Here is a 72,089-nt window from a genome sequence, read left to right on the forward strand (position 1 = left end):
TAATCTCTCCACTTTAAGAAGAGGAGAGGAGTTAGGACTCTATCTAGACAAACTCTCTATTTGTTCCAAATCTCCCTTGTTTCTCCCCTTTTCTTGGTTTGAATTTTGAAAATTATAGCTTGCTTTCCATCTCTTACTCCACTCTCAAATCCTTAGCACTTCAATTTCCTAGCTTAGCATGGTCTTGTTCTTGGAGCGTGAAGAATTGGTAATGTAGTCAACAAGAAACAAATATTGAAAGCTACATGTTCGACAAGAAAATCATCATTGTGAAGCTAGATGGAGCTGAACTCATGTGTATCAGTTGCGCTAAATGCACGGTGTTGTGATGGTTCAACCATCACCTGCAGAATCAAGAAGTTGTTCTCATTCTCTACAAGCTGGAAAGACAAGCAGTGCAATATGTCCACATACATTGGGCATTGGGCTAGCTTCATGTTCGTTGCGACGTGGTGTCTAGCTTTTTGGCATTGGGCATTGGGCTAGCTTCATGTTCGTTGCGACGTGGTGTCTAGCTTTTTGGCATTTGGGATTGAAGTATTGCACAATGAGAGCTCCTCATTTTTTTACTAACAGAAGACAAAATATAGTTTATTGAAAATATGTACCATGCATCATTCAACAAAACATGTACTGCATAACGTTTACAAACATTGGTGTCAAATATCGAATCTCTATAAGAATGTGCAATGGCCGAAGAGTGTTACTAGAATCAGTTTCAAAATGCAATATTTAAAGCGGAATACCTACCTGATATCTGAGTGGAGTATCTCCGAAGTGTGCAACGCAAACCAATCTTTGTTTGCAACTACCAAAAAACCATATGACAAATAAGAATTCTCATCATGTATTGAGCGAAAGTGGGAAAACTAGAGCAAATAGTGCACGTCATGCAAAGGTGCCATACAAAAGTATGGTGGAGAGTCGACATTGTGCCTCTCCAGAAATAATAACGAACGAAAGCCGTGCCTTGCCCCATAGATTTTATGTGTCGTCCAAGCAAACACATACACATGGAGATTCAAATGCAAATGACAAACCTTTCTGAAACTATTGTTGGGTATTCTCCAACACTATGTGGGGCTGGTGTTGACCTCGAGCTGGAGAGCTTGTTATACAATTAGAGAGTGTCTGCTATCAAGGGTGAAAGCTAGTAATGGTTCTTTCATGTTGAGGATAAACGTGAAGTGATTGCTATTTGAAAAAAAGTAATGATTGTTCTAGGAAAATTAGCATTAAAGTGTGTTTTTGAGTATTCAATTTGATATTATGCAATAATGTCTAACTTTAGATAGGGTACTAATGACAACATCTAAAAATTACCAAGACCATTGGATGAGTTAAACTACTTGATGGCAGCCATAGAAACCACCTCCATCGCTAGCTAGGTACAATTGTGCTATCTTGAAGTAATTGTGGATTGTATAGCCTGTTCATGATTAGGTATATACCAAGTTGAGTCTGACATTGCCTTGAAAATTTGTAGGATATTTTTGACTTTACACAAACAAACATAGCTTATATATCGTGTGTTTCATGATATTTCCTTGATGTTACAGATAAAGGTATGAATTGCTAATGTGAACAAGGGTTGTCACTAACGTGCAGACAACGACACTGCCTGCTGAGAGAGAGAGAGAGAGAGAGAGAGAGAGAGAGAGAGAGAGAGAGAGAGAGAGAGAGAGAGAGAGAGAGAGAGAGAGAGAGAGAGAGAGAGAGAGAGAGAGAGAGAGAGAGAGAGAGAGAGAGAGAGAGAGAGAGCGTCAATCAGCTTGCTTTCGTCTCTGGACTCCTCGCGCTGCTTCTATCGAAGTGCTATTTTTATTACAAAGCAATTTGATTTTATAACTAAGCATTGGAGCATCTGAAAATAGCCTAAAAAAGCCTAAAAAGAAGCCTAAACAAGTGAAAGGGTCACGACGGCTTTCAAAAACAATAAGAAAGTGATAAAATTGATAGGTTGAATTAAACTGGTATCAGTGTTTGGGAAAGGATTGCCTCAGCTTAGTCTTGAGCCGATTGAAAATCGAGACTCGGTAGTTGCAAACCATGGTAAACGGAAGAAAAACCGATGAAATATGTGAGAAAGTCATTGAAAATTTTTGCAAATCTTAAAATTTTTGCTAGTATTTCTGGTTTTCTTCTTTGTGAGGAGGAAACTCGATCAACAGCCGCTTAATAAAAGAGACTTTTTCGAACGTTAACACTGACTGGAATCAAAGCTATAAAATGCAAGAAATGTAAAGCCATGTGAAGTTGTGAAATGAAAGGTGAAATAAAAAGAACTAATTAATATATGTGTGTGTGTATAGAATTTATTAGAATTATGCAAGGTGAAGCTTCACTTTAGCATTCTAAAACAATAGAATGCAACAAAAAACAAGGTGAGAACTCACAGTGGCCTGCATAATGGCAAAATTGGAAGGGACTACATTCCCAGGAATGTAGGTGACCACATGACGATTGGCGGGGAGCCGGGGGCCATGGTGGGAGCCTCATTCCTTGGGAATGGTCACCGACAAACCATTCTCATTGGTCATAGTCAGGGGAGGAGGGCTAGGACCTAGCAGTGATCACTAACGTGCAGACAGGCAATGTAGGAGAGGTGCAACCAAGATGCCTTTCGATGGTTGATGTGGATGCCTTTGATTGGCATAGACATCTGATTTTGCAGACTTATGAGCGCTGACCTGGAGTGGTTTGATTGCACGCATTCAAATTACTGGTGCTGATTTGTCATCTGCAGGATAGATCCCAGAATTTGATTTGGGAGGCGATGATTGTACCTCAAGGTCCTTTAGCTATCGTAGCTAAAAGGCGCGTCCAACACCCTTGCGAGACTTGGAGAAACTGAGTTGACACAAGTTTTGGCTTTCAAGAGCACTGAGCCAGTGGAGATATTGATCAGACCCACCATCAGGCTGAAACATTCAACTAATGAGTCATGTTTCAATTAGAAAAACCTAGTTTAGCTTTTAAACGAACATCATCTAAAATTGTCTGCGTGAGCTTGCCGTTACGTTTTTGTCTTACTTCTAAGTATGGTGGTAGCGTAGAGAAAATCATTCTCTTTAACTCTTCAAGTTGTGAAGGGAGTGTCTCCTTGGCTGCATAGAGAAAGGCTACAACAACAATAGATGAAGAATGGTAGGCAAGAAACCTCATCTCTGCACCAAATGGAGAACCCTTAAAAGCCAATGCTTAAAAAGACAGAATGATGCATACTGCAACATGTCGTTCACTCACCTTGCATTGCAGAGAGAATCAAATCAATGATACGAACTAGAATCAATGCCATTCCTTAAAAGTCTACACTTGCAAAGAAAGTAATCCACATAAGAAACTGGCATTACAAAGATCACACAACATTCAAGTGTGTTGAGTACTAGTAATTCCATCCTCTGCATGGTCTCAGGTTTAAAGAGACCATCAGGTGCAACTTGCATGAGATATATACCAGACATGTAGAGATATAAAAAGATTGAAAAATTGCTGAAATCTTAAGAAACGCTCAAAGAGCATGCTACCACTATGAGTTCAACTGTCCTGATTCTAGCTGCACAAAATAGTGCACATAAAGATATTCTCAGCGCTCAATTTGCAAGGTACTAAACGACTAATAAACCCATAACGATGACGCCTGGAAATAAAGTAGCAAAAATATAAGATTGAAAATGAAACATGAAGTTCAAGAATTATCGGGACGTCTACTTCTTCCATTTTGGCAGTCAGAGGATATAGATGCAACATATAGAAGTTGAATCATCCAAGATTTCCCCATCTCCAAATTATTTATGATTAAATCTTGCCAATGAAACTTGACAAAATAAAGCATTTCATTTATTCATATAATTCAGTTGACATACCGAAAATTGGCAGCGGGAGAGGAAGCGATCGACATAATTCATAGAGAGAGGACTTGTCAGTGGGCGAGAATTGTAAAAAACATGAACCTTTATCCTTGCAAACATTGCTAAGTTAAGAAGTGTGAGACAAATACAACTCTTGCAGAAGCCTAAGGGAGAATTTAACTAGGCAAGACAATGGGGAGTGTGGACAAAACCAGATCAGATGAGGCCACAATGCACCCTACATATTCAACAGATAATGCACAACCACGATGTGGAAAACGAGCTTGATTAATGCAAAATTAATTGACGCAAATACAAATAGGAACAAGTGCACATATAGCTGTTTAGAAAGAGAGACCCCAACGTTTTCTATGCATAGCGTGTCTGATGGTTCAATCAAGGCATCTGATCTACATTGCTAGCAGTGAGGAGCTTAACGCATGCCCTGAAGCAACAGTTCTTCCGACCTTAACCATGACCGCTGGCTACAGTGATGTGCTTTTCACAAACACTATCTCCAGTATCGCACTTCAACATTGGTCTGCTGCACTACAACAATTGCCACCATGTCGTCCATGCCGTGTAGTAACGTCTACTGTGTCCTCTTCACAACCTGTGAAACACAGGTAGCTGCCAACGCACTAAAACCGCATTGACTTCTCTGCACAATCAACACAAAAAACTTGCAAGCATTAACTCCCTCGTCCACGCGTTGCAGGTACATCAGAATAGCAGGCTTTGAAAACATAAAACTAAAACCGCACTGACTCCCATACACAATCAACATAGAAAACATGCAAGCATTAACTCTCTCTCACACACAACCAAGCACACAGATAAGTGATGGCACCATGATCTCTCTCTCTCTCTCTCTCTCTCTCTCTCTCTCTCTCTCTGAGACAATCGTGTCATTGATCTTTTCAACGGGATTCTAACAAGCCCCAGATTGCGTGCCTGTGATAAAGACTACATAGCCTTCAAGAAGGTGTAGTCGTGCAAAATTTTTTCTTGGAGCCGTGACCCGTCTCAGCCCGTCTGCGTTCGGCCTCGCCTGTAGCGACCTTACTCTCGCACGCCTTTTCCCAAGCCTAAAAAAGTGATGGCTGTCCACGTGGACGCTATCAGTCAAAGGATGCCTAAGCTAGCCCAACACTAAGGCCTTTCTTTAGCAGGCCAATTATGTGTGTGTGTGTGTGTGTGTGTAAAATTTACTAAAACTATGCAAGGTGAAGCTTCACTTTATCATTCTGAAATAATAGAATGGAAGAAAAGTAAAGACATGTAAGGTTGTGAAATGAACGGAAAGTCTCCATCATGCACTAAAAACCCCAACACAACACTAAGGTTTCTTTTGGAAAGCCAAAAATGTGTACCATGCCTAAATATCACTACCTAGCAAGCAGGCGGTGCCAACAAATCATTCACTTAGAAAAAAGTCGTTAGGCCGACCAAGCGAAGAGAAGACCTTGAAGTTAAATACAGAAAATTAATAAAGAAGGCAAGATTTGTTCGCTGTCGTGGACGGTGTTGAAGTTATGGATTTAAATTACCTGGCGCAGAGCGTGCTCAGTAGGTCAAGAACGAGGCAGCTTGCAGTTGTAAGGCAAGGACGGCAGGACAGCTCTGTAAGGTGCGTAAAAATCTGATATGTTTTGTTGCTGCGTTCTGATGCTGGAGTGTGGAATGCGATGCGATTATGCTGTGATAACGCAGCAGCAGTCAAATATAAAGCTTTACAGGAGAAAAAGCGCAAAAATAAAACGTTGTCGGCCTAGAAAAGGATGCTTTTGAGTAATCTGATGGCTGGAAAGTCAATTACGTGGAAGCTTGTGCTCACTCATTTGGAAAAAAGCCCTTAGGTCAACCAAGTAAATAGAATGTTGCTTAGACAGCCAAACAAATGAAGATTTCAAGCTTCCATTGCGTAAAGCAAAGAGAAAATAAAAGAGGGAAAGGTGGAGGTATGCCAACCTGAGTCCGTGTGACTGCTCTGTGAGCATGCAAGACATGCTTCACTCAACCTTTCCCAGAGCAATCACGCGTACTCAGGTCGGCATACGTCCACCTCTCTCTCTTTGCTTTACGCAATGGAAGCTTGAAATCTTCATTTGACTGGCTGTCTAAGCAACACTCTTTTTTGCGGGGTCAAGCAACCCGTCGGGTGTTATGACTCTATGATCGCTGGTTATTGAGAAATTGTGCTCTTTCTTTTGGTGGCTAAGCGCATGTGTCTTTTCCTTGCAAGCTCTCTAAGCACAAGGCGTGACCACTTAAGAAAGTAGATATGGCACGTCTAACCCATGCAAACCCTTAGCGAAAATTGGTTTGAGCTAACCTACTTTTGGGATGAGCAAGGCCCCTTAGCTCAAATTAATTTGAGCTAACCTACATCTGGGATGAGCAAGGCGTGACCACTTAAGAAAGTGGTTGTGGCACGTCTAACCCTTACAAACTCTTAGCGAAAAACGTCTGGATGAGCAACCTCGCGTGGGATGATGAGCTCGCCAGGCGTGCTTTAAGCATTATTCGCGCAGAATTTGAACTTTCGAAAGAGATATAAATGGATGGTCATCGATATAGCAAGAAGTAACAGAAACGTCGAAACTCACAGGGACGATTATCTGTCTTGCTACTCTACTCTACGCAAACTGCGAATAATCTTGTTGAGTGGGATGATGTAACCGCCCCTTTGGATTTTAATGTTGTTGTTACTTCCTGCTATATTGACGATCACCCATTGGACATTTTTTTTGAAAGTTAAATTCTGCGCAGACGATGCTTGCAGCACACCCCTACGAGCTCATCATCCTAAGCGGGGCTGCCCATGCCAAGCACATGTTAGCTGAAACAAGTTTTGTTGTGGTTTTCAAGGTGGGTTTAAAGGTCAAGAGGACGGTTTTTATCCTCATCCCCCTTCCTTTTTTATTGTGCACTCTTGAGCTCCTTCACAGGAAGCAAAGTTCGTGGATTTTTATGCCATAGCCAAGCTTGACTTAGGGCCGAAAAGAAAAGGGAAAAAAGTGTTTTTTAGCACTAACTTACAGCTAAGAGCCTCACTCTTGACACGACTGGGATGCTTCTTTGCATAGTATATAAGATTCTATATTGTGTATGCACATTGAAGTTTCCTGCGCATTTGATCATCTAAGTTTCGCACCTTTTTTTTGTTGAGAGTCCTTACAACTAAGACCTGATTAAGGGGCACATTTTATAAGTATATCAATGCTGGTAAGTCTCAAACAAAGGAAATCTTGGTTTACTTTGCAGTGCACTAGATCCTTGCCTTCAACGATTGGCATTCTCGATCTATGCTTCGAGACAGTCATTCAAGCATAAAGGAAGCAACTCTGGACTAGCCCTGCAACAAGTCAATAGAGTTCTTCACAAAGAGGGATTTCGTGATCGAAGGTTAAGGCCTCCTCTTGCAGGCTTGAATGAAGGTAGTGGACTCTCAGCCAATAGCAATGCAGGCTCTTACACCAGCTCAGACAGCGATCTTGAAGAGACGCGCTCTAAGCTCAATGCTTCCCTTCAGCTCACTGAAACAGGAGTTGATTATGTTCAAGCTCTACATGAAGCAGCAAGAAAGTTTCAGCTTGCCATGGAACAACATGGATCATCACAGAAGCATGGTTGGTTTGCAAAGTCATGGCTTGGTGTCGATCATGTTTCTTGGATCAAGCCCCTAGCTTACCAGGTAAGTCTGTCTCTTTGGTGATCTAATGTCCAATCAGGTTTACACGTCTTCTCTCTGCATGTTATTTTTAATACATAAGATTCATGTGTTCATTCTTTCGATTATCCCCAGCTCAATGTTGTGCTTGTATAAGAGGCTCATCTTAAATGTCTTTTGGTGCATTACTTTCATATGTGATAATTTTTTTTTTATATTAGTCTTAGAGATATGACTTTGTTTGATGGGTAGTCAAATGCGTTCTTAATGAAAGTGAATTCTAATCTGGAACTTGCAGCATTTGTGCAGGCTGCTGTCCATGCCTTGTTACAAGCTGTTTTGGACATTGCCTCCCGGGGTGACGGTGGAGATCGAGACACTCATGTGTTTGTTCAGAGGAGGTATTTGAACTGTGCTTGTTAAGGTTACACCATGCCATTTCTCTTAGCAACTTGTGACTGGGGAGGCAGTTACAGTTCTGACAACACAAATGTCATCCTCATTCTTGTCTCTGGATTTTCTCTTGTTGAGGCAAAGTTGTTTGTTTTGCAGTATTTCCCGACAACTCACCCCCCTCGAAGAGTCTATAAATCAACAATTTCGCTCAAGGAAGTCTAGTGCAGAGAAGTGGTTTTGGTCTCAGCAGCACCCTCTTGCAGTAGCAAGCTTTGTTGACTTGCTAGAGAGCGATTCTCGATTCACAACAGTCACCTCAGTGTATGCATACTATTGAGCTATAAAATTTTCTGCAGATCTTACACATCAACGTCTAGTTTTGTTCATAATATTCGTGATATTTTTTGCAGAGGTTGGGAAGGTGTTTCAGTGTGCCCAAGTAAAGCAAGTGATGTGAGTCTCATCACTTTGGCACTGAGCAGCGCAGCTGCGGTAACAAAGCTTGGTGCAGCAAGGCTTTCTTGCCCCCTCTGTTTCTCTACCTTGATAGATGAGATAGGGCGGTTAATGAATATACTCGTGGAGTTTCTTCCCATTGACCAGGTCTACCAATACACGTCGAGTGTGGGTCTTCGAAGTCAATTTCTTGGTAACTTTGGTTCTCGAGGTGTTAGATACCAAGATACTGGCAAACTAGGTGGAGAAGAGGGAGCATTTTGGGTGGACCTGGTCCAGCAACTTCTACGGGGGGCCATTGTCAGGGAACATATCAGGACGAAGCTGACATCGTATGACAGTATCGAGGTATGAATTCGTGTACAATAGGAAATATTTTGTGTCCAATCTTAGCTATTTTGAAGTAGTTAAAAGAGTTTGAATTGCTTTGCTACATTTGTACGATGGCTTTCTGGGTTAGGGTACAAGCAGTCTACAATTTGATGCATTTGTTATGACTAGTTTCAAGACTGTGTATTTCGTGTCAGTTGTGACCATGTCTATGAGTTGTGCCTCTAGGTTAGGTTAGGAGTGCTTTAAAAAGCCAAAGAGTCATGGCTCCTTGTATGGACTTCACAAATTGAAAGGCCTTGGATACTCTTACAAAGTGTGGCAGCAAGCCTGCTTCTAATCATATGGATTATGTAAATATAAGGTTCTGGCAGAGCTAGTGACATTTCTAAAAGTTCACAGCCAGCACAATATCACATCATCTATGGAGCCCCCCTTTCCCTCACACGGTTAGGATTAGGTTGTATATTTAGTTCTCATTGAATGTTGATGACACAAAGATTTATATCGAAGATCCTCCCCTCCCATCGCACGGTTAAGATTAGGATTTGTATTTTTGAATTTAAGTAAAAGTAAGGAGGGAAATGCGCATGAAAAGAACATGCAAAAGTCCCATTCAAATACTCCAAAAGAATTACATACAAAGACATACTAAACAGTTGTAGTTTGTCATACCCCTATTAAAACCTTTTCATTTAAGCTACCATTGTCTGTTGTAAGCCTCATCCTATTTTATGTAAATCTTTGGGAAGCCTATGTAGCTTTGATTGTGTTAGATAGGAGTCTTTGTTATACCTCAAAGTTCCGTGTATTATTTTGTGGGTCCTAGGGTTAGTTTATTCGAAACTCCAAAACATTGTGGCAGGTTCTTGAACGAGATCTGGCAGTCTTTGGATTTTTTGCTGCCTTGGGCAGAAGAACCCAAACCTTTCTTTCAGCTAACGGTTCTGTCGATGCAGATGAAAGGGTTGCAGGGTTATTGAGGTACTCCTTGCAAACTGTGTACAACTACTTATTTTGAGCATCTTGGGACAATCATTCTTTCTTTATACAAATTTTCATTATGTTGAATGTTTTATCTCTGTCATAGATATCTGATTGGAGGCAGTACTCTCTTTTACCCTCAGCTCGCGTCACTGAACACTTACCAGTTTTTTATTGAGGTAGAAAGGGCCATAGGTGCTGATTAAAAAGAACACTTAGTCTCTGATTAAGATGCTATGGGGCATTTCTTATTTGCTACACTGAGAAACTTTATCTTTGTTTGATGGTTTGGTTTCTTCCTGTATTTACAGGTTGTCTGCGAGGAGATGGATTGGCTGCCTTTTTATCCCATCTCATCTTCGTCAGCAGAGCATTTGTACCATGGCCACAATGAACCTATGGCTTCTCTTAATCTGGAAGCAGTTTTGAAGTCTTTAGAACAGTGCTCACGATGGATAGGCGATTTCATGAAATACAGCACGTGGGTTCAACAGCCTGGTGGTGCACGTGCAAAAGCTTTTCTCATGAAGTGGTGAGATTTGACTTGCCATACCTTTGATTGTCTTGATTTCGACAAAGCCGTATTTTTGTTGTTTTTGTGTCTGTGCCATGTGAAAGACGGTTTAATTTGAGAATGCTATATGTTTCAGTAAGGCAAGACTGGATGATTGTACTGAAGCTTACGCTGCCACGGCAGCCCCGAGAACCTCTAAGTAAGCTTTACTTATGGTTTTGATCAGTCTGAGGTGTCTGTTTGTTTATTTGTAATGAGTCTCAATGCAAGCACTTGTACAATTTGCGTAGACCACCTTCTGGCATGTTTATGAAGTATGCTTGGTTTGATTAGCATTTTTGGAGCAGGTTGTCTATTTGGTTGTGCTGATTTTTGCAAATAGCTGGTTTCGGCCAGCAAATGGTCAACAAATGCAGAGCTTAATGGCTTTCCACACGAGGATTTGGGGGCTGATGCGAGGGGAGGGGTTGAAGATTCGGATGGAACCAGGAAACCCCTTGAAGGTTACAACAGATCTTCTAGAAGAACAAAGGAACAGCTTGTCCTCGAAGGTTCTGAGGAGATAGACCAGTTGAAGCTTTTTGACAAGGTAATTACTCTTTCGTGTTCTGTTGGCTTCAACATCCCCTGTGTTGAAATTGTTGATTGTTCTAGCAGGAGTTGCTCTCACCGCGACCTTTTTGGCGCTCATTTATCAAGTCCCAGATGCTTTTATGCTGAGAGCTTAGCGCCTATTTTTTTGTCTGTACATTTGTCTGCCTTCTCATCTGATAGTGGCTGCATACTTGCACACTCTCATAGAACCTGCTGAACACATATGGACTGCATCCAAAGTTCTGATAGCATACTTCAATAAACAGGAGTTACAAGGTGTGGATGAGGCACTTAGTAGACTTGAGTGTCTACTATTAGAGCAACATGGTCCAGGAAAGGAGCATCTTACAGCTGCATGCACTAATTTGAAGACTATACGACAGCTGAAGAAAGAAGTAGAAACCTTGGAAGCCTCCTTAAGGAAGAAAGCTTCATCAATGCTACAGGTTTCGGATGATTTTTCTTTTCCACTTTGCTCAAACATAGTTTTTTCAAGGTGTTTATAGTACCCACTTCTTTGATTGCACTACATCGATGGATGAAGGCTTGTGAATGTGCATTTAGATGGAGGGCTCTTCATCACTAAGGCAAAGACGGCAAAAGAACAAGCGTGAGAAGAGTTTCTTAAATGTAGAAAGAGAAGCAGCAAATCAACAAGAAAAGAATAGGTAGGTCATGAATGTGTTGGGTCTCTTTAGTGGCTGCCAGGCATTTATCTTGTTATGTATGGTTCTATCAAAGAATTTGTTATTTATACGTCAGGGGATTGTCCTTGTTTGACAGGATGAGTAATGACACTAACAAACCAGAAGGCATAGCAAAGTTTATCCCTTTCTTCCCAAGCAGAACGAATAATGTTGGCTATGGTGCACCAGAATTCAACACTTTGGTAATTGGCAAACATGATTGAGTGTACTTTTCATATGAAATGTTTGCTTGTTGGCAGTGTCTCCCAGCACAAGCTAGCGAATTGAAGTATGTTCTTTGATTTCTGTTAGGAAGGGGAAGGGTTTGAACAAGCAGCTGCTCTTGCTCTTCAAGAGGCTTCGACAGTAACTAAAGAAATCCAACATTTTGAGGTTCTGAGACAGGAGCTGATGGACCTTGAGAAACGCATTCAGGAGTCTGCAGGGGAGATCTTAAGTGACCGGGCAAGTTTTAACATTTTTTTTTCTGTTTTCTGCGTAGTATGTGAAGTCTTACCGACCAAGTTGAATCATTTTGTGAAGGCAACTTGTTGTCCTTGTAGCTGTACCCCATTAATTGGGATTGTATCTGAACTGTAACAACTCACATCCTTGGACACTGTTGCATGACAAATGTTGCAATGCAATTCCTTTATTGCTCAATGGCCTCTCTCTCTCATTGGATGCACCATCTCTCACTCTTACACAGTCAGAGATCACCAAGCTCATCCGCCAAGACCTGACCCAGCTAGACACCAGGAGGACATGGATACAACCAGCACACGAATTGGGCACGAAGATGGCTTTCTACAGAGACCACCTCCTCCAGCTTACGGAAGATGGTTTTGTGGCGAGACCTAGATACATGGATACCCACCTGTCTCATGGGATACGATGTGCTATCGGCATGCCCCTTATGTAACATGGAACCTAAGACAGAGCTACACTATACATGCCGCTGCCCCGTCTAATACGAGATACGAGGCCGCTTCCATTGCTTGTTCAGAGAGGGTTTTGGACCGCTCTCAAGAGTCATGGGATACGAAGATCAGAGATGCCTGGGTTTGTTCTTGCTCGAGCTGCGCAGACCCAGAGATAGCTTGATGAATGGTGAGGCTAGCCAGTCTCAAAGACGGATCACAGACTTCTTCAGAGCAGACACGGGACAACCGCAAGAGCCACTCCCACAGCAGAGCTCCCCCCCGTCTCACACCAGAGGCACACTGATTGACCGAGCGATTGAACCGGGGAAATCCGGGCGCCCGCGACTGCGAAGAACTACACAGCATCGACGAAGGCTACGACAGAAAATTCGGAGCACGTTGGCCAGACATACACGACGCCCGGTCAGACTACTTACCATGGAGGAAATTGATGAGATTCGCCAACGATCGATGCTAGATCTCTTGTGATTCAGCTATCCCAACAAGCCGCCCATTATTCTGCTTAGTTTTTTGCTTGACTCACATAGACCAACTTAGGATCCCATAGTATATATCTTTGTTTTGTATTGTTGTTAGGTTATTTTGTTACTCTGACTTTGTATCATATCCACCACTTTGTAACTTTCGGGTCTCATAGGTCATTGTGGCCTTTTTGAAGACGTTAATATAACATTTCATTTCATCTCATCTCTCTCTCTCTCTCTCTCTCTCTCTCTCTCTCTCTCTCTCTCTCTCTCTTTGATAATCGATTTCAAGGGGTACGAGCAGAGGCTAGGATATGTCATTTATGTCGCCTAGAGCCGGAGACATAGTTTTACTACACGTCACTGCCCCGTATACTATGAGAGATGAGGCCGCTTTCAGTGTGTGTTCAGAGAGGGTTTTGGACCACTTTCCAGAGTCATGAGATACGAAGATCAGAGATGTCTTGGATTGTCTCTACTAGAGCTGGACAAACATAGAGAGAGCTTGCTGAGGACATCACGGGAGAGCTAGTCTCAGAGACAGACCACAGACTTCTTTACACTAGCTAGGGGACAGCCAGAGGAGCAGCCATCACAGCAGATCTCAAATCCCACCCATACCAAAGGTACGCAGATCGATCGAGCCATTGAGCTGGGCAGATCCAGGCGCCCACGACCACGGGGGGCCTCACATCATCGACGGAGGTGGCAGCAGAGGATCCAGACCATCCCTAGCTCGACATGTGAGACGACCAGTCAGAGTATTGACCATGGAGGATATTGACGAGATTCGGCAGCGACCGATGAGGGATCTCATCTGATGATTTGTATCTCATGTGATTCATCTCTGTTTTTCAGCTTTGTAGATAAGCTAACCCATTATATCAACCCTCACCCCATCACCCCTCCCCATCTATTTTTTGTTTCAGTTTCAGTTTTTCAGTTTTTCAGTTCTTTGTACTTTTTGTACTCAGACACTATATCCGATTCACCAATTGTAACTTTTGGTCTTATAGGTCACTTTGGCCTCTTGAAGAAGTTAATATAACATTTCATTTCATTTCATCTCTCTCTCTCTCTCTCTCTGTGTGGTGCGGGTCAACGAGCAGACGCATACGAGGGCCTGGAGAGTGGGCACAAAGAAAAGCGGGAGCAATGGAGAAACCTCGAAGGAAAGGGCACTCATTCTCCGCTTCTCCTCCATGGAAGCGAAGAAGGACTTCCTGAAGAAGAGATCGACCCTAAAGAAGACTGGCATCTTTCTTGGAGATGACCTCACCCTCTCGCAGATTGCTCATATGCAAGAAGTAATGCCGGAAATTAGAGCAGCAAGGGAAAATGGGAAGATTGCTTTTTACAGAAATGGAAAGGTGGTGATATTGGAGCGACGTCCCGCATGACGGTGCGAGACCTATGGGACCACACTAAAGATGGAAACCTGGAATTGTAACGGGTCACTTTGTCTTGATGTAGGGGCCTTTGAGGATAGCTTCACAGGGAGAGACATCATCTTCTACTCTGAGACGCATCAAGCCTTTGGGCAATCCATGCCACATGGGAGCGGGTATAGATGGGAGACAGCCTGCAGACAAGAGACCAGATCGGAACACCAAGGACGAGGCTCAGGGGGAGTGGCAGTTCTATTCAGGACGGAGTTGCAGCCATTGATATATATAGCGCGCAAGGATGAGCATGCTAGGTACATGTGGGTGAGGCTCAGGCCAGAGACGGGCAGATACCTCTACATTGCTATCTGTTACTTTCCTCCTAGTACGTCAGTATATGCATCACCTAGGGACAATTCCCCTTTGCTATTTTGGATAATGACATATGGGAGTTTTCTAAGGATGGTGACATTATCATACTAGGGGATTTCAATGCTAGGACTGCCCACCACCAGACAATATTTTATGATACCTCCAAGGAAATGCTTAGGGAGCTGGACGTTACAGAGATGGGTCTATCCAGATTATCACAAGATGAGGAATACACGAAATATGGCAGATACTTGATAGATATGGGAACCGCACATAGATTGGCCATTTTGAATGGCCTACAAAGATTTTCGACAGCTAGAGGTTTTACTTGCTTTCCACACCGACATGGTGCCAGCACAATGGATTATGTTATGGCCCAGCCAGGTCTCATTCCATTCTTTCTAGATTTCATGGTGGGCACTAGGCCAGTTGGAGTGGCAGTTGATCATGCTATCTTGTCCTTCACCCTGACGTTTCAGTTTAGCACAGCTCCATTAGGAGAGGTCCCTACACACGTCCGGTATACCTTCATGAGGGAGACGGACTTTGTGTATATGGATGAGATATACAGGAAGCTATGCACCCAGGAGCCAGGACGGCCACTAGATGAACTCACTCAGATATTGACAGAGACGCTCCATGATGCAGCATCAGAAGCATACCCCCACAGCCAGCCTACACGGAGACGATCTGGAAAAATGCCCCAGAACAGTTGGTATGATGAGGAGTGTAGAGAGATGAAGATCAAGTTACAGAGGGAAGTGCTCATGGGTATTACCACACATAACAGTCGCGGATTATCTTTCGCCGCCTAGTGCGACGAAAGAAACTTAGAAAAGGGCTTATTTATCCCAGCTAGAGCAAGATTTGTATCAGTTATGCATAAGTCAGGACTCAGGCGAAGCATGGAGGCTATTCCACGAACATTCACCACCACTAGCGGTCACCTCCACTGAGACATGGGGGAATATGCCACATCTCTCTACACAGTATGAGGACAACCACCTCTGCTGGACCCACTAGAGACATGCCCGGAGACATGTTCTTTCTTTACTGCCGAGAGGGTAAGGAAAGCTATTGACAGGATGAAGACAAGGAGAGCACATGATTATGATGGTCTGGTAGCAGAGCACTTCATCCATGCCAGAGATATGCTTGCAGAGCTCCTAGCTATGATGTTTAATTGAGCCATGTATGAAGGTTTCCCCGAGACTTGGAGTATGTCCACGATTGTGCCTATTTTCAAGTCAGGAGATTCCATGATTCCCGGGAATTATCGCACCATCATGGTTGGTCACACACTAGCTAGGCTGTATGCATCCATTCTTGAACAGGAGCTGAGTAGATGGGCAGAGCGAGAGGGCATAAGAGCATCAGGGCAAGCAGGTTTCAACAGAGGTTTCTCCACTCTTGACCAGATTCTAACACTCAGAGCTATTATTGAGGAGGGTAGACACCATGGCAAGAGGATCTATTGTAGCTTTGTGGATTTCCGCAAAGCCTTCGACACAGTGCCGAGAGCCAGACTTATACGCAGATTACAGGACATGGGTGTCCCTACAGAGCTGATTTGGGGGATCCTGGCTCTATACAGGACAGTGATGGGGCGGGTACGCACCACTGAGGGAATGTCTGACTGGTCCTCTCCACTATTGGAGTAAAGCAGGGATGCCCCCTATCCTCAACTCTTTTTGGGATGTATGTGGATGAGTTTTCGGACTATGTAGAGCGTCAGGGGGACAGGGGGGCTCAGCTCGCAAGAACATGGATTTTGCTGTTACTATATGCTGATGATATTGTGCTGATTTCTGACTCTCTAGAGGGGATGCAGCGTCATTTGGATGCTCTGCATACATTTGCTCGTGAGAGTGGATTGCCTGTCAATCTGGGGAAAACCAAGGTTATGGTGTTCAACACCACACCACAGTGTGTCAGGAGGTCGGCACCCACATTTATGTATGGCCAGGAGACTGTGGAGTACACAGATGCATATACTTACCTTGGGGTAGTCTTCGTTGGACCGGTGTTGTCATTAAGGAGAGCATCAGAGACTAGATTGACGAGAGCATATGCAGCTTTGGGAGGACTGGAGAGGATGTGTTCGCAGGTTCAGTTTCAGGAACCGCGAACAAAGCTTTGGCTTGTTGACACTCTAGTGACTCCAGCTATGCTCTATGGAGTTCAGGTATGGGGACCCTCAGTAGACCACCAGGGGAGATCTGGCAACACAAATGGATGGAGATGTATGGAGAGGCCTCTGGTCTCTATGATTGCTCGGATGATTCGGGCTAAGGCCTCAATACCACATGAGATTATCCAAGCCCAGCTAAGCCCCCCCCCCCCCCCCCCCCCCCCCCCCCCCCCCCTCGTGGTGGAGGCATTGACGAGATCAGTTTCCTTTATGCACAGTCTATAGGATCTCCCCAAGGGCAGATACGCTCGGCTTGCCCTCGAGTCATCTCGACAACTAGCTCTACAAGGCGATACAACATGTTGGTATGGACAAATGACAGCATGGTTTCGGTCGCATGGTCTCAACATGGATAGATTACCTCCCTCTTCAATACTCTGCCCCCCTCTGCCCCTCACACAGACAGAGATCACCAGACTCATATGTCAGGATCTGATTGAGCTAAATTACCAAGAGCACATGGATACAGCCGACACAGGAGCTAGGCACGAAGATGGCCTTCTACAGAGAGCATCTTCTCCAACTCACGAAGGACGGCTTTGTGACTAGGCCTGCATACATGGACACACACTTATCTCATGGGATAAGATGCGCTATTGGACAGATACGCATATCCTCACATCAGCTCCAAATCGAGACTGGCCGATTTCGAGGGGTGCCGGCAGGAGCTAGGATATGTCACCTATGTAACTTAGAGCCAGAGACAGAATTGCACTACACACGTCACTGCCCGGCATACTATGAGATACGCGGCCGCTTCCACTGTCTGTTCAGAGAAGGGTTCGGACCTTTTTCTAGAGTCATGAGATACAAGGATCAGAGGTGTCTCGGATTGTTCCTGCTAGAGCTGCGCAGACTTAGGGAGAGTGTTGCTAAATTGGCTTTATCTTACAGAAAAATAATTCTAAATGAATTATTGGAATTTTAAGTAAGAGGGTTTTTCTCACTGGAGACATCCGAGTACAGAGTATTCCTAGTGCGTCATTTAAAGTAATGACGGGAACACTGAGAACGGGAATATCTGTAAGGCCACCAGGAATGGGTACTTCTGATGCGTCACATCGGATGGGTGACAGGGAGCATCGGAAAGAAGTATCCGACCATCCGGGAACGGACATCTCTGATGCGTCATAGGATGGGTGACATAGAGCATCGTGAAGGAGATTGTACCGTAAGTTCGGTAGGAAAAGACTAGGTGATGGGTATTCCTGATGTGTCACAAGGTGGGTGACGAGTGCATCGGAAAGGGAATATCCATAGTCGGTCGGAAATTCCGAACTGTGTTAGAATTGTGCACAAGGAAAAGCAAGCACTTGAATGAAGATGGGTTCAGAGGAAAGTTTGAGGAAAAACAGATGCTTTCTGAGAAAGCGGGATTGCTTTTCGGGAAAGCAGATGCTTTCCCGCGAGGAAGCCTATGTCTGCATTGCAACTGTGCATGTGATTGCATCCAGGGACGCCTGGGAAGTGCTGTGAAAGCATTGTTTTTAACTTATAAGGTTTTATTGAGTTTTTGGGCAGGGTCAGATTATTTTTAAAATACGCCGGCCGCCCACTTAATAAGTGGGCAGCCATCTGGTAAATAAGGCAACAGATCAGCCAGCGTTTTCTCTCTCTCTTTTTCTCGCAGAACAGAAAAAAAAAAAAGAAAAAAAAAAAACCCGGCCGCGATCTCTACATGAGTAGCTATTCGTGCCCGTGGCTAGGAGCTATAAAAGCATCACATGCCCTCACTCAGAGAGGAGGACCAATCTTTGCAAGGAGGAGATGCTGCTGCAGATTTCAGCCGTAAAGAAGACATTGCCGACGATGCCCATGGCTGCCCCAAGTGTACCAGATGTCGCCAAGACCCAGTGCGCGAGTTCCCTCGCGAAGAAGTGCCTACGAAGTGTGTTTCCATCGCGACAAGTTGCTGTTTTTCTCTGTTTTCAGCCCATAAACGTCGTAGACGGGGCTGATTTACGAGAAGGAACCCGAGAACACACCTCTTTTGTGTGTAGGATTGGAAGAGAGGATTTTCTATGGAGAGATCTCTTCCGAGGAATTGCTTTTCGAGAATCGAGTTGCGTTTCGAGCGTCGAGACTTTGAAGGTAACGATTTTTATGTTATGATCTTTGAGTATTTGATTGCAGGTGTACTTCCTCTTCGTGAGGGAGTAGGAGCAGAGGAAGCTATGAGCCTCTGCAGGAGAAAAGCGCTCTGAGAAACTAGAGCCAGATCAGCCCAAGGGTTTCGTACCCGAGTTTGGGAAGTAGATCCACGGATCGGAGAGAGGTAGTCTCTCAAGTTGTGATCCGGAAGTTGGGATTCCCAAGTAAGGACTTCGTGTCCGGGAAAGCAGAGTTGTTCTGCGGGAAGAGGACTCTGGAAACAGAGTTGGAAAAGAGAGTTGCACGGATGTCATTCCCTGAGTCTGGAAGGTGAGATCCAGAGGTGAGAACCTTGATTCTCGAGGAATTGGAATAAGGAACGGAAGTTCCTTGGAATAGGGTTTTGCCCTAGGAATCAGAAGCTGAGGCTTCTAGGAACCGTCAAGTCTTATTCTAGAACGAACGTGGTAATACGTTCGGTTCAAGTGCTTGTATAGACTTCTCCTCAGTAATAAAGATACTATTACGGGGGGGGGGGGGACCAGCCCATCTTCTGGTCCTCAGTACTGTGTCGATCTTCTCACTCTCTATCTCTCTCTCTATTTATTTCTCTATATCCTCTGGCTTCAGTAATAGGTAATAAATCCTATTTATCCGAATGTATTTTATATTGTTATGCGCTCCCGTTTGTGACAGTGGTATCAGAGCATGGTCTCCTCTCTTTCTCTGTAAAGGAGGACGACTCTGGGAAGATACGAGAAGAAGCCATAACAAGCCAAGAGCGAAGTAAGCAGGCGGAACCCTAAGTCCTGCAAGGAAAAGCTCGCAGAGTTGGAAATTTTTTTTCTCTCTGCAAGAAGTCGACACAAGGTTTGGGATTCTTTGAGAAGGCGACAAGAGCATGATGCTCAAGAACCTAGAGAATCCAAGGAGCGGAGTGCTCAAGATTCTTCAGAATCCCGAAAATATCCATGAACGTCAATCCAGAACTATAGCCATGAAATTGCGTCATTCCGGGAAGGATATGAAGAAGGTCTCTAGACCTAGGAACACTTCCAGTCAAGTTTGATACTTTTGACAGAAGGGAAGATGCCCCGAAAGCTACCGCATTGATTCAACAAGTTTGAAGTTGCCTTTGCAAACGGCAATTTCTGAAAAAGCGTCAAAGATGAGGCATGTGATTAAACACCTCAAGGGGATTGCAAGTACTTGGTGGTATACCAAAGCTCTGCAAGGAACTTACAACAAGACTTGGATTCAATTCAAGGCTGAATTTTTTTGACAAATTTTTTTCCTCTATGCTTTGAAGAAGGCATCCAAGAAGATTGGGATCGGTTTGCCCAGTAGGATCACGAGTGAGTCAAAGCAAGTAGTGGTTCACTCTTGCCAAGGTAGCTCCATTCTTGATCCTCTCTGAGGAAGGAAAGATGAACAAATTTAACGAAGGACTTTTGCCCGAATTTTGTAGACGCATCTGCAAGATACTTTACAGCAGATGGTGGAGTCAGCGATAAAAGCTGAAAGTGTACACCTTAGTGTACATAGACTTTAATCCCCGTAGTGGGACGGGAACCATTGAAAACAGAAACAATGAATTTTTGTTACCTCTCCTCGAAGGATACGTTGCTATCCGGAGAAAGTTTGGAGTAAGGTTCAATCTAACTCCTGAGTTTTTTGAATAGAAGACCCTTGAACTTTAAGTGAGAGGGCAGGTTTTTAATCAAAGTTACATCTTTGAGGAAATCATAAAGTGCATTATGCTTGTTTGCTCTTTTGCACGAGGTATGGTTGTGTCTAACCAGGACAATCACTCTCGAGTGTTTATGAGAGTAAGGTTGAGTCAAAACATTGTTTATATGATGAACTGCTTTGCTTAACCATCCGGAAGGTCCATGATTGATCTGGTATCCGGTAGTTCTCCAACAAATTACCTGCTATTGCGGGTAGGAAATTATGAAGGAACCATTCTGAGTTTTCAAGCAAAGAAAAGCTTTCATGAAGCTTGAGTACTCTTTAAGCCCACACCCCCTACTCGGTAAGGGAAGATATGGTAGTGCTTTTTGCACAAGTGAATGAACACTCTCTTTACGAGGGAAGGAACAAGCGACGACTACGGCCTGTGCTTGAGGAATCCAAGGATTAAAATCCTAGATTATTTGATGAGCGGGTTTTGCTCTAAGATCGAGCCAAGTGATCGTCAAGTTGAGCGTCTTCGCTCTAAGGATTTTACGAAGGGAAGGTAATTTCCCAGGTTCACCGAAACTCTAACACAGCTTAAGAATTATGTACACTTTTGAGTACATGGATAACACACGAAGATGCAGACCTATGCCAAGGAACTGGACGAGAGTTTGTTATACTCTTTTGAGCGCCTTTTTGCGCGCAAGAATATTCCGACACGAGAATCTCTATTTGAGATGTGTTTGGTAGAAGGAATTTGAGTTTCTCTACGGAGAAGAGGTTTTCCGACGGTCGTTGATCATTGAGTACGCTACGTGCCTTTACCATTACAGTAGCAACTTTTGGTTGCGGTATATGTTTCTCCATGAGCAGGTCAAGTAGCATTTACACGCTGCTGGAATAAATTCGAACTATTATGTTCGTAAGAATATAGCTCGCCAACCGTTTCAAAATGGTAAGAATTACATATGGGAGAACATCCCTGAGAATCAAAGAAGGTTCGCTCTATTGTGAACCGGGTTTGAACGTACGTTCAGAAAATGTTATGGCTAGAATCCTATCTGCCTTAGATTTTGCAAATCGTCATTGATGCTCGCAAGGTGAATCATTTTTTATGATTTTGTAAGGAAGAGACGCTAATGGGCGTCGGGAAATCATTGCCGGTGGTAATAACTAGCAGGATGAAAAGATTGGAAGGAAGTGCCGCGGTGCACAAAGAATCTTCGGATTGGAACCGTCCGCCTACGTTGAGCGACGGCCCGAAACAAGAACCTTCTTTAAGGTGATCGCAAACTTTGTTTGTGAAAGAAAGACACCGAGCTTAATGCTCTATGACTTGAGCATTCCCTATGTGGGAGGACACCAAAGGTTTAATACCCTCTAGACTAACAGCGCAGGATTATGCACAAAGACAGATACCTAGATTGATTTCTAGGAGGATTATTCTTTTCGGATTGAGAAGGTGGAATTGAGTTAACAGACTCTGGAATGAGGAAACTTCCGATCTGTTGGAAAGACGCGAATGACAAGTTCTTACATGGCTCGTAAGTTTGATAATTGGTGAAGGATATCCTCGAGGTACTAGAGGAAGGACATGAACCGGTAAGGTAAGTATTGAATTATTGAATTTTTGAATTTCTGTTTAAATTAATTTTAAAGTTCTCTTTTGAGAAAGAACTAGCTCAACTCACCATTGAGCAAGATTTGGAATCTTTCGGGTTTCTCCCCGGCAGTTCAGTTGGACCTCTACAGTTGAGGACAACTGTTTATAAGTGAGAGGGATGTTGCTAAATTGGCTTTATCTTACAGAAAAATAATTCTAAATGAATTATTGGAATTTTAAGTGAGAGGGTTTTTCTCACTGGAGACATCCGAGTACAGAGTATTCCTAGTGCGTCATTTAAAGTAATGACGGGAACACTGAGAAAGGGAATATCTGTAAGGCCACCAGGAACGGGTACTTCTGATGCGTCACAGCGGATGGGTGACAGGGAGCATCGGAAAGAAGTATCCGACCATCCGGGAACGGACATCTCTGATGCATCATAGGATGGGTGACATAGAGCATCGTGAAGGAGATTGTACCGTAAGTTCGGTAGGAAAAAACTAGGTGATGGGTATTCCTGATGCGTCACAAGGTGGGTGACGGGTGCATCGGAAAGGGAATATCCATAGTCGGGAGGAAATTCCGAACTGTGTTAGAATTGTGCACAAGGAAAAGCAAGCACTTGAATGAAGATGGGTTCAGAGGAAAGTTTGAGGAAAAACAGATGCTTTCTGAGAAAGCGGGATTGCTTTTCGGGAAAGCAGATGCTTTCCCGCGAGGAAGTCTATGTCTGCATTGCAACTGTGCATGTGATTGCATCCAGGGACGTCTCGGAAGTGCTGTGAAAGCATTGTTTTTAACTTATAAGGTTTTATTGAGTTTTTGGGCAGGTTCAGATTATTTTTAAAATACGCCGGCCGCCCACTTAATAAGTGGGCAGCCATCTGATAAATAAGGCAACAGATCAGCCAGCGTTTTCTCTCTTTTTTGTTCTGGCAGAACAAGAAAAAAAAAAAAAAAAACCCGCCGCGATCTCTACGCAAGCAGCTATTCATGCCCGTGGCTAGGAGCTATAAAAGCATCACATGCCCTCACTTAGAGAGGAGGACCAATCTTTGCAAGGAGGAGATGCTGCTGCAGATTTCAGCCGTAAAGAAGACGTTGCCGGTGATGCCCATGGCTGCCCCAAGTGTACCAGATGTCGCCAAGACCCAGTGCGCAAGTTCCCTTGCGAAGAAGTGCCTACGAAGTGTGTTTCCATCGCGACAAGTTGCTGTTTTTCTCTGTTTTCAGCCCATAAACGTCGTAGACGGGGCTGATTTACGAGAAGGAACCTGAGGACACACCTCTTTTGTGTGTAGGATTGGAAGAGAGGATTTTCTATGGAGAGATCTCTTCCAAGGAATTGCTTTTCGAGAATCGAGTTGCGTTTCGAGCGTCGAGACTTTGAAGGTAACGATTTTTATGTTATGATCTTTGAGTATTTGATTGGAGGTGTACTTCCTCTTCTGGAGGGAGTAGGAGCAGAGGAAGCTATGAGCCTCTGCAGGAGAAAAGCGCTCTAAGAAACTAGAGCCAGATCAGCCCAAGGGTTTCGTACCTGAGTTTGGGAAGTAGATCCACGGATCGGAGAGAGGTAGTCTCTCAAGTTGTGATCCGGAAGTTGGGATTCCCAAATAAGGACTTCGTGTCCGGGAAAGCAGAGTTGTTCTGCGAGAAGAGGACTCTGGAAACAGAGTTGGAAAAGAGAGTTGCAGGGATGTCATTCCCTGAGTCTGGAAGGTGAGATCTAGAGGCGAGAACCTTGATTCTCGAGGAATTGGAATAAGGAACGGAAGTTCCTTGGAATAGGGTTTTGCCCTAGGAATCGGAAGCTGAGGCTTCCAAGAACCATCAAGTCTTATTCTAGAACGAACGTGGTAATACGTTCGGTTCAAGTGCTTGTATAGACTTCTCCTTAGTAATAAAGATACTATTACGGGGGGGGACCAGCCCATCTTCTGGTCCCCAGTACTGTGTCGATCTTCTCACTCTCTATCTCTCTCTCTATTTATTTCTCTATATCCTGGCTTCAGTAATAAGTGATAAATCCTATTTATCCGAATGTATTTTATATTGTTATGCGCTCCCGTTTGTGACGAAGAGCTTGCTAAGGACATCAGAGGAAAGATAGTCTCATAGATGAATCACAGATTTCTTTACACCAGCCAGAGAAGAGCCAACGGAGCAGTCATTACAGCAGATCTTAGAGCCTACTCATACTAGAGGTACACTGCTTGATCGAGCCACGGAGCTTGGCAGATCCAGACGTCCACGACCTCGGGGGTCTCCTGCTACCGACGAAGGCTGCAACAAAAGATACAGGTCACTCTAGCTCGACACGCAAGACGCCCAACCAGAGTACTGACCATGGAGGAGGTCGATGAGATCCGACAGCGACCGATGAGAGATTTCATCTGAACCCACAACACCACACCCCCCCCCCCCCCCCCCCCCCCCCCCCAAATTTCCTTTCTCCTTAGTGTTTTAGATTTAGTTCTTTGTAACTCTGTAATTTCCGTAATTTCCGTACTCAGACATGGTATCGGATTCACCAATTGTAACTTTTTGGTCTCATAGGTCATTTTGGCCTTTTGAAGACGTTAATATAACATTTCATTTTCTCTCTCTTTCTCTCTCTCTCTCTCTAAACATTCCTCTTTTTTGGACTGGCCTGAGGACAAAGGCCTTAGAGATGCCTTCTCTTTTTTCTTTACTGAAATTACGAATTATTACAAGAAAATGAACTTTTGAGAGAAAAATTTTCATTGGCTAAATGAGTAATCACTCATTAGATAAAGATGCGTGTAAAGATAAATCTTCATGGAAGATACCGAAGATTTACATCATCCAGAAATGCATACTTAATGGCTAATCTTTGAAGTTTTACGAGCACTTTATTGGAAAACGTGAGTGGGCCAAAAAAGCTCTGACACTCAAAGACGGTATGGATCGTGTAGGCTCGGCTCTATCTGCCTCTGCGTGACCCCAAGCAGCAAGGACCCATCTATCGGGAGTATCGTAGCCCCTCTGCACTCCCTGCGTTGGGTTGTTTCCATCGTAACTGCTTCAAGATCTTGCTGATTTTGGGGCACATTCATCTGTGAGAACACAGGTTGCGATAAAAAAGGCTGGGCAAAGTTTTGGTATTCGTTCACGTGAGGGGATGGGGTGTATGGCATGAGGGGAATGCTTACGATAGGGGCACATTGGGATTGTTTGCTACGTCATCTCCGCATTGCCCACCACGTGGAGAGCTTGCAGCCGGTTGATTGCCTTCCACTTGCTCTGCTTGCCATAGTGTTTAATCTTTGAAGTTATCTCTATTAGGGTGTGGAAAGAGAGGCAGGTCCCAACTATCGCATACTCCCAATCCAAGGTACAGGTTTGGCTCCCCTTCTTCTTCAAGGTCAAGCTTCGCCTGGTGCATGAGTTGCTTTGGTTCTGACATAGATGAAATATCAGCTATGCCTTCATAGTCATGTTCATTGAGGGAAGGATGATCACTTTGTGCCAAGCTCTTGGAGGCAAGGTGCCTCACGGCTAGAAGGAGAGATGATGGTAGATGAGTTGCTTGCTTCACTCGAGCAGTTGGTGGGCATGAGTCTGCCTGTCGATCGCAAGTGGGGGGGAACCATATTAGAAAGCAACGTTTTCGGTTACGTCAGCAGGTTTTTACGCTTTATTTTAATGCCTAGGGGCCCCTTTGGCCCCTCGGCTCTTGTCCATAAGTTGGAAGCAACTTATTAAATGGTCATGCCATGTCATCAGTTTGTGACATACCCTCGTATTGAAAGAATTGTAATCGCCCTCGATTACGCCTGCAAAACAGACAGAGGCCATGAACCATTTGCAATAGACATTGACTCTAAGTACCGATGCACTAGACATGACACATCTAGCACTTGTACAAAGATGACAGTCACATCACTGCACATGACATCACAGGACATCACATGACAAATCAATCACAGAAAAATTCATTTAAAATCTCAAACCATGACTGCAGCAACGCTTTTATTAACCCCATCTAGATCCATCCCAGACCTCACTGATGCCAGATTAACTAATCTTTATTGCGATCGTGTCTATAGAGATTTATGAGACTGAAATGCTGCAGTCATTTCGTCTTTCAGTTCCTGCACTCAAACAAGTTACATGAAAGTAAAGTCATACAACATAATACTGTCAGCCCAGCAGTATCCCTGAAACCCAAAGGGGACATCAATGATTCTACTCTATTCATCTGAGGTAATCTGTGACAAAGGAGCAGAGTGACTCCCTTCTTGTGCAATCCCTCTGCACCAGATTCAACCTTGCTGATCTGCGGGATCTATCGGAGTAGACGATGCTAAACCAAATGCTTCAAGGTAAAGTTCCAAAATCTGAGGAGTATCTACTAGGTCTCCTCCTCCATCCACTTCGCATCTAATGCCAGATAGTTCTTGAATTTAACCAAGAACCGCCAAATCATTTTACATTTTACATTTCACTTTTCTTTTCTTGTGTGCCAAAATCTGTTAGAAAACAAGTATGTCCTGGCTCTCTTCCACTTCGGATTGCTCATCAGGCTCCTCATCAACTAACACCTCACCTTTAAAAGGTTTCAAGAAACTCACATGAAATGCATTGTGAATCTTCCAAGTATCGGGCAGCTTGAGTCGAAAGGAGACATCATTTATCTTTTCTTTAATGTGGAAAGGACCATAATACCTCATGCTAAGCTTTGGAAAAAGCCTCTCCTTTCCCTTTCGTTTCCTGAGGCGTGCCTTTTCAAAACGTACGAGCACCCAATCGTCTTCCTTTAGTTTCAAGTCTCGTCGATGTCGATCTGCTGCCTTCTTATGTCGTTCTTGAGACTTCTCTAAAGCCTCGCGGACCTTGTCAAAAGCAATGTCCAAGTCCCTCGTATACTGGTCAGCTTCAAAAATCTTGTCTTTTGTTAGGTGCAGCAGAATGAATGTTTGAACTTTGCTCAAGATGAGTGCTCCAAACTGTGCTCAAGGTTCCTTTTGTTCTTATGGAAGGTAGAGCCTTCCGTTCTTAATGAGAGAGTGCAATGATCATAAACAAAGTGAATGGACACTGTGCGTGCAAGTGTATGAGATTGAGAGATAGAGAGAGAAGAGAAATATGACACCAGAGACGTTGTAAAACCCTCCTCCGAAGGCCCCACTCTCGTCGGCGAGAGTGGTCTACTATTGATTGCACAAACTGGTACAAACTGAATGCATGTGACTGATGCAAGTGTAGGCTAGATCGATGACGACGACGGGGATGGTGAGACCGATCTAAGGGCTGAAAATTGCTGTCCTTCTACTGCTGTCCAAAAACGCTAATGGCTGAATTCTGCTGCTGTTTTGTTGTTGTTCCAAAAACGCTGATGGCTGAAATTTATCTGACACCAAAACGTTGATGTGGGCAGGTTCTTGCGGGCTGAAATCTGCTGGTCTTTAGGGCTGAAAACTGCAGGTCTTTAGGGCTGAGAACTGATGGTCTTAGGGCTGAAAACTGATGGCTTTAGGGCTGGAAACTGCAGGTCTTCATCTGCTGAAAATCACCATGCACAAAGGCTGCAAATCTGGAACGCTAGTGCTTCTGAAAAACGCAAGGGCTGCAGAGCTTTCTTGGAGGAAAGACGCTAGCAACTGAGGATCTTTGGCGATACTTGCTTGGATGGAAAAACGCCAAGGCTGAGGGTCTGCTGGCGATGGTACTCGATGAAAAACGCTAGGGGAGAGAGTCTTTGCTTGGAGGAGAAACCGCGCTGAGAAGTTTCCTGCTGAGCGATGGAGCTCCTGCTGCCGCTTCTGCCAATTAGTGCTAGTCTAGGTTTGCTTATATACAAACTTACTCAATTTGCCCTACCTACTTTCCAACAAAAGTCACTTAAAAATAATAAGTGAAAAATGTCAAAAATAGGTAAAATAGGCTAAATGCACTAGAAAATTTCCCTGAAGGATTCTGATGGATTTTGATGGGAATGCTTATGATCATGCTGTGTGCAACCAGAGGATATGCATCTACACTAAGTGACTGGGCATGCACGGTCTACGAACAGACTTACAAAAGTGCCAGAACACTTGCTAATCTAAACTGATTGGACTAACTGAACCCTTGTCGTGCTGTAGCTTGTCCACAGACACATAGGGTTGGATGTGTCACGTGACATCCCCTCCTTTTCAAAATGAGGTACTAGTACCGAACTGTATGGCGTCGAGGGAGATCGCCAATAGCATCCGGAATCCTGGAAGGGACTCGTCGTCGGCCGACTCTGATGTGTGGGTCGTGCGGTACTTTAACTTCATAAAGGTCTGCAACGCTTGCTTCTTTGGGCCGTGCCGAAAGCGACACAAAGTCTTCTGTGGCTCCTTCAATGCTTCAACTTCGTCAAGTGTCATGCTTCTTTCTTCTTCAAGAATCTCCATGGCTGAAAATTCGTGAAACCATTTCCAACATAAAACCATGAACATACCCATTCCATGTAAAGTGAGTGGAAAAAATCTTGTCTTCCTCAAAGACTGTGCATGCAATGTAGATGAAGAAATAGACGGAGTAAATCAAACCGTTCACCACACACGCAAACGATGAGATCGAATTTTTCTCTTTTGATCTAATTCAATCAACTGTGGCAATTCACCATGGAAATGCGCATGCTTGGTGCTCATACTTTCATGTGCTCTTTCTACAAATGTGTCATGCCAAGGAAGAGACATGGAATGTGACGTCCTTGAATGCATACTTTTCAGCTTTTCATGAACAATCCGCATACATTCGTGCTCATTCATGAATGAAACGTGCTTAACGTACAATATGTCATGCCTAGGAAAAGGGATCACATAAAGACGTTGACTAAAATACAGAAAACGATTACGAATGAAACACTCGATCAATGCGTGCGTACTAATCATGCGAACACGTAATACTTCCTGTAAGGGTTCTTTGGACCTAGGCTCGAGAGCCAAGATCGGTTCTTCTCAAAGGGGTGCTTTGGACCTCGGCTCAAGAGCCAAGATCGATCCTTCGTGATTGAGCGAATCTACAACGAGGTTAGCTTCGCTAGAAAAAGCATCAACTAACTCATCATCCTTGTGAATAATCACGTCATCTTCATGCAACTCATCATGCTCATCATTATTATCCAAATCATTATGCTTATCATTGTCATTCAAATCATCATCATGCAAATCATGTGTGTCATGCTTTGGAGAAGAAGAGACTGGGAGAGTTTCCTTCTCCTGAATCCGTGCAATCTTCACCTTCACATTAGCATTGAGAGAGGGAGAATGAACAACTTCCTCTCCACGAATGACAATGGGAGAGTCACTTTTGGCATTGAGAGTGAAAGTGTTAGCCTCCCAATCAATTAGAGGGTTAAGCTGACGAAACCATCGAATGCCCAAAATCATATCACATCCTGAGACAGGAGAGATAAAAAATCTTCTACGGAAAGCAGTTTGTTGACTTGTAAACAACACACCAAGACACTCTTTCGTGATGAGAGAGTCCATACCGGGAGCAAAGCTGGAGACCTCGAGAGGAGATTTCTGACTAACCTCTAGGCGGGCTTTCTCAACAAGAGAGGGACAGATCACATCATGCATACTACCTGGGTCAAACAATATGACAAAACGTTGCCCCGTCATATGACCATAACATTTAATGAGAGACTCATCAATGGGAGGGTCATGAGAAACTTGGGACACACTCGTGTTGTCATTAATTGCATTGACAGAGGAAGTGGGTTTTGTGGATTCATTCGATTCATTCGATTCAAGCTTAGGACATGTTCTTTTTATGTGACCCTTAATGTGACAATGAAAACAACAACCTTCCTTAGAATAAGTGCTTTGCTCTTCCGACGTGATGTATCCTCCTAAAATTCCTTGTGCTACCTTTTGATATGGAGTGAGCTTAGGTTTAGCAATTGTGTTAGCCTTACCCTTAGGTTCATTGGAAGAATTCTTTTCTGAGAGACTATTGGAAGATTGGTTAGAAGAGTTACCGTTCTTACCATTCTTACCGTTCTGAGGGTTCCGAGAAGTCTGGGAGGTACTTGTGGAAGTCTTGTTCTCCTTGGGCTTTCCCTTGTTGTGCTTCATCTCCTGTGCGAGAGCAATCGCTACCGCCTTGTTGAGATCGATTGGATCGAGCACCTCGACATCGTACTTGATATACTCGTCCAATCCATAAAGGAATGCCTCCTTGCGCTCATCATCCGACTTGCGTAATTGGGTACCTAGCTGCAAAACACGATTAGAAAAAGACATAACCGGCATACCACTTTGCTTGAGAGCGCGCCAATCGTCCTTCAATCGTGCGAGGTACTGAGGTGGCATAAACCGTGCCTTAAGCTTGTCTTGGAAATCAGCCCAATTGAAGGAAAGGGACGTGAATTTGTCGGCTTCCTCTAGGTGCGCGGCTAATTGTGCCTCTTGTCATGCGTGGTACCAATTGATGGCATCACCGGCAAGGTACATAGCTGCCGTCAAAACTTTGTTATTTCCTGTCTTCTTAGTTGTCGCAAAATAAGCATTAAATTGATGCAACCAAGAATGAATAACCGTAGCATCCATCTTACCATCATACTTACTGTGTGACTGGATTGTTGGAATCCGCATCGTGGCTTGCGCCACTTGAGGAACTCCCACGATCTTTGGCTGGTTCGGACTTCGAGGCAAGTACTTGTTGAACCAATTCTTGAGTGCAGAGGTCTCTTTGAGCCTCACGCTCGGCCTCCAAGGCCGCTCTTTGAACCTCACGATCAGCCTCCAAGGTGCTTCGGATTCCTTTCTTTGTGCTTTTCGTTCTTCTCGTTCGTCGCACTCGCGTTCCAAAGCAATGTGAGTCGCTTCCTGTGGCAATTCTTTCGTTTCTTTCTTCGCGCTCGCGGTCCTTGGCTTCCTATCGTTCTGCTTTTCTTTCTAGTTGTGCCATCATCTCCATCATCGACTTGACCATCACCTCCATAGGATTTGGTACAACTCGTGGTGTAGATAAGGAAGGGGGAGGGTCGGAAAAATCTCTTGGTGGGGAAAATTCTTCGTCATCTCTTTTATGCTCATCACCTGTATGCGAAGTATCCATTCCACTTCCGGTGATGACCATGCACTATGATCTTTGGTTCGTAAGTTCACGAGGAACTTGGGTTCTTGGGTTCTTGAGGGTCTTGAGGTTCTTGAGGTTTTCTTTGGCTTGCAATCTGTGTTTGAGAAGGATCTTCTCTTCACCCGAGTTCTGCTCTTTTCCGTGGGCGCACCCCTTGGCGGCCTTACGCTCACACCAAGGCTGCTTTTTCCCACCTCACGTCGATTGGCCGCCCGCTAAGTGCACAATCCGCTCTCAATGAGTGAAAAGACGCACAAGGGGAGGTTGGACAAGCCCTTCTTTCCTGGGATTCCTGTCACTCTTCAAAAACACGATTAGGAATCGACACGCCCAAGCGAACTTGGGTTCGTGCGCGACCTCAACAAGCAAAAAAAAATTATGTGGTTCTTTCCTTGAGTGATATAAAACACTGCCAAAGCTCTGATACCAATGTTAGGTGCAGCGGAATGAATGTTTGAACTTTGCTCAAGATGAGTGCTCCGAATTGTGCTCAAGGTTCCTTTTGTTCTTATGGAAGGTAGAGCCTTCTGTTCTTAATGAGAGAGTGCAATGATCATGAACAAAGTGAATGGACACTGTACGTGCAAGTGTATGAGACTGAGAGATAGAGAGAGAAGAGAAATACGACACCAGAGACGTTGTAAAACCCTCCTCCGAAGACCCCACTCTCGTCGGTGAGAGTGGTCTACTATTGATTGCACAAACTGGTACAAACTGAATGCATGTGAATGATGCAAGTGTAGGCTAGATCGATGACGACGACAGGGATGGCGAGACCGATCTAAGGGCTGAAAACTGTTGTACTTCTACTGTTGTCCAAAAACGCTAATGGCTGAATTCTGCTGTTGTTTTGCTGCCGTTCAAAAATGCTGATGGCTGAGATTTATCTGACACCAAAACGCTGATGTGGGTAGGTTCTTGCGGGCTGAAATCTGCTGGTCTTTAGGGCTGAAAACTGATGGCTTTAGGGCTAGAAACTGCAGGTCTTCATCTGCCGAAAATCGCCATGCACAAAGGCTGCAAATCTGGAAACGCTAGGGCTTCTGAAAAACGCCAAGGCTGCAGAGCTTTCTTGGAAGAAAAACGCTAGCAACTAAGGATCTTTGGTGATACTTGCTTGGATGGAAAAACGCCAAGGCTGAGGGTCTGCTGGCGATGGTACTTGATGAAAAACGCTAGGGGAGAGAGTCTTTGCTTGGAGCTGAGAAGTTGCCTGTTGAGCGATGGAGCTCCTGCTGCCTCTTCTGCCAATTAGTGCTAGTCTAGGTTTGCTTATACACAAGCTTACTCAATTTGCCTACCTACTTTGCAACAAAAGTCACTTAAAAATAATAAGTGAAAAATGTCAAAAATAGGTAAAATAGACTAAATGCACTGGAAAATTCCCCTGAAGGATTATGATGGATTTTGATGGGAATGCTTATGATCATGCTGTGTGCAACCAGAGGATATGCATCTACACTAAGTGACTGGGCATGCACGGTCTGCGAACAGACTCACAAAAGTGCCAGAACACTTGCTAATCTAGACTGACTGAACCCTTGTCGTGCTGTAGCTTGTCCACGGACACATAGGTTTGGATGTGTCACGTGACATCTTTAGTGCTGAGGAAGGGTGGAACCTTCTGAGCACCTTCAATTATTTGAAATGGCGCCTTCCCCGTCGAAGAGTAAACCATGTTATTGTAGGCAAATTCCACCAAAGCTAAAAAACATTTCCCATTGAGTCTTCTGATTAGAGATGCAAGACTTCAATAAATCAAGAACAACTGAATTTGCAATCTTAGATTGCCCATTTGTCTGCGGGTGGAATGATGACGAGAACTGCAACCGCGTGCCAATGTTCTCAAATAGCCCTCCAAAACAAACTCGTGAATTGGGGATCTCTGTCGGAGACTATTGTCTCAGGCATGCCATGTAATCGAAGTATCTGTGCTATGAACAATCTCGCTAAATGGTTCGACTTGATTGTTTTCTTCATTGGAATGAAGTGAGCTTGCTTGCTAAATTTGTCAATGACAGTCCAAATGCCATCGTGCCCACTTTGTCTCTTCCGGAGATCAAAGATGAAATCCATTGCAATACTTTCCCAGGGATGGGTGGGAATGGGTAAAGGCTGTAGTAATCCTTGTGTCTTACGCCTATCAAACTTGACCTTTTGGCATACTAAACAATTGCAAACAAAGTCGTCCACATCCTTCTTGAGTCTCACATACCTTTCAAGGTGGTATCAGTGCCGCAGTGACTGGTAAAAGGTGGACAATGGCACTCAGTCAAAATCTTTTCCCTCAACCGTTGTGTAACACATAACATTGTTTTCTTCTTCAAATAGCCATCCCGTATGGAATATCCTCCCCACTATGTATCTGAGTGAAAACATCGAAAAAATCCGGATTGGTGGCGTAGTGGTCAACTATGTTCTCGAAGCTTCTATGATGGATCGCGGAAATAGCCAAGACGAGGGGCTTCCGAGACAATGCATCTGCCACTAAGTTTTTTTGTCCCTGAACATGGACAATCTGGAAGTGAAGCTGTGACAAGATGTTAGTCCACCGCATGTGCTTTTCTGAAAGCTGCTTCTGTGGCAAGAAGTAGCGTATACTGTGATGATCATTAAAGATTGTGAAATCGGCTCCGAGTAGATAATGTCACCACTGAGTACGAACATGGAACACTGCCAATAGCTCTTTCTCATAAATCTGTGCTACCAATTCTAGCCTTGAAAACATTCTGCTTTCATAAGCTATCACATGGCCTTCTTGCATCAAGACCTCTCCCAAACTACGACCACAAGCATCACAATAAACTTTGAATGGCTTTTGCAAGTCTAGCAAAGCCAACACTGGTCTAGTAGTCAATTTTTCCTTAAGTGTCTGAAAGGCAGTCACCTTTGTCGGTCCCCACAAGAAAGGAGTAAATGCAAAGGTGAAGCTACCTTTGCAAACTTCCAAATGAACCGCCGGTAGTAAGAACACAAGCCCCAAAAGCTTCTAACTTCATGAACATTCTTCAAGTCTGGCCAATCGCTGATAGTCTCAATTTTGGTCGGGTCCATCTGTACTCCTACTGTTGAGACGATGTGTCCCAGGAAGTGTATCTCCGGCAAGAAAAACTTGCTCTTTTTGGCATTAATAACCAACCCTGTGATCACGCAATGCCTGAAAGACCTGTAGCAGACTTATTATTTTTAAGTGACTTTGGTTGGAAAGTAGGTAGGGCATTTTTGCTAAGTTTGTATAAATAAAAACCTAGCGCTAGCACTTTCTGGCACAAGAGGTAGCAGGAGCATTGCTCACAGGCAACTTCTCAGCAGGACCCCAAGGACTTCTAGCGTTTTTGCTACGTAGCAGCTTGGCTAGCGTTTTTGGACAAGACTACAGTAGATCAGCCTAGCGTTTTGCATTGCAAGGCCACCGGCAGCAGCAGAAGACAGTTTTCAGCCCTAGCGTTTTTGGTTTGCAGAACAACCCTAGCGTTTTTGCAGATCATCGTGACCAAATCAGCCATAGGACCAAGGTTTTCAGTCTTTAGCACTTGCAGAAGAACCCCCGAACCTCGCAGATCTCACCTTCCCGCAGCAGATCCTCGACGCACGGTCAGATCCGGCGAAGTTTACAGTTTCAGCCCGGAAAATGCAGATTTCAGCATCTGTGTTTTCAGCACGTCGTCGTCATCGCCGTCGTCATCGACATAGAGTCAGAATTCAGCAGATAAAGATTTGCAGATTTCAGCCATTAGAGTTTTCAGATTTCAGCCGTCTCGTTGTCGTCCTCATCGTCATCAACATCGTCGGCAAGTCCAAGAATTGTAGAGATTTGTGCAATCAATAATAGACCGCTCTCGCCATAGAGAGTGGGGCCCTTGGAGGAGGGTTTTACAACGTCTCTGGTGTCGTATTCTCTTCTCTATCTCTCAGTCTCATACACTTTCACGCACAGTGTCCATTTACTTTGTTTGTGTCCATTGCACTCTCTCATTAAGAACGGAAGGCTCTCCCTTCCATAAGAATAAAAAGGATCCTTGAGCACAGATCGGAGCATCCATCTTGAGTAAAGTTCAAACATTCATTCCATTGCACCTTACATTGGTATCAGAGCTTTGGCAGTGTTTTGTATCACTCAAGGAAAGAACCACATAATTTTTTTGCTTTTGCGGTCGCACGAACCCAAGTTCGCTTGGTCGTTTCGATTCCTAATCGTGTTTTTGAAGAGTGACAGGAATCCTAGGAAAGAAGGGCTTGTCCAGCCTCCCCTTGTGCCTCTTTTCACTCATTGAGAGCGGACCGTGCACTTAGCGGCTGGCCAATCGACGTGAGGTGGGAAAAAGCAACCTTGGTGTGAGCGCAAGGCCGCCAAGGGGTGCACCCACGGAAAAGAGCAGAACTCGGGTGAAGAGAAGATCCTTCTCTAACACAAAATTGCAAGCAAAAGAAGAACCTCAAGACCCCCAAGAACCAAGACCCCAAGAACCCAAGTTCCTCGTGAACTTAAGAACCCAAGACCACAAGAACCCAAGACTTCAGTGGATGGTCATCACTCAAAGCGGAATGGATACTTTGCTTGGAGGTGATGAGCATGAGAGAGGCGAAGAAGAATTTTTTCCACCAGGAGGTTTTTCTGACCCTCCCCCTTTCCCCATCTACGACAAGGATTGCCCTAACTCCTATGGAGGCTTTCGACAAGAGGATGATGGACAAGGAGTTCGTAGAAAGAATGGTAGCCATAGATCGTGACTACGAAGAAAGAGTGGCAACCATAGAGCGTAAGTACGACTTGGAAGCCAAAGAGAGTCAAACCACGCGAGAACAAAGAAAGAGAAGCAGAATTTGATCGCGAGAACAAAGCAAGACAAGAACAAAGCGACCAACACATGAAAGAGTTCTTGCGACTCTTTTCTATTGTGCAGGTGGTTTTGCACAGAATCAGGAAAAGGAGACTCTCTCAGTCTCTTCTTCTCCAAAGCATGATACACAGGATTTGCATGATGATGATAAGCATGATGATTTGGATGCTAATGATGAGCATGATGATTTGCATAAAGATGATGTGATTGTTCACAAGGATGATGTGTTAGTTGATACTTTCTCTAGTGAAGCTAACCTCATTGCAGATTCAATCAATCACGAAGAATTGATCTTGGCTCTCGAGCCTAGGTCCCAAGAACCCCCTCAGGAAGAATCGATCTTGGCTCTCAAGCCTAGGTCCAAAGAACCTTTACAGGAAGTACTATGTGTTCGCATGATAAGTCAGCACGCATTGTTCGAGTGTTTCATTTGTGATCGTTTCCTGTATTTTCGTCAGCGTCTTTATGTGATCCCTTTTCCTAGGCATGACATATTGTACGTTGAACACGTTTTACTCATGAATGAGCACGAATGTATGCGGATTGTTCATGAAAAGCTGAAAAGTATGCATTCAAGGAAGTCACATTCCATGTCTCTTCCTTGGCACGACACATTTGTAGAAAGAGCACATGAAAGTATGAGCACCAAGCATGGGCATTCCCATTGTGAATTGCCACTGTTGATTGCTTTAGATGAGAAGAGAAAGATTTGATCTCATTGTTTGCGTGTGTGTGGTGAACGGTTTGGCACTCCGTCTCTTTGTTCATCTACAGTGCATGCACAGTCTTTGAGGAAGACAAGATTTTTTCCAGTCACTTGACATGGATTAGGTATGTTCATGGTTTTGTGTTGGAAGTGGTTTCAGGAATTTTCAGCCATGGGGATTCTTGAAGAAGGAAGAAGCATGACTCTAGACGAAGTTGAAGTATCGAAGGAGCCACAAAAGACTTTGTGTCGCTTTCGGCGCGGCCCAAAGAAGCAAGCTTTGCAGACCTTTATGAAGTTCAAGTATCGCACGACCTACACATCAGAGTGGGCCGGCGAAGAGTCCTTTCGAGGATTCCGGATGTTGTTGGCGATCTCTCTCGACGCCATACAGTTCGGTACCAGTACCTCACTTTGAAAAGGAGGGGATGTCATGTGACACATCCAACCCTATGTGTCCGTGGACAAGCTACAGCATGACCAGGGTTCAGTTCAATCAAGTCAGTCTAAAATAGGAAGTGATCTGGCACTTTTGTGAGTCTGTTCGCAGACCATGCATGTCCAGACACTTAGATTAGATGCATATCCTCTGGTTGCACACAGCATGACCATCAGATTCCAGTCAGATCCCAACAATAGCATTTTTACAGTGCATAGACCTATTTTCCCTATTTTTGACATTTTTCACTTATTATTTTTAAGTGACTTTTGTTGGAAAGTAGGTAGGGCAATTTTGCTAAGTTTGTATAAATAAAAACCTAGCGCTATAGCACTTTCTGGCAGAAGAGGCAGCAGGAGCATTGCTCACAGACAACTTCTCAACGGGACCCCAAGGACTTCTAGCGTTTTTGCTACACAACAGCTCGGCTAGCGTTTTTAGACAAGACTACAGCAGATCAGCCTTCTTCAATTGCTGTTCGATGGCTTCTTTGTGTCTACAAGTTGATTGATTTGGGTATGAACCACATCATGGAGTTCTTCTTCAATAAACATCCTTGGAGCAGGAGGTTTCTTGGTTGCCGGTTTGATTGGTGGCTTGGTGGCTTTCTGCCACTAGGTATGCACTTCAGCCATCGACTATTGGGTCAAAAATTTTGCAAACTGGGGATCTTTGGCAAACTGAAGCATTTGCTTTGTGCACTTGTCAACCTGCTGTAGACGTTGCATCTCCATGAGTTCATATTGTGTGGCTCGTATTCATCTTCTGCTAAGTCGCTTGATTTTTCCGCATTGCCTCAGCGGTGGCAGAAGAGGTCGATTGATTCTTTTTGGAATCCATAAGTGCTGCGAGAAGAAGGATCGGATTTCCCGGTAGAAGAGAAATCGCCCGTGGTGTGATACCAGTGTAACAAACTTGGTGCACCCCAAAGCTAGATTCTATCGCAACACAAAAGAGATTCACTTTAAAACACTTTACAATTTAAGAGTCGACACTGCCCGGCCCGGCGTAGTTCCATGCCAAGAGAGATTGGCCCCAAAGACTGGGGCCCCTTTCAATATTTATTTTATGTTAATCTTTGAGCAAAGTACAACTCCCGCGGGTGCTCGTTCTCAGACTCTGCGTCCAGATGCTCTGAGAAGTGAGACCCTTGGGTCACTTATAAACATTACAAGGGATGCTTAAAGTAGAGCCCCATACTCAAAAGCATCAATTCAAAAGCATAAGGCCCAAAAAGCAGCCAGCGCTTCTGGCGGAAATCCATTGAGCCTTGTCAGCACTTTTTGCGCCGTGAATTGTGGAAATTCCGAACATCGGCCACGTCAACAGTGCAAATCGTGGCGTCCGTACAACTGCCACATCAGCAGGCTTCTACACTTTATTGTAATGCCTAGGTGCCCCTTTGGCCCCTTGACAATTGTCCATAAGTTGGAAGCAACTTATTAAGTGGTCATGCCACGTCATCGACACCTCTCTAGCAAGAGAGAGAGAGAGGGGGGGGGGGGGGGGGGGCTCGGAGGGAGGTTTGGGACCCCATCTGGTGTCGCACTCCACATACCACCATCCATTTTACACACGAGTTAGCTACTATCTACTCAGCCGAGGTTGAGCATGGTCTATGCCTCCTCAATCCATCCAGACCACTCCCAGTTCTCACATCACATATCTCTTTCGTCCTCACCACTCACACAGGACGTACCCCCTGTCACCAGCATGTGACTACTATCTATCCTTTTTGTTGATTTCTTTCTTGTTATTGATTCATTTTCACTTTTTGGAAGCACCCCTCGGGAAATCTAACTGCCCTGCATTGCATAGCTAGTGTGGAACTGTTCAGAGGGAGTGCAGGCCTGAGGGCAAGAGAGCACTAAGGTTGGACAAGGACTATGGTTAGCCAAAGTGGGGTCATTGACTAGCCAAAGTGGAATCCTTTGCTACATAGGCTACATTTCAGTTTTTGATGTGGCTGCAGTGTACAAAGAGGGTCGGATGACCTAGAAAGATACAATGACAGCATCTCCTAAAATTTAGGGAACTGCTATTTTGGGACCTGAAAATGTGTTTGCGTCATTACCTCCGGAATGACAAGGGGAACATTTTATTACTCTGCCGCGAAGTCAATTGGGCAACCGGTCAGGATATTTTTAAGCTACGAATCCGAAACGGGAAAATGCTTGTAAATGTGCCAAGTGGCACAACTTGCCTCCTCAAGGAAGAAGTGGCGCTGAATTTGAAGAGAGGAGGGCTCATTTGCAGCTTCGGTCATAGGTTAAGAGCTATGGAGTGCTTCCTTTCCCTCTTATGTACAGTGCGGTGCCAGGAGTGATGCCCTGCACGCTACGCACTGCCCTCTCTCTCCTCTATGGCAGTATGTTATGCCCCTCTAGTGGGCTTTTCAATTGACCAATGTACAGTTGTGTGGGTTCATGCGCGATTGCCGAGGCAAGCGCCTCTTGCACAGGTACTGGATTAGCTAGCGGCTAATCCCCCGCATACAGGTGAATTCGGAGGGGTTTCACATCAAAAATCTCGTCCGATTCAAAGGGCAAGTAGCCCTACAGGTGCGGGAGCTCGAGGGCTTGCTATGGATGCGACCAGCACGCGAAACGGAGCCCGAAACAGTAAATTACAGCCTGCTGTGTATTTTTGCAGGTTTAGGGTTTTGGCCCTAAACGGACCCTAATACCCCCAGGAGGTTTGGGGACGCGAGGGGACCGCTGTACAGGTGATCTGGCGCATTTTCGGGGATGAAAACAGAGAATTCAGCGTGCTGCAGATTCTCGCCAGGTTTTGAAAAGTGCCCGTATGCATCGGGAAAGTCATTCAATGCGTGGGAATACTGACTGTGACGGGTCCTAGTACAGTTATGTTGCCGAAATCGGGTTGGAACAGTTGAAATTCAGCCAAGCTTGTGCGGGGCAGCTTGTAGGGAACCACAGCGTTTATTCCCTCTTTTAAACAATAAAGAAATACCGAAAGGGGCGCTTAAGTTAGGGGCCAATCTGGTGTCGGTCTTCTCATACAGGTGCATTCTAGCAGCCTGTATCCCTTTCCCCTTTGTTGTGTGTTGAAAGTACAGGTAAAGTGGGCGACAAATTAAATAGGTGAAAGCAAATAAGGTTTAAGTCTAAGGTCTACCGCCCTTTGGATTAAACAGGCCGGTTTCACCCCCTCTCTTGGGACTATGCCTCAGAACTGATGGTATGATGATGAGTGCAGAGAGCTATACCGACACCTCCATGCTCGAAGAGCTTGGGAGAGATCACAGAGAGAGAGGCCAAACAACAGATGAAGGCAGTGACATGCCGGAAGCGGCGAGCATTTGAGGAGGCACAGGAGCTTGAGCTATATCGCCTTTTCATGAGCATGGATAGTGCGACGGCCCCGCGAGCCACGCCTGACTACACCTACTGAGGATCCACAGATATGGCATGACTATGCAGAGAGACTATATGAGGTGCCAGGACAGCCCCCCATCCCAAAGTTACTTGAGCCACAACCCACGCGCTCCTCCTCCTTCACAACAGCGATGGTAGAGAGGGCCATACGCCGCATGCAGCACAAACAATCAGCTGACCATATTGGATTATACAGTGAGCACATCATCTATGCGGCCTCCACTATAGCCCCGTTGATTGCACACGTCTTCGACCGGGCTATAGGGGAAGGCTTCCCAGAGGAGTGGACACAGCACACCATAGTGCCTATCCACAAATTTGGCGACACCCTGGACCCAGGGAACTACAGGACTATCATGATTGGTCACACGATGGCCAAGCTGTATGGAGAAGTACTTGAGGCAAAGCTCAGCTCATACCTTGAGAGCGGGGGTTTACGAGCCCCAGGCCAGGCAGGTTTCAGACGAGCTTTTTCCACCATTGATCACATCTTCGTTCTCCGCTGCCTCATTGATGGGGCAAAAGCGCGGAAGAAGAGGCTTTATTGCTGCTTTGTGGATTTCTGCAAGGCTTTTGATACAGTCCCACGCGAGAGACTCTTCCAGCGCCTCCAGAGTCTTGGGGTACCAGCAGAGATGATTTGGGCCATATATGCTCTCTATGAGAGGGTGACAGGTCAAGTCCGATGCCCACGTGGTCTATCAGAGACCATTGCTAGCACCATTGGTGTTAAGCAAGGATGCCCACTCTCCCCGACACTCTTCAAGCTCTACATCGACGAGATCTCCGACTACATACTGCGAGCGGGAGGAGAGGGGAGCGACTCGGTAGGTACTCCAGTCCACATCATGCTATATGCTGATGATATCGTGCTGATTTCAGAGTCACCCGAGGACTTGCAGCGCCATCTTGGGGCCCTGGATGATTTCTGCACATACAGGAGATTGACGGTGACCTTGGCAAAACCAAGGTCATGATCTTTCACACATCCAGTGCAGTGAAGAGCGTTGCCACCTTCGCAGCATTAGGAGGATAGGTTGATGTGGTCACCTCATACGTATATACCTCATACGTATACCTTGGAGTCACATTCACGAGCTTACCAGGACCCTTCACTATGAGGCAGGTAGCTACTGACAGGCTCACCTGAGGATATGCAGCCCTGGCCATGCTAGAGCGGAGATGCCACCAGGCACACTTTCAGGAGCCCCGCACGAAGGGGTGGCTCTCTGACACCCTAGTCACCCCGGCCTTGATGTACTCAGCAACAATATGGGCCCTAGGATTGACAGCTGACCAATGGCACAGACTGAGAGGCCACAGATATGTATGATCTCACGCTTGTTCCGCAGCAAGCGGACAGTGCCACATGGCATTATCAGAGCAGAACTCGCCATACCACCTATTGTTGTAGAGGCACTATTCCAGAGAGTCTACTTTATCCAGAGGGTGAGAGAGCTACCTACCCCCAGACAGACTTACCCGTAGAGTATTTGAGGCAGCTATACAATTATCAGAGAGTGGGCATGAGAGAGCATGGTACTCACAGGTCAAAGCATGGTTTGAGGCACACGGCCTTGATATGGAGCGCTTACCACCCTTCCTGTACAACCCTGACTCACCCTATGTTCACCTCTCTTGCAGCGAGAGGAACTTGGTTTTGAGGCAGGACCTTTGGCAGTTATACATCAGGCGAGTGTGGTAGTCACAGGACTTGGGGACGAGGATGTCAAACTACAGAGACCAGTTCCTCACTATACTGCCCAGAGACCACGCTACATAGACACATACATGCCACATAGCTCACGGGTGGCGATTGGTCAGCTGAGGGTGGCATCACACAGGCTAGAGATTGAGACCGGGAGACATACTGGTGTTCCTAGGGGGGAGCGAGTCTGCAGAGCATGTACAGAGGAGGTGGAGAGTGAGGAGCATTTTGTATGTCGCTGCAGAGCATATACTGAGATCAGAGGCAGAATAGGCCTTATTCAGAGGACAGCCCACTCTCCGAGAGATCATGGACTCTCGAGAACACAGACAGTTAGGGATCTTCTTATTAGAGATACAGAGCCATCGGGATACACTACTACAGTCACACAGACAGAGGGGAGACAGTCGCAGCTCACAGACTTCTTTCAGAGGACGGCAGGTCCCCCCTCGTCCGACACTCAGAGAGGAGTGACACTCCGGCACAGGCAGAGATGAGCCGAGCTAGACGGCGACCACGAGTCACAAGCCCCAGGGGTGTGAGCCTCCACCATCGAGACAGATCGAGGAGATTCAGGCCCGGGAGCACCGTGCCACTGAGGAGCGACTGGCTCAGATGAGGGCCGACCCTGCAGCCTTCATCCGGGCAGCCAGGGCAAAAGACCCACCAATGTACCACATATTATTAGTACAGGATGGAGCTAGATAGCTTGATGCACTCTCATGATTGTACTTCCTTGAGCATATAGCCATGCATATACCCCTAGATAGAGCTCCATCCCTCCTCACCATGGACATATCACCACCACCATCTCCAGCACACCACTACTTATTTTCAATTCAGTTCAGTTTGTATCAGTTTTATTTCATTTGTCTTTCCGATAGACGGATGACATTACATACCATGTATATTTGATTTGTCTCATAGGCCAATTTCGGCCTAACATAGATGTAAAAATCTTTCTTTCTTTCTTTCTAGCACTCTCGTGCACTTTGCACCCACGGTTTCCACTCTCTTTGTTTGGTCATTGCACATTTTCTCACTAAGCAAGGAAGGCTCTCCTTCTAAAAGTAAAAGGAACCTTGAGCACCATTGATTACTCATCTTGAGCCATACACCATCATTCACTTCCGCTGCACATTACTCATGGGAGACGCGCTATGCGAACTCTCACGATTGAGGACATTGACACGATCATGCAGTGACCGATGCAAGCCATCTTTGGATTTTGACACACATATCCACCATTTTGTATCTGTTCTCTGAGATACACTCCCACTTTTTGTATATGTACCTCTCAGGCTCTTGATACCCACCTTTTACAGCTCTTGTAGTGTTTCCGTTTAGTTAGTTCCTTTCTTTCTTTCTATCCAGACCTTGTATCAGATTCACCATGAGGCAACTCTTTGGTCTCATAGGTCATTATGGCCTTTAGAAGACGTTAATATAACATTTCATCCCCCCCCAACCCCCCCCTCCCCGGGCCCCCGCACGACCACCACTTCCAAGGTTCCTGTTCCCTCTGCAAACATATTTCCGTTGACCTTCATTCTTAGTTCTTATTTGACACCATTTCTTCTTTCAGTACCTGATTAGTTTGTCTGTACAAGTTTTTTATTTTTGTACCAAATGTCTGCCAGCAGGAAAGTGAGTGCCAGATTGATGGAGATGATGTAGTTGACACTGTCGATGGACTTGCTGTCAGGAGTGAGGAGGCTGGAAAGGGAAACATTGTGAGCAATTCTTTGCAGAAGATCAAAGACACAAGCACTGTAAGCATTGTCCATTTCATTCATAAGTTGCAGTTGCTTGAAGACTCTTATTGTGCAACGATGTCAGAAGCTCAAGAGGTTTCTTTAGCTTTGAGACAAGTTTGTATTGTGTGACTTTGTACATTGTTGTTGTTGCTGGTAGTGTGCACAAACTTATTATCTGCCAAAAATTGCACCTACGACAATCATGATGACAGTGTAGGTCTGCATTATAATATATGTGCTAGTGCTAGCTTTCTATTAGAGTTAAAAGTCTTAACAGTAGCGTGGATAGTCACCCATTCCTTTTATCTGCTCTTGGTCAATTTCAATGGTATGAAATCAGTTTCTTTTTTTCCCGGTAAATAATGTATGATCCACATTTCTAGCCTTTGTTTATATGTTTAGAGCTATCATTTGCAGAAGTATTCTGTAGTGACTATCTAGCTCATCCTCCTGCTTTTGATACATTCTCAACGGCGTAGCACCAGTTTCTTATTTTACTCGCAAGTATTTAGTGCATAACTTTTCACAGTCGACGTCCTTCTCTTAGAGCTGCGATTTGCAGTAGAACATGTATATTCGCACCAAGGTCATTAGCTTTTGAAGCTTAGGGTTCATGCTTAATATTGGTCATTCGACTTTTGCTTGGAATTAGGTATCATCACATTTTTATGGTTTCATTCTTTCCTGTTTCCCTCTCATATTAGTCAGCTAATTGTCTGGTTTAAGATTAGAGAGGTTTTGGTTACACATTGTTATTACATGGGGCATGTGTTAAGGGTTACTCAGATTTTGATTCTCCCCTTTCTAAAGGTTTTGTGCTGTGTCCCAATTCCTCAGGTTTAAAGTCATGCCGTTTCAGTGGATATCATGTCTGCAATCGCTTTTTTCACTCATAAATACTGCAAGCAGAAAAGTTTTAAACTGGTTGCTTTGCTGCAGGATGTGTGGAAGGGGACACAACTTCTTGCAACAGATGTTGCAGCAGCTGCTGTGCTTCTTAGGAGAAGTGCCTCTGGTGAGGAGTTGACTGAGAAGGAGAAGAAGAGTTTGAAAAGAACCTTAACAGACTTGGCATCCATCATACCGATTGGATTTCTAATGCTTCTTCCAGTAAGATTCTCTCAGAAAGTTTCTTACTTAATGAAGCCCTCGTTGTAGAAATGGTTGTGCTTTTCTTGACCATTGTACTGCAAGCATGAATCAAGTCTGAAACATTTAAGCTTTCTGAATTTCTTGTAATTTTTATCAGAGGTTTGCTGGTGTCTTTTTCTTGGTTCAATCCGATTTTCTTTCTGCTTTTGCAATGAGGAAAAGTGTAGCTATTAGCGGGGCTGTGGAATTTCCACAGAACAGTGCTGTTTTTTAAAGAGGATTAAGCTGATCAAAATCAGTAGCTTTGATATTTTACATAGCAGAGAAAGCTTGAGTTGTTTTGCCTTTAAAACTTGAAATCAAAGCAGCAGTCAAAGCGGTATCTTTAGCTTCCTGACAGAACCCTCATATTTCCAGGTTATGTAGTTTTAATGCCTCAGATATCCGCTTAAAGAAAAACTATAAGGTTTAAAATTCTACGAGGAAATGACCTTTCTTTCCTGTGCACATTGTATCTGTGCAAAGTTTTCAATTTTATCCAGCAATCTCACGCACATTTTAGAACGATTTATCTGGCTCATCTCATGCTGTTTTACATCATCAGTAAACTCTGAATATTCAGGAGCAATAATTGCCTGTTTTCTATTGACAGACTGTGGAATGTTTGTGTGGTCCTTGTCTAACGTCCGAGTCTTGGCTTAAAAGGCAAAGCCACATATGGCTTCGGAAACATAAACTATTGGAGAAACATTTTTGTGTGAGCATGGTTTTCCTTTTCCTTTCATAATGGGGGGTCATTTGATGCTTCTTTGCAGGTTACAGCGGTTGGACATGCGGCTATTCTTGCGGCCATACAGAGATATGCACCTGCCCTGGTAAGAGGATCTTGATACCAAAGTTGATTGTTCGAGTGAAATGTTCAAATGCATTCACATTCGTGTCCTATCATGCCGTGTAGTGTGTTTTTTGCTTTCTAAAACAAACCTTAGTGAAGGAGGGAGTTAGGCATACATTAGACTTTTGCATGCAAAGCAGTGAATGATTGAAATCTTCTTTGGTCATTTTGTAAATGGATTCTTTCCCTTTTTATTCTTTTTGTTTTAGAATGCCAACGTGACCTTTCACCTTGTTTAACCTCTTATCTCTGGTCTAATGCAGATACCTTCAGCCTATGCTCATGAGCGGTTACAGTTAATGAAGCAGCTGGAAAAAGTGAAAGAATTGGAAAGTGCAGAATTTGAGGATGAGCCTGGGTTTTCAAGCAATTCTTTGGATGATGCAGAACAAGTTGGGCATGAAGATGATTGAGCAGGCCATGTATTGTACCGGTTCTCAACTCCCGTGTTACTTGCGCTCCTCACATCTCCTTTAGTGGGATGTGCGGATGAAATATACAATTGAAGTGGGAATTGTAACTATGTACATCAGAGTACAGGAAAACCAGTGTTCCTAAATCTTTGCAGTTAACCAATTGGAGTGCTAGTGCAGCACTTGGACCAATCTGGAAGCAGCAAGATCATTTGCCAGGCACTTTGATGGTGGTGTAGTGCATGCTTTGTACAAGGATTTTTTGTACATGGTTCTGTATAGGCTTTTTACACACAGTACTTGGTTCTGTAGTGGTCTGTAGTCACTCAGGATGTTGTATTCAAGTGTCACTGGGCTTTGAACTTGGTGCTTTACAATACCTCAGCAGTCGAGTTACAAAGCCAGTGGCTATTTAATCTCTGTGCTTTTTGCTCTATTGAAATAATTTCCATCCATCTAGACTCTTTATTTTTCCTCTTTAGGCAGGGCATTGGAAGCCCTCACCACCTTTGTGGTATGGTTTGAGTAAGCATTGTGGACTCCCAGCTGCTATGCAGCTGTCAAAAGTTTTAGCGCTTGTGGGTATCACAAGCACAAGCTCGTAAATCCCAACTACCATGTCATTGGAGTAGATGTCTCTCTGAGGTCTCTTTGGATAGTTTCCTACGACGTTAAAATCCTCTTCTTCTCCTCTCCCTCTCTCTCTCTCTCTCGGATGGGAAGGTGAAGGAGAACAAAGACAAGGGGACTCTATTCAAATGTAAAAAATGAAGTGAAAACGACTATCTAAACCTATCAGGAAACTATTTTTTGTCAGTTATTTCTCGAGTGTGAGCCCAAGGCTGTTGGAGTTCATGTTGAGCCCTTTTCTCATAGATATACTTATTTTTATGAATACTAGGTGTCAATTTGTTCATCTCTTGTACGAATTTATGTAAATTCAATTGATTCATCATTAAATTCTATACCACTTGCTGTTTTCTCTATTGTTTCTTCACCTCTCACAAAACTCTCACAGCTAGAGGTCTAGTGCCTACCCAGTCTCCCCTAGACAATAAGCTTCTCTGACAAGGGGGAGAATTTTGAACTTTTTTGACAAATTATGCATAATAAAGTTTCAAATTGGGAATTGATTTATAAACTTTATACATCATAAAATTTATGATGTGTTTTTGCGTACATCAAATAATAAGTGTAATTGTATGCTGTGAAAGGAGCTTGTGCAGTTTGGGAAGGAATCTTCATGAGTTGCCCCAACACCAGAGTAAAGGACAACGAGATTTACTTTAACAAAAATGCCATTAGTGTCTACTATACATAATATAGAGTTGAAATCCGAAAGAGGCGCATAATTGGTTAGACCAATTGGCACCGTAGCCAAAGTAGTTACAAAAGAAGGTTGACTAGCTACACTAAGATTACCTTTCGACGAAATTCGCTTAGTACCTCAAGATTTTCTAGCAAGTGTGGGTCGAGTTGGAAACGTAGATATTACTAACAAGGGCTTTAAAAAAGGTCCAGAAGGTGGTTGCTGAGGAGACCCAAGGTGAGAGGTTTTGCCGTAAATCTTGTGGATCATCCCCATGGGTGGGTGGGAGGGGGCGAAGGTAGAACCTCCATCAGCAAAAAGAAGCCATTAATCCTCTAAAGGTAGGTCATACTTGTTGGTAAAAGGATTCGAGGGAAGTAGTTTATCAATTCCCTCATACTTCGTCAACGCAAAGTTCTTGACTAAGAAGCATTAGGAAAGGAGTAAAGATTCACGGCGAAAAGAGGTTCTTTTGTTGCTAATCACTTAATAAGAAAAATTACAAATCTAAGTATGCACAAAATAAGAAAATTGTTTACAACTTGGTCTCTCACTTTCGTAATAGTTCCTATTATGATCAATCACACGATTGTTGTCCATAATGGCTGGGAACATTTGCCTATTTACGTAACCGATCAAATGGTAGGTCATAAACTGGGGGAATTTGTACCCACCTGAATTTTTTGGGACACGCCAAATGTGATAAAGTATCTCGCCGATGATACATGGCATCGAGCATATTGGAACATGGATCTATTTTGCGACGATTGTATAGGAAAACCATCACTAGATTTACCTAAGGTGTCTGGAGTTCACCTAATTCTTTCAGAAGTACTTTGTTTTTCATTTGGGCCGTTTCACGTATATTTGGTCTCAACATTTTGGATCTCAGACCCATATGGATTAATAGGAAAGGTGGAATTCGTAGACCCGGCTTGGGGGGGGGGGGGCAAGGATTTCAACCCATTCATTCCAGGCGGAATAGCGTTGCATCACATCATAGCAGGAGTGTTAGGTATACTTGTCGGATTGTTCCACCTCAGTTTCCACCCTCTCCAGAGGTTGTACAAAGCTTTGCGCATGGGACATGTCGAAACCATGTTATCTAGCAGTATTGCCACCATCTTTTCTAGTTTTTGAAACCATGTGATAAGGATCCGTCGCCACTCTTGAATGAGATTAGGGATACCTCCAATAAGAGATAGAAAGATGAATACAACTATGTGAAGCTGAAAATCTCAATTTATCCCAAGTTTGGTCAAAGTTTTTTTTTTTAAATGGGTTTTATGATCACAGGCAACAATCCCGCAAAGGGTGCTTTGTTTAGGATAGGTGCAATGAATAACAGAGATGGCATAACTGTCAGTTGGTTAGCTCAAGCCATTGTCAAGGGTAGGGAAGGGACTTGAATTGTTTGTACGCCATGACAACTTCTTTGAAACGTTTTCAATTCGTTTTGGTAGATGGAGAAGGTGTCTAAGAGTTGGTGTACCATTTAGACAAAGGAAATCAAAATATAGCGTTGAGCAAGTGGGTGTAATTGTCAAAATCTAATATCTAACCAACCCAAATGATTTTCTTATATTAAACTTATCATTTAATGTGGAAGAATAAATGAGAACAAGAGTTAGAATATAGACATGTGTTTATAGATCTGTCTCAACACGGGGCCAGGGTTAAAAGGGGTTTAAAAGGGGTCCAAATGAGAGATGGTATGTTAAAGAGCAAAGTTACCTAATGGAGCTTAAAGACCGTAGGGTTAGCTTCATTAAAGACCTCCAAAAGTTAGTGTTCAAAAGTCCTTTGACCTTAGGCAAGCTAGGGCTGACCTTGAGGTGGAAATCCTACCCAAGCATGAGGTGCTGCAGGCTTGCTAAGTGTTAGTGGGAACCTTACCCAAAAGCTTGAGGTGTTTCTTACATGTTTAAATGACTAAATTTCTTGAAGTATTCGATTCAAAGATAACTCTCAAGAGGCATGAAAGTTTTCATGCTTGATTGACTAAGTCCTTGAAGTATTCAATTCAACCAAATGACTTAATAAGCATAAAAGACACATGTTCAAATGATTCTCCACATGTGGCCCTCATGATGTGTTTGAATGCTATTGGATAGGTTTTAAAGGGGTCCAATGAGTATAGATACATAAAAATAAATAATTAAGTTCTTTCTCTCAAAGAGGGAAAAGAGAACACATGTCCAAATGAAATAATAAAATAATATGAGAGAGAGAGAGAGAGAGAGAGAGAGAGAGAGAGAGAGAGAGAGAGGTGGACCAAGCATGAGAGGGGGGTATACTCTCCCCCCCACACACACACACACACATTCTCTCATTGTGTGGAGTGCAAAATGCAAGAGCTCCATCTCCTTCTCCAAGCTTGTTCAGAAGTGAAGAGACTACACCAACACTCTTGGCTATGGAATGCAAATCCAACCAAGAGCAATGCTTCAATACTTAGCTTTCCATCTTTTTCATCTTCATTACTGTGCTATTATGATATGCTAAGCAAGAAGAGTGACGATAAGTGAGGAACTATTTCTTTCTCTTATGGATGATTCTTCTTCCTCTTCCCTACCCTCATTCCCCGCTAGCTCTCTCCACCTTCGAAGGTGTTTGAGGCCTTGCGACTGAGGCTTGGGATAGTTAATGCTTTTTTCAAAGTTTATGTTAAGCTCGTGATGCATGAAGCTTTCCATCTTCATAGCATCACCAAGGTCACAAGGAACACAAAGATTGTATTGTAACAAGTCTTTCTTGATGGGAGAATCTATAATACAGACGCCTTTTGGAGGGGGGACCATCTCCAAGTGAATCCAGTCCTCAACTATTGTCATGTTCTCTAATACTCTCTCTCTTGCAAAAGTATTGCTCATGCCAAGTTAATTAAGTACTATGTTTATGTTGTTATTATCAATTAAGTTCACCCTCCATGTTCTCAAAGTAATCTCACAAAAATGCTCGCTCTAATTCTCTTAATTCTGTTGTTCTCTAAGTTCATAGGCCATCTCCATTACATTGGTATCAGAGCATTTGGTTTCTCTTTTCTTGCTTAAGAAGAGAGGTCCTTAAGTAGCCTATTAATGGTTGATTTTGTTAATTATATTAGGGTAAGTGGGATTGGGATCTATTATTGGTTTTGTTGAGTCCACTATGTCGGATATGGTGCTCACCTTGGGAGCCTTGGTCTTAATAATGGGGTCTTTTTAGACTTGCCTGTGGCTTTACCATCATTGAGCCATAAGAAGTCCGAAAGGAGCTATCCCTCGGCAATTCTGCTATGTTAGACCCACCCCACTACTCTCTATAATTAACCAATTCGAGCCGTGGGTGTAGATACTTAAGTGCTTATTTTTAAAGGCTAAGAGGAGTAGCAACTAAGGTTTTGAGTTTCCAAAGAATACACTAAGTAAACAAATAAGTATAATTAGCATGGCTGACAATAACCAAGAGAGTAGAATGAACATTGATAACTTTGCTTTTGCACATAAAGGTGCTAATGATGATGCCCCCATGTTTATCAATTATCTTGTTACTATCAAGCTATGGGCAACCCTACTTTGCAAGCAGAAGTTACTCAACAACTTCGTGCTTATGGGATTTCCCTTCCTCTCCAAGAGGAGAGAGAGCTTAGGAGGCCTCTTGATGAGACCCCCAAAAGAAGACTATCTCCCATACGAGAGGAAAAATCCAAAGAACAAGAGAGTAATGAATCCCTAAGTCTCTGAAGATGTGCATCCACGAAGACGGCGGTCTAGACGATCGCCAGCTCCTCCCATGAGGAAACGGTCAACACACAGTCCTTCTCCTCGTCACTCCGAAAGGGAAGAGAGGAAACAAAGGAAGAAAAGGTCAAGAAAGAGGTCACCCTCTTCTCCTTCTTCTTCACCTTCCTCCTTTCCCAACAAAAGCTATGGCTATTCTCTTAAAGAATACAAGATGGGAGGACATTGCAAATCATACCCTGCATGGCGAAGATCACAAAAACTCAAGAAGTTCAAAGAGGGAGGAAAGTGTATCTCTTTTCTTTCCTATGATGGCACCTTTGGTGCCGCCAACAAAGTATTGGCCTTAATCCAACAATTTGATGCGGCCTTTGGAGACAAGGGCTTCACAGAGTCCTCCAAGCTACACCATGTAGCTATGCACTTTCAAAAATTGGCTCATCAATGGTGGGCTAGCCTTCATGGCAACGGTGAAGCCCCAAAGACATGGAAAACTCTACGAGTTTCCATCATGAAGCAATTCCTTGCAAGTGATGCAAGGACAAATTACTTACCAAATGGCGCAGTTTGAAGCTTCTCTCACATGAGTCTATTCACAAATATGTGGACAAGTTTTGAGATTTATATCTCAAGGCTACTGTCTTCCAAAAGATAGACTTTGTCGAGCAAAAGCAACAATTTTGTGCATGATTACCTGAAGAAATGGCCAAGTATGTCAACTCCCAACGGCCTGGTTCTATCACCGAAGTAATCCACCACACCATGGTTGCTTCGCGCATCAATTTTTAACTGGGGCTAGACGGAATGTCAAACCCATGGAAAACAAAGAAAAAAATGATGCAAAGGGGAAAACCAATGCCCAAAATTCTTCCCAAGGCACTTCCTACAAGAACAACAATAGGTCCAAGGAGAAGGGAGTTTACAAAGGTTAAAAAAAACTCTCTCATGAAGAACTTCAAGCTTTTCGCAAGGACCATAAGTGTTTTAAGTGTGGGGAGCAAGGAAATGGCTATCGTTCTTGCCCCAAGGAAAATGCTCGCAATGAGACTCCTAGGGCTTCCACCATCAAAGCTCCAAAAGAGGATGCTCATTGCAAAGGATCATCTCTCTCCTATGCTTAGGGAAAGGTAAGGGGGCATGATGCCTTCATCTTGTTTGACCCTGGCTCTACTCGCAACTTCATATCAACGGAGTTGGCCACCGAGTTGGGCATTCAAGCTTTTGAGATGGGAGATATTGTAACGGCTGACACAACTTTCAAGGGACAGCAAGCCTCCGTTACTCCCTTGATTGGAAAGTTGAGGCTTCATGTCCAAAGCTATGTCGACAAAGAAGACTTTTCATCTCTCCTCTCCAACATGAGGATCATATCCTAGGGGCGCCATGGTTTGATTGCATGGCTGCCAACATGAAGTTCCCTAAAAGGAGAATCTACGTTACCTACAGGGGAAAGAACATGTACATAGATCTAATGAGTCTGGTCGTACTATACCACTTGCAAATTCACCAACTTTTGATAAGTCAATGAAAAGCTCGATTTCTGTGTACATGATTTTTATCAAAGAATCCACTAATGATGTGTTACCATATACATGTGGTAGTGATGTGTGTGAACACACTAGGACTGCCGGGGCATTTTTTCCCTCTTTAGGAGGTTCTTTCCCCTGAGCATTGTATATACACCCATGACTCTAGGGCTATCAATCTTTCCATTGCACACTAAGTAACACACTCTCTATTGTGTGCCTTGAGCTTCCTTCGTCTTCTCCAAGCTGTGTGCGTTTCTCTGCAACCATAATTCCAACAATTGGTATCAGAGCAGGTTACATCCTCCTGGGCTTAGTCGCCAGCTGCTCCAGCACACGCCTGCTCACTTTATCTGATTATAGTGAGATTGGCAAGCGTTCGCAGGTCAATAAATATTCGGGCTCATTTTCGGCCTCCGTTTCCACTACAGGCAGGTCTGCACAGGCAATTTCGTCATTTTATGCAGAATTTTTATCAATGCCGATTTCTGCATAACAGGTGCCTTACAGTCTTCTACGGTTTGTGCTATATAGCACGTATTGTTCCCGCTCCGTTTCTCCTATTTCGGGCAGTTTTCACATCAGGTGCAGTTTTCACATCAGGTGCAGCATTTACCATGGCTGACAACAACACAGATGTCTTCAAGATGTTTGCTGCTGAGGACAGGTTGGATGTGGACAATTACCTATGTGGTTGTCTGTGAAGCGCACCATTGTTCCTCACATCCGTTCAGCAAAATCTGCAAAACAGGCTTGGGATATTCTAGCAGGTCTTTATACAAGCCGCAATGAGGCTAAAATTGCCTTGCTGCGTAAAGAGCTGGAGTCAAAGATTATGCATGAGGAAGATGATATGGACACTTTTCTTGCTAGTGTCAAGGATATCAATGAGCAACTTAATTTTGTAGGTAGTCATTTCAGATAGTTCCCTTGTGCCTTGATGCCTTACCAGATTCTTACCAGACTTTTGCTAGTACTTGGAGACTTATGACCCAATGAAATCCATAAGTTGTCAAGTTTGATGCATTATGCACATTGCCGTTGCAAGAGTCACTTTTTAGAAAAAAACACCACTGTCGAAATACCACTTTGGCATGCATGTTTTGTCATCTGAATTTTGCCAGTTTGTTGCGTTTGTAGAAATCTGATATGGTTGCTTCTTTGCCGCCTCTTGAAGCACCTGTCAAACATGTTTGTGAAGGCTGTATTTTGGATAAGATGCAGCGTTCTAAGTTTCCAAAGGATGGTTCAGTTCGGGCCACATGCAGGTTGCAGCTTGTGCATAGTGATGTTTTATGGGCCCATGCAAACTCCGTCCTTGGGCAATTACCTTTACTTTGTGACTTTCATTGATGATTACTCCAGGCATGCATGGGTATTTCCGCTTAAAGCGAAGTCCGAATTTTTTATGTGCTTCAAACAATTTCTAGGTATGGCTGAAAATGTCTCGAAATGTACTATGGGCACCCTCCGTTCCGATCGAGGGGGGGAGTATATGTATCATGAATTCAAAGCATTTCTAGCTAGTCGTGGGATAAAACACCAATGTACAATGCCTTATACGCCTCATCAAAATGGTGTTGCTGAGAGGAAAAACAGGTCACTTATGGAAATGGCACGATGTATGGTCAAAAGTCAAGCTTTGCCGCATTCTTTTTGGCTTGAGGCCATCATGTGTGCCACTTATGTACTAAACACGTGTCCTACGAAAGCTTTGTAGTCTATTACTCCATATGAAGCATGGCATGATAGAAAGCCTTCTATTGAGCACATGTGTGTTTTTGGCTGTTTGGCATATGCTTTGGTGCCACAAACACAGCAAAGAAAATTGGATGATAAGGTTGTCAAATGTTATTTTGTTGGTTATAGTGCTGAAAGCAAAGGTTACAGGTTGTATCATCCGCAAACAAAACGTATTCTGGTTTCACGGGATGTAGTGTTTGTGGAAGATTCTGTTCAACCCTTGCTATCATGTACTAGAGATAGTAATGTAAGCTCACATGACATTTATGACACTTTGTTGCCTCTTTTCAGTGGTGGAAATACGAATGTAAGTTCCAATGAGGCAAATGTACAGCCTATGGGGGTTTCTGAAAATGTTATAGATCAACCTATTACTAATGCAGATGTACATGATGTACTTGATGAGGAAAGGGCTGAAAATGAGCAGGCTAGAGGTACGCCAAAATGGCTGGTGCACACTTTGCGTGACAGAAAATTGGATGCACCTTTGTCTAGTTGTACTTGTTCAGGCTCTCGCCATGCATCTTATGCATCAAATTGTTATGCTTTGGCTGTGTCTAGCTTACATGATGTTGAGGAGCCTCTGTCTTTTGATGAAGCACAGAATTGAGAAAATTGGATGGCTGCCATGCAATCAGAATATGATGCATTTTGGTTGGGATGTACATCAATCAGACATTGTTATTGCTTTCTTGAATGATGACATATTTGAGGAAGTTTATGTAACGTAGCCTCGCGGTTTTGTCATAGAAGGACAAGAGGACAAATTGTTCAAAGGTAAGAAGGCTTTGTATGGGTTGAAGCAATCTCCTCGTGCTTGGTATGAGAAAGCTGACACTCATTTGGTCAAACGAGGCTTTCGTAACAGTCCAACAGAAAGCACATTGTATGTAAAGCGTGAGGGTGATATACTTCTCATTGTGGTTCTTTATGTCGATGATTTGTTGATCACTGGACCAAATGAGAGACATATTGCTGAATTTAAGACTGATTTGAATGCTACTTTCAAGATGAAAGATTTGGGGCTGTTGCATCATTACTTGGGTATACAGTTTAAGCAGTGTGATAATGGTATTGCCTTGTGTCAGAAAAGTTACATGGAGACATTGCTATGTAAGTTTGGACTTGAGGATTGCAAACCTATTGCCACTCCCATGGAAACAGGTTTGAAGTTGAGTCTACATGATGATGGCGATCCAGCTGATGTCACTCTTTACCAAAGTGTTGTTGGCTGCCTCATTTATGTATGCAACACAAGGCCAGATATTCAGTTTGCAGTCTCACGGGTCAGCAGATTTATGCATAGCCCAGGGTCTAAGCATTGGCAGGCTGTCAAGAGGATTTTCCACTTCCTTAGTGGCACTTTACATCTTGGCTTGTTTTATCCCAACGGGGGATCATTGCCGCCGCACTTACATGCTTTTTTGGACTCATATTGGGCTGGTTATTTTGACACGCGAGTGTCCACAAGTGGTTTTTGTTTAATGCTTGGCAGTTCATGTATATCATGGTTGAGCTAGAAGCAACTTACTATGGCCACTTCAAGTTGTGAGGCTACGTACAGGGTAGTCTTCACAGCTACGATTGAGAGTGTGTGGCTCAAACGCCTTATGGCTGATTTGGGTGTTGGACAGGACACTGCCAACACTATCTACACAGACAGTAAGAGCGCATTGGCAATTGCGAGGAACCCAGTTTTTCATGCTCGCACAAAGCACATTGAGGTGCATTACCACTATGTCAGGGAGAGGCTATCAGCAAGAGAGATCAGCTTGGCTTATGTGCCAACATAGGACAACCTTGTAGATCTTTTCACAAAGGCATTGTCTCGTGAGAAGCTTGAAGCTTTCTGCAAAGCTTTGGGCTTACTCCTCTTTGTGGATTGATCATGTCCCCAAGGCATGGCACTTCCCTTTACTCATGTGCCAGCTCTCGTTCACCGCATCACTCCAGGGGGGATTTGTTACCATATACATGTGGTAGTGATGTGTGTGAACACACTAGGACTGTCGGGGCATTTTTTCCCTCTTTAGGAGGTTTTTTCCCCCGAGCATTGTATATACGCCAATCACTCTAGGGCTATCAATCTTTCCATTGCACACTAAGTAACACACTCTCTATTGTGTGCCTTGAGCTTCCTTCGTCTTCTCCAAGCTGTGTGTGTTTCTCTGCAACCCTAATTCCAACATGACGCTAATGGTTTATCAAATGAAAATGGTAAGAATCAAGAAGAGTTAGATTTGTCTAACTTTCTAAAAGGATTCCAAGATGTGTTCATCAATGATATCGCTATGGACTTACCTCCAAAACGAGGGGATGATGACCATTGAATTGAGCTCCTATCAGAAAGCTCACCACCGAACAAGCTTCCTTGTTGAGTTCCCAAGCTCAACAAGAGGAGATTATGAGTCAAGTACAAGAATTGGTAGACAAAGGGATGGTGAGGCCTAGCTCCTCTCCATTTTGTGTTCTCCGGTCCTTTTAGTGCAAAAGAAGATGGTACATACCGCATGTGTGTAGACTATCACACACTAAACCATATCGCTAAACAGATTTCGTGTACCTCAGGTAGAAGATATGTTTGATAAGCTACAAGGCTCTACCTACTTCAGTAGGATTGACCGTAAAAGTGGCTATCATCAAATAAGGATAGTGGAGGAAGATATCCTAAAGACCGTGTTTCGTACAACATTTGGTCTTTATTAGTATCTGGTCATGCCTTTTGGCTTGACCAATGCACCTGCCACATTCAATCATTTGATGGAGAAAATATTTAGACCCTACTGCAAGTTCACTGGAGTATTCTTTGATGATATCATCATCTAATCCAAGTCCTTGGAGGAACACAAGCAACATCTCCAAGTGATTTTATAAGCATTGAGGGAGAACAAGCTTTTTCTCAAATTAAAGAAAAGTGAATTTTTCCTTCAAGAGATTCAATACTTAGATCATATTATCTCCCAAGATGGTATCCGTATGGATCCATCAAAGTTAGAGGTAATAAAAGCATGGCTTAATCCAAGGAATCTACACGAGCTAAGAAGCTTTATTGGTATGTGTGCATACTATAGACGCTTCATAGCAAAATTTTCTCAAACAGCAGGACCATTACATGACTTAATAAAGAAGAACGTTAAGTATTCATGGAATGCTAAGGAGAAAAAATCTTTTGACAAGCTCAAAGAGAAGCTTACCTCTCAACCAGTCCTTATGCTTTCAGATCTCTCAAAGCCATTTGAGGTCCAATGTGATGCTTATGGTGATTGCCTTGGAGCAGTCTTGCTTCAAGAAGGGCTTGCCATAGCATATGAGAGCCGAAGGCTCAATACGGATGAATAGGTCTTGTGCATTTATGAGAAAGAGCTTTTAGTTGTTCTACATGCCCTAGACACGTGGAAGCACTATTTATTGGGGACTCCATTCATTTTACAAATAGACCATCAAAGTCTCAAGTACTTCATGATGCAAACAAAGCTTTTCGACAAACAAATGAGGTGGGCAAATTTTATTTCGCAATTTAATTTTCATATTGCTCACGTTGCTGGTAAGCATAATCAAGTGGCCGATGCACTATCACGACGACCAAAAGTTAATGTTGTGTCTATAGCAACTCACAATGATCTATCTTCTATGATAGATGAGTATGCTATTGACCTTGACTTTAAAGACATAATTTCAGTCCTTGCTTTGGGGAAAAAAGAGAAACCATTCACCTTGCAGGATGGTTATCTTCTCCATGACAATAGGCTATGTGTTACCCACTCCCTTCGTGAGAAAGTCATGTATGAATCCAATGCTCCTCCCTATGCGGGGCATAGAGGCATTCAACCTACTCTTCGAGGAGTAGAGACATATTTCTATTGGCCTATCATGAAAGTGACATACAAGAGTATGTTTCAAAATGTGGGGTATGCCAAAAGACTAAGTATGATAGAGGGAAGAAACCTGGATTACTCCAGCCATTTCCCATTCCTAATTCACCATGGGAGAGTATATCCATGGATTTTATCTTTGGATTACCCAAGTCTATCCATGGAAATACGGGAATATGGACAATAGTCAACAGGTTTAGCAAGCAAGCACATTTTATTCCTATCAAAAAGACTATTAAGGCACACCAAATGGCAACCATCTTCATATCTCATATGTTCAAACACCATGGATTACCAACATCCATCGTGTCAGATAGAGATCCTAGAATGACCAATAATTTCTAGAAAGGTCTCTTTGAAAATCTAGGTACAAGATTGAATTTCTCTTTGGCCTACCGTCCACAAACGGATGGCCAAAGTGAGATAGCCAATCTTACGATACTCGATCTACTAAAGGCTTATGTTACATTAGTAGATCAACGATCACAATGGGAGAAGTACTTACCCCTTGTAGAGTATGCATACAATAATATTGTCCATACTACTACAAGAAAAGCACCTTTTGAGATCATAGAGGGAAGACCTAAAAGTCCCTTGCTACTTAAAGTACATGGGAAGATCTTCGTTGATGATGAGTATAGCCGTGACCTACAAGAATCTTTTCAAAAGGTTAAGGAGGCTATATACATCTCTCAAAAAAGGCAAAAAGTTGTTGCTGACAAGCACAGAAGAGCCTTAACATTCAAAGAAAATGATTGGGTCTTACTTAAGTTTCCCAAGGCTCGATTGAGGCAAACGACAGGCAAAAATCCTACGGGCCATCAAAAGTATTATGCTAAATTAGCAAAAAGATACTATGGTCCTTTTCAAATCTTGAAGCCAATCAATGACATGGCTTATCAACTCAAGTTGCCCAACCATTGGCACATACACAATGCTTTTCTTGTGAGCCTACTTAAGCCCTACAAAGAAGAGCCACCAATAGAACCAATTATTGAAGACCCTCCAGAAATCGAACACCAAAAAGAGATGCTACAACCCGAAGCTATCCTTGGCATGAAGACAAGGTACTACGGCATGGTAAGATTATCCAACAGTATCTTATTAAGTTCAAAAATTATCCATTTGAAGATGCTAGATGGATGCGAGGAATACAGCTTAAGGATAGTATGAACCTTGTCAATGCTTACAATGCTACATTAGAGTAAGCAAATGTAAATGCTTTCTTAATGAACAATGTTTTTGTCTTATAAGACTAATCCTCTTTTGTGCACAAATTTAAATAGTATGCATGCTTAGAATCATGTTTGTGATGACGACGTCACTCAAACACCAAGTAGAATTTGTCACTCTACTTTGGGAGTATGATATGGACTAAAGAGCAGACATGCTTGCGGCAGCTACATCTCTCAAGCACCAAATGGACTATTCATCCATTTTGGAATGATGTCGCAGGGTAAAAAGGGATCCTCTACCCGCTAAGAAACGTAGACTAATGACTAAGACTTTTTCTCTTCTACTTAGTCGAGGACGACTATGATTTCAAGAGAGGTATGTCATAAAATCTAACATCTAACCAACCCAAATGATTTTCTCATAATAAATTTATCATTTATTATGGGAGAATAAATGGGAACAAGGGTTAGAATATAGACATGTGTTTATGGATCTGTCTCAACACGGGGCCAAGGTTAAAAGGGGTCCAAATGAGAGATGGTATGTTAAAGAGCAATGCTACCTAATGGAGCTTATATACCGTAGGGTTAGTTTCATTGAAGACCTCCAAAAGTTAGTGTTCAAAAGCCCTTTGACCTTAGGCAAGCTAGGGCTAACCTTGAGGTGGGAATCTTACCCAAGCATGAGGTGCTTGTTGGCTTGCTAAGTGTTAGTGGGAACCTTACCCAAAAGCTTGAGGTGTTTCTCACGTACTTAAATGACTAAATTTCTTGAAGTATTCAACTCAAAGATAACTCTCAAGAGGCATGAATGTTTCCATGTTTGATTGACTAAGTCTTTGAAGTAATCAATTCAACCAAATGACTTAATAAACATAAAAGACACATATTCAAATGATCCTCATGATGTGTTTGAATGCTATTGGATAGGTTTTAACCAATGAGAATTTAGATACATAAAAATAAATAATTAAGTTCTTTCTCTCAAAGAGGAAAAAGAGGACACATGTCCAAATGAAATAATAAAATAATACGAGAGAGAGAGAGAGAGAGAGAGGTGGACCAAGCATGAGAGGGGGGGTATACTCTCCCACACCCACACACACATTCTCGCATTGTGTGGAGTGCAAAATGCAAGAGCTCCATCTCCTTCTCCAAGCTTGTTCAGAAGTGGAGAGCCTACACCAACACTCTTGGCTATGGAATGCAAATCCAACCAAGAGCCATGCTTCAATGCTTAAGCTTTCCATCTTCTTTATCTTCCTTACTATGCTATTATGCTATGCTAAGCAAGAAAAGTGATGATAAATGAGAAACTATTTCTTTCTCCTATGGATGATTTTTGTTCTTCTTCCCTACCCTCATTCCCCACTAGCTCTCTCCACCTTCGAAGGTGTTTGAGGCCTTGGGACTGAGGCTTGGGATAATTATTTCTTTTTGCAAATTTTGTGTTAAGCTCGTGATGCATGAAGCTTTCCATCTTCATAGCATCACCAAGGTCACAAGGAACACAAAAATTGTATTGTAACAAGTCTCTCTTGATGGGAGAATCTATAATACATACGCCTTTTGGAGGGGGGACCGGCTCCAAGTAAATTTGGTCCTTAACTAATGTTCTCTAATACTCTCTCTTTTGCAAAAGTATTGTTCATGCCAAGTTAATTAAGTACTATGTTTATGTCTCTACCATCAATTAAGTTCACCCTCCATGTTCTAAAAGTAATCTCACAAAAATGCTCACTCTAATTCTCTTGATTCCGCTATTCTCAAAGTTCATAGGCCATTTCCATTACAGTAATGGTAGACTTTTTTGGTGACAAAAAAATGGCACCAGCTTTAGTGACCCTGCCATGGTAAAGAAATATGCCATGGACGTTCAATTGGGTGAAATCTTTGAATTTGATCGTGCCACTTTAAAATGTGATGGTGTGTTCAGAAGTAGTCCATGGGGTTGGTTCACTTTCGGTCACTCCACATTTGCTCTCATCTTTTTCTTTGACCACATTTGGTATGGTGTAAGAACTTTGTTTAGAGACAATTTTTCGGCATCGGCCCCGATTTGTACACTCGTATTTGACACATTTCAGTTGTTATGTCATAATAACTAATATTTAATTCTCCTAAACGATTTTCTCATGTTAAACTAGTCATTTAATATGGGGAAGTACCAGGGGAGAAAAATCTAGATTATTGGTAAGGCTAGCAAACTGGTCATAGTAGGGATCCAAAGGGGGACCATCTGCAGAAGAGCAATGTGCAAGCAATGGGCTTCAAAGACCTAAGGTTCAGCCCATTAAGACTTCCAAAATGCTAAGGTTCCAAAATTCAAAGGTTAAGTCCAATGGTCATTGCTTAGGAAAATTGGATGCTTGGTAGTGTACACAAAGTCTTCAAAGACTCCTAAAGAGGAGGGGGTGAGCCCTTTTAGTAGGGGATGAGAGAGAAACACACGCACTCATAGGGTCCCTGTACACAAAGGGAATAGGGGATACATGTCCGCTCCCTAGCCCAGTTGCCCCCAAGGTGCATTCAAATCCTATTGGATGGCCATAGAGGTGGACCAATGAGAATTAGGCTAGAGTACGTTTAGTTTAATTCATTTTAAAACACTTGATAAAAGAACCAATAGAAATTAATCTCTCTAGAAGACTATTGGACAGTCTCCCAAGGGGTCCAATGAGCATTCAGCAGCCCAATGGCTTGCCTGATTCCTATCGGCCAGAAGACAAAGGGATCCAATGAGAGTTTAATTACCTTAATTAAATACCTAAAGCTCTCACAAAAGGGGAAAGGGGGACACATGTCAAAATTCTATCACTTATGCTTCTCAATTATCATTGGCTAAGCTTTGCAAGGTCCAATGGGGTGCCAGGATGAGTAAAATGCAAGAGGGGTCGACCGAGAGAGAGAGAGAGAGAGAGAGAGAGAGAGAGAGAGAGAGAGAGAGAGGGATGATTTTGGCAAGGCACTATCACACACACACACACACACACACACACACACACAATCTCATGTGTGAAGCAAAGAAGAGACTCTCTCCTTCTTAAGCTTTAATGGAAAGCTCATCATCTACTCCGAGCTTGTGAGAAGGGAGGCCTACACCAGCAACTCTTGGCTTTGTTATGCAAATCCAGCCAAGATCCAAGTTTCAATGCATGCTCATCTCCTCTACCATGCTAATTACTAAGCTATGCTAAGATTTTATGAGTGATTATGTGAGGAGATATACTTCTTTCTTGTAAGACTACTCCTTCTTCCTCTCAATCTACTCTCATACCCCGCTAGCTCTCACCATCTTCGAAGGTGTGTGAGGTCTAGGGTCTGAGACCGTGAGGGAATTGATGTTGTGTTTTTTAAGTGTAGAGGGCAAGACCCGCACTCTACAAGTCTATGTTCATACACAGAGAGGAAGAAGAAGTAAAGAGAGATGGAGAGAGAAAAATAGAGAGATGTGAACCGTTACAAAAGAAGAAGTAGGAGATAACCATACATCCCAATCCATATTTGCTTTATTCAATGATTGCGGGCGGGCTATAAGTGATAAGAGTACCCTCTTATATAGGAAACTTCCCATACCCTTTCATATCCCGTTATGACCCTTCGTGCTTGCCTTTTGGAATCCTCCCTTTACCCTTAGACTAAGGTTCATATCCCTTGTATTTATGGTGTATGGCCCACACCATAACACTTGGCACGCACGGAGGACCTGAACCCATCAAGTGACCCTTGATTAGAATTCAAGTGTCTTGGTTATGTGCAAGTGCTCTTTTACAATTTGTTTTACAAATCTTTTTTGGCATAGTTGAGGCAGAGGACCTCAAGTGCAAGAAGTATGAAACAATTGATACATTTCCAACAACATGAACAGAAAAGCACAGCACACTGGCAATCGCAACATCGCATCGTCCTCTTTGTCGTATAACCACAAAAACTTTTGGCCGTCCCTTCATGAATTTGATACCCAGTCATAGGCGCTCCATTCGCTCTTCGTTGATATGTCCCTATGCCGCATCAACCTTCATTGTCGCCCTTTCGTCGCCTTCAGTCTCAGTCTAACCCACATGTGTGTAGAAAGAGCACCCAAAATCCGATTCACACCTTGGGAGTCCCCATCGATAGATATACATTGATCAAATGCACCGTGTAGAGCACATGCCTCTAGGTACTCAATTCCATGTTCTGCGCACCAATCCGCACAAGACTTCTAAGCCGATCAGCAGATTCCTCTCTCTCTCTCCAAGAAGACTGCTACCATCTGTTTGTTGAATACTGAAGTCCCAGAACTCTGAATGCGGATCACTACCGAATTCTCCGCGCTTTTGTAACCTTTTGCGGTACTCCCTATGTGCAAAATGATCTAGCAGTCGATCGGCCTTGTCCCCACGCACAACAATATCTCCAGTGCTAGAGATCCAGGGTTGCAACCCACTCCTATACTATGGGGCTTCTTATTGCTGTGCAGACAGAAAGAGAGGCAAGTTGGGACTAGGCCTGCATTCGGGCAGATAAGAACTAGTACCCTAGCACCATTTCCTCAACTCTTCTACAACCGGCCTGGATTGTTGACGGTCCTCATTTAATCCTCAGCAGGGCAACGCCCTCTCTCTCTCAATCAAGCTCTCTCTCCTCGCTCATTTAATCACAGCAAAGGGTCCTTGTATTTCATGGCGTTCAAAATCGGGGCCCCCCTTGGCATGCTCGCGGCTATGGCCTGGCTCTCTCTCCTATGCAAATGGTAGCGTGCAAGGATACTCTTCTCTTTTTGGGTTTCCCCACTCTCTAGCGGCTCCCCTCTTCAACACGTGATGTTCTCTTGCAACCGACGGTAGCCTGGCCTGCTTGTATGGCGACCTCTCCGCCTGCAAAATGGTGGTTCCCCGACTCTCCATCTCCTACAAGGTTGAAGCAATGTGTACCTCCTTCCATGCACAACGAGGTCGTGAACTCATTCTCTAAATGGCCTGCAACAACCAGTGACATTGCTCCCCCATCTCATGCATTTCATGGACATGTCCCCCCATCTCATGCTCCCTTTGCAACCCTTTCTTTAGTCGTAAACAAAATCTACTATCCCTTTGCAAGTTGTTTGCCTCCTCTCATCCATAAGCAACACCCATTTCTCCGTCAGTAGCACCCTTATGAGCATGTACTCTTCTCAACAGGGGCCACAATCGCCTTCGCCTCCATAATAGGTATGGTAAGCCACAGCAAATCTAGGCCGCCCTTTCCCCAGTCACAGATTTCACCGACTTCATCACCCTCATAGTAGGTAGTGAGAAAGAATCCCCGTGGTTTCCAAGTGTAGAGGGCAAGACCCACCCTCTACAAGTCTATGTTCATACACAGAGAGGAAGAAGAAGTAAAGAGAGATGGAGAGAGAGAGAGAGAGAGAGAGAGAGAGAGAGAGAGAGAGAGAGAGAGAGAGATGTGAACCGTTACAGGAAGGGAAATAGGAGATAACCATACATCCCAATCCATACTTGCTTTATTCAATGATTGCAGGCTGGCTACAAGTGATAAGAGTACCCTCTTATATAGGAAACTTCCCATACCCTTTCATATCCCCTTCTAACCCTTCGTGCTTGCCTTTTGGAATCCTCCCTTTACCCTTAGACTAAGGTTCATATCCCTTGTATTTATGGTGTATGGCCCATGCCATAACAATAAGTGTGTGCATGGTGCTTGAAGCTTCCATCTTCATTGCACCGGCAAGTTATTGAAGGAACACAAAGTATTGTATTGCAAAATGTCTCCTTTTGATGGGGGAAACCTATAATACAAAGCCTTTTGGAGGGGGGACTAGCTCCATGTAAATTCGGTCCTCAATTGTTGTCAATAGCTTAATTTCTCTCTCTTTTGAAGTATTGTTCATGCCTATCTAACTAGGTGTTATGATTTTTGTTGCTCTTTCCATCCAATCACTCTTGTTATGCTCATTAGGAATCTATTCTAATGAAATGCTCACTATGTTTATCTATTTTCCGCTACACACAAGTTAGTAGGCCATTAAATGTTACATGTTAGGAGACCCAAGTACCAAAAATCAAGTTGTTTAGGGTCCCATTGAATCAAGAATTAGGGTCCCTCTTCCTCTATACCAGTTGGTAATATTGACCGGATCAAAGAAAACTTGGATCAAATAATATCTTTTTCAAAACTTACTAAATTAACCACTTTGATTTTAAGTTGATTCTACTAGAGTGATACCTACTAATTAGTACAAGAGAGATTTTAAAGAAACACCAATTTACTTCCTAGCCCATGAAAGCACTGTTTTACACAATTTTTGCTAATAGCCACTTCAATTTTTTTCACCTTTTTTTTTTTGAGAACCTCCCACAATGGCTAACAGGGGTAAACAGATTCAAAAAAATTCACTTCAACATAAATAATAGACACACATATTTGTCTTATTAACAAAATTGTCAAGGAGAGTTTTTCACCTTTTTTTTTTTTGAGAACCTCCCACGATGCCTAACAGGGGTAAATAGACTCAAAAAAATTCACTTCAATGTAAATAATAGACACACATATTTGTCTTACCAACAAAATTGTCAATGAGAGGGAAATAATACTAATTGGAGACCTTCCTCTCCCTAAATTGGAGAGGAAGGTCTTGTGGTATGATTAATCTTCATGTTCTTTGAAAGGATCTCTTAGTTCTTTGGACGGTTTAGCAAATGTGGTAAATAAGGTGTAAATGGCAAAGCTAACAAGTGAACGGAATAAAAAAGTAGTAACCAAAGTAGTAATATTTTTTGTCATATGACACAATAGATTTTAATTACCACTTGGTATACTAGTATACAAAGTCAGCAAGTTTCAACCAATTGAGCAAGGTCTATGGCTACGAAAGTTCTTGATAAAACTCTTGAAGGGAAACCCCAAAAAAAACAATTGGGAATAGTTTTGAAACCACTCAATTCATAATATGGGAAGTTGATCTTGGTCGGGGAAGTACTCCCTTGATGGGGGGTTTCATGGCTCTATTGACCATATTTCTAGTTACCATTTTGGAAATTTATAACTCCTCTATCTTGTTGGACGGTATTGCAATTAGCTAATAAAAAGGACCGACTCGACCCTTGCTACTGCAAAAACAACATTTGAGGACTTGGTAAAAGATATCAAAAATTGAAGAGGTAAACTTTTTTTCCTCTCCTATTTCATATATTTTAGCAATATGGGTGTGTGATTCACCACAATTAATCCGATCCAATAAATAAGAATTTTCTTCTTTCATTTCTTTGATTATTAGTTTTGTACCATTGATGTCTGGCTTGGTAGCCGATTAATGATTACTACCTAAAATGCCAAAAATATGTATTAGAAATTTTAAACTGATTTATTCGCACCAATTTACTATTAAAATTTTGTGGAAGTCGCTACCTAATACTACTGACTCGATGCCCAATCGAGAAATTATCCATGAAACGGTTCTCAATCGGTTCCTTCCCACATTGAGAGAGAGAGAGAGAGAGAGAGAGAGAGAGAGAGAGAGAGAGAGAGAGAGAGAGAGATAAATATGTGAGACATCTACTGGCTCTTGTAATTACAAAACAATGGTAGAGGATTTGATGCCCAATGGGTCTTCTCAGCCACCAATCGAATAAATTGAGTATTTCATCCGGAAAGAATTGTATTGTAAAATGTCTCCTTGATGGGAGAAACCATAATACAAAGCCTTTTGGAGGGGGGACCGGCTCCATGTAAATCCGGTCCTCAACTGTTGTCAATAGCTTAATTTCTCTTTCTTTTGAAGTATTGTTCATGCTGTCTAACTAGGTGTTATACTTTTTGTTGCTCTCTCTAGCCAAGCACTCTTGTTATTCTCATTAGGAATCTATTCTAATGAAATGCTCACTATGTTCATTCTATTTTCCGCTACACACAAGTTACTAGGCCATTAAATGTTACATTGGTATTAGAGCACAAGGTTTCTCTTTTCTTGCTCAAGAAGGGAGGTCCTCAAGCTAGCTATAAATGGTTGGTACTATTAATTGCATTTGAGTAAGTAGAATAGGGATTTTTCAGCCTTGCAGTGTGCCTGCCTTCATGCAGATAACGAGGCATCACCGTTGAGAGCTATGGTCTTAATAGTGGAGTCCTACGGGGCTTGCCTACGAATTAACCACTATTGGGCTATTAGAAGCTTGACAGGGCCGGTGTTGTTTTGGTGTTGAAAGACCCTCTCTTCTATTCCTTGCAATTAATGGTATTCGAGCCACGGGTATAGTAGCTTGAGTGTTGTTTCTAAAGGGGTAAAGAGGAGTAGCAACTAGGGCTTGAAGTGCCAAAGTACACCTAAAAGTTGTTAGAATGGCTGACAATAGTAAAGAGAGTGAAATTAATGTTGATAACTTTGAGTTTGCTAATGAGCAGGCTATAATGTGCCCCAATGCTTGTTAACTATCTTGTTTCTAGGCTTCAACAAGCCATGGGCAATTCATCCCTTCAAAGTGAAGTGCAACGGTAGCTTCTTGCTCATGGGATTCTTCAAGCTCCCCACCATGATGAGAGAGTATCTAGGAAGCCTCCTAGTGAGACTTCCCTACAAAGGGCTCAGAAATTTGCTTCTTGATGACGCATCTCCTTCTCAAAGGAGAACTCAAGAGCCCCCATCAAAGGAATGAGAAAGAAGTGAGTCTCCTACCACCTCGATGGAGATGGCTCCACAAATACGGCGGGCTAAACGCTCTACATCACCTCCAAAACGGAGAAGACCATCGCACACTTCCCACACCATAATTCAAAGAGGGATGACAAAAAGCAAGAGAAGAAAAAGGCGAGGAAGAGGACACCCCCTTCTCCATCTTCTTCATCCTCTTCCTCTTATGAAAGTGATGGTGCAGACAAAGAATATCAAGGCGAGAAAGAAGTCACCCTCTTCTCCATCTTCCTCAAATTCTTCATCTTCTGAAGAAAGTGATGGTGCAACTTTTGAACCATCAAAAAGAAGATGCCATAGGAAATCATATGCCACATGGCAGAGGTCGTCCAAGCTCAATAAGTTCAAAGAGGGAGGGAAGAGCATCTCTTTCCTTACATACAATGGCACCTTTGGTACTACGGACAAAGTCTTGGCCTTTATCCAACAGTTCGATGCGGCGTTTGGAGATGAGGGCTTCACGGAGTCCTCTAAGATACACCATGTAGCTATGCACTTTCAAAAGTCCGTCAGGCAATGGTGGTCTAGCCTACGAGCCAACAGTGAAGCTCCACGAACATGGAAAGCTTTAAGAGCTTCCATTATGAAACAATTTTTGGCCACCGATGCCAAAGACAAAGTACTCACCGAATGGCGAAGCTTGAAGCTCTCTCCCTACGAATCCATTCACAAATATGTAGACAAGTTTTGGGACCTACAACTCAAAGCCACTATCTTCAAAAAGCTGGATTTTGGAGAGAAAAAGCAAAAATTTTGTGCGGGCTTAACTGAAGAAATAGCGGAGTATGTCAACTCCCAAAGGCCACGCACCATATCGACGGTTATACACCATACTATGGTGGCTTCTTGAATCAATTTCCAAATAGGGGCTAAGAGAAATTCTAAGCCCATGGAAAACAAGGGTTCCAATGAGCCTAAGGGGAAGGACAATGTCCAAAAGTCTCCTAAGGGCAATTCCAACAAAGCTAAGGAGAAGGGAGTTTACAAAGGCAAAAGCAAACTCTCTCCTGAAGAGCTTGAGAGTTATCACAAGGATAACCGTTGTTTCAAGTGCGACGAGGACATGAGTACCACGCTTGTCCCCAAAAGAACACCTGCCATGAACCTCCTAGAGCTACCTTGGTTGAAATCCAAGAGGAGGAAATTCACCACAAAGGATCTCCTCTATGCCATGCTTGGGGAAAGGTAAGAGAACATGATGCTTTTATTCTCTTTGACCCTGGTTCTACTCACAATCTCATATCCACAGAGTTGGCCGCAAAGCTAGGCATACAAGCTTACAAGATGGGAGATGCCCTACCCACAGACGGCGGTGCTTTCAAGGGGCAAGAAGCTTCAGTCACTCCCTTAATCGATAAATTGAGGCTCCATGTCCAAAGCTATGTGGACAAGAGGACTTCTTTATCTCTCCTCTGAAGCATGAGGATGTAATCCTAGGGGCACCATGGTTTGACCGAATGGCCGCCAATGTAAAATTCCCTGAAAGGAGAATCTACTTTAGGTTCAAGGAAAAAGATATGTACATAGATGCTAACCAAATGGGAACACCATACCCATTGTACATACGCAAGCTTTCAATAAGTCAATAAAGAGCTCTATTTCCGTGTACATGATTTTGTTAAAGATTCCCAAAATGAACCTAATGTTTTAGCAAAAGAAAATATACACACCACAAGGAATTAGAGTTATCCAATTTTCTCAAGGGGTTTCAAGATGTCTTTATTGACGACATCCCTTGTGAGCTACCTCCTAAACGAGGCAATGATGACCATGCAATTGAACTTCTTCCAGGAAGTTCACCGCCTAATAAACCTCCTTATAGAGTTTCTCAAGCTCAACAAGAGGAGAGTATGCGGCAAGTGCATGAGTTATTTGAAAAGGGCATTGTTAGGCCTAGCTCGTCTCCATTTTGTTCACATGTGCTACTAGTGCAAAAGAAAGACGGCACATATCGTATGTGTGTCGACTATAGAGCACTAAATAGGATCACCATAAAGAATAGGTTTCCCGTTCCACGGGTAGAAGACCTATTTAATAAGCTACAAGGGTCCACCTACTTCAGTAGGATTGACCTAAAAAGTGGCTATCATCAAATAAGGATAGTTGATCAAGACATTGTAAAGATCGCATTTCTCACTACGTTTGTTCTTTACAAATATATTGTCATGCCTTTTGGCTTGACCAATGCACCAGCCATATTCAATTGCTTGATGGAGAAACTATGCAGGCCTCACTGAACCTTTACTGGAGTGTTCTTTGATGATATCATCATCCACTCTAATTCATTAGATGAACACAAGCAACACCTCTAGGTAATATTTCAAGTTCTAAGAGAGAATAAACTTTATGTTAATCGAAAGAAAAGTGAATTTTCTTGCAAGAGATTCAATATTTAGGTCACATTATCTCTCAAGATGGCATCCAAATGGATCCATCAAAGTTAGAGGTAATAAAAGGATGGCCTAAACCAAGGAATCTTCATGAATTAAGAAGCTTTATATGTATGTGTGCATATTATACACGCTTCACAGAAAAGTTCTCACTAATAGCAAGACCATTACATGACTTAACAAAGAAAAATGTTAGGTATGCATGGTCTGCCAAGGAGAAAAATGCTTTCAAAAATCTTATTTCTCAACTTGTGCTTACATTGCCAAATCTCTCAAAGCCATTTGACGTCCAATGTGACACTTGTGGTGATTGCCTTGGACCTGTCTTGCTCCAAGAAGGGCACGCCATAGCCTATGAAAGTCAAAGGCTCGACCCTGTTGAGCAATCTCTAGGAATATATGAAAAGAAACTCCTCGCGGTTCTACATGCCTTAGACTCATGGAAGCACTATTTATTAGGGACTCCTTTCATTGTGCGAAAACGGATCACCAAAGTCTTAAGTACTTCATGACGCAGACCAAGCTCTCCCACAAACAAATGAGGTGGGAAAATTTTCTTTTGCAATTTCATTTTCATATTGCTCACATTGCTGGCAAGCATAATCAAGTAGCCGATGCACTCTCAAGACGTCCGAGAGTGAATATGGTTTCTATAGCAACTCACAATGATCTATCTTCTATGATAGATGAGTATGCTATTGATCCCGATTTTAGAGATGTGATTTCAGCCATTGCAATAGGGAAGAAAGAGGAACCATTTACTTTACAAGATGGTTATCTTCTCTATGGCAATAGACTATGCATTACTAACTCACTCCATGAGAAAGTAATGTATGAATCTCATGCTCCTCCTTATGCAGGGCATAGAGGGATTCAGTCTACCTTAAAAGGGATTGAAACATATTTCTATTGGCCTACCATGAAAGCAAACATACAAAAGTATGTTTCTAAATGTGTGGTATGCCAAAAGACGAAGTTTGATAGAGGGAAGCAACCTGGATTGCTTCAACCTTTGCCAATCCCTAATTCACCAAGGGAGAGCATATCCATGCAATTTTATCTTTGGATTGCCTAAGTCTATCCATGGGAATACGGAATATGGATGATAGTAGACATGTTTAGTAAACAAGC

At 43.3% G+C, this 72,089-nt stretch overlaps 1 protein-coding gene and 1 pseudogene across 1 annotated transcript; one reads left to right on the plus strand and one right to left on the minus strand.

The window, feature by feature from the left end:
• Nucleotides 1-2,797: 2,797 nt before the first annotated feature.
• LOC147460302 (cyclin-D1-1-like) lies at nucleotides 2,798-3,971 on the minus strand (annotated as a pseudogene).
• Nucleotides 3,972-5,251: 1,280 nt separating this feature from the next.
• LOC147460303 (uncharacterized) lies at nucleotides 5,252-47,008 on the plus strand. Its single transcript, XM_086511386.1, has 18 exons — nucleotides 5,252-5,481; nucleotides 7,119-7,548; nucleotides 7,834-7,925; nucleotides 8,077-8,241; nucleotides 8,331-8,724; nucleotides 9,572-9,690; nucleotides 9,797-9,869; nucleotides 10,002-10,222; nucleotides 10,341-10,403; nucleotides 10,601-10,793; nucleotides 11,065-11,244; nucleotides 11,363-11,466; nucleotides 11,582-11,687; nucleotides 11,797-11,949; nucleotides 44,040-44,168; nucleotides 45,093-45,263; nucleotides 46,061-46,120; nucleotides 46,404-47,008. The coding sequence occupies exons 1-18, from the start codon at nucleotides 5,387-5,389 to the stop codon at nucleotides 46,551-46,553; spliced, it is 2,898 nt and encodes a 965-aa protein (XP_086367512.1). The 5' UTR covers nucleotides 5,252-5,386; the 3' UTR covers nucleotides 46,554-47,008.
• The last annotated feature ends 25,081 nt before the right edge of the window (nucleotides 47,009-72,089 follow it).

The sequence above is a fragment of the Adiantum capillus-veneris genome, chromosome 4, assembly GCF_014529385.1.
Source record: "Adiantum capillus-veneris isolate H3 chromosome 4, ASM1452938v2, whole genome shotgun sequence".
Classification (NCBI taxonomy): Eukaryota; Viridiplantae; Streptophyta; class Polypodiopsida; order Polypodiales; family Pteridaceae; genus Adiantum; species Adiantum capillus-veneris.

Bases quoted from the DNA above. Each gene is read 5' to 3' on its own strand.
- LOC147460303 (XM_086511386.1), top strand. From the start codon at position 5,387: ATGGATTTAAATTACCTGGCGCAGAGCGTGCTCAGTAGGTCAAGAACG. The intron at 11,950-44,039 runs GCAAGTTTTAAC...GTCTGCCAGCAG, and splicing joins GGGAGATCTTAAGTGACCGG to GAAAGTGAGTGCCAGATTGA. The intron at 44,169-45,092 runs GTAAGCATTGTC...GCTTTGCTGCAG, and splicing joins AGATCAAAGACACAAGCACT to GATGTGTGGAAGGGGACACA.